The sequence below is a fragment of the Ictidomys tridecemlineatus genome, chromosome 4, assembly GCF_052094955.1.
Source record: "Ictidomys tridecemlineatus isolate mIctTri1 chromosome 4, mIctTri1.hap1, whole genome shotgun sequence".
NCBI lineage: Eukaryota > Metazoa > Chordata > Mammalia > Rodentia > Sciuridae > Ictidomys > Ictidomys tridecemlineatus.
The window spans coordinates 16,133,033-16,205,121 of NC_135480.1; the positions used below are offsets into that span (position 1 = coordinate 16,133,033).

At 33.2% G+C, this 72,089-nt stretch overlaps 5 protein-coding genes across 5 annotated transcripts; 2 read left to right on the top strand and 3 right to left on the bottom strand.

The window, feature by feature from the left end:
* Nucleotides 1-18,364: 18,364 nt before the first annotated feature.
* Nucleotides 18,365-19,375, bottom strand: LOC101975758 (olfactory receptor 8K3). The gene has a single exon (XM_078044885.1). It carries the CDS (start codon nucleotides 19,373-19,375, stop codon nucleotides 18,365-18,367), a length of 1,011 nt encoding a protein of 336 aa, XP_077901011.1.
* A 6,866-nt stretch (nucleotides 19,376-26,241) lies between these two features.
* Nucleotides 26,242-27,183, bottom strand: LOC101978277 (olfactory receptor 8K3-like). Its single transcript, XM_078045018.1, has one exon. It carries the CDS (start codon nucleotides 27,181-27,183, stop codon nucleotides 26,242-26,244), a length of 942 nt encoding a protein of 313 aa, XP_077901144.1.
* Nucleotides 27,184-31,971: 4,788 nt separating this feature from the next.
* On the bottom strand, nucleotides 31,972-32,937 carry LOC101977999 (olfactory receptor 8K3). The gene has a single exon (XM_005342393.3). It carries the CDS (start codon nucleotides 32,932-32,934, stop codon nucleotides 31,972-31,974), a length of 963 nt encoding a protein of 320 aa, XP_005342450.2. The 5' UTR covers nucleotides 32,935-32,937.
* A 9,198-nt stretch (nucleotides 32,938-42,135) lies between these two features.
* LOC101977722 (olfactory receptor 5T1-like) lies at nucleotides 42,136-49,959 on the top strand. The gene is made up of 2 exons (XM_013366237.2): nucleotides 42,136-42,176; nucleotides 48,978-49,959. Exons 1-2 carry the CDS (start codon nucleotides 42,136-42,138, stop codon nucleotides 49,957-49,959), a joined length of 1,023 nt encoding a protein of 340 aa, XP_013221691.1.
* A 9,849-nt stretch (nucleotides 49,960-59,808) lies between these two features.
* On the top strand, nucleotides 59,809-60,795 carry LOC106145509 (olfactory receptor 5T3). Its single transcript, XM_013366236.1, has one exon. The coding sequence runs from the start codon at nucleotides 59,827-59,829 to the stop codon at nucleotides 60,793-60,795; it is 969 nt and encodes a 322-aa protein (XP_013221690.1). The 5' UTR covers nucleotides 59,809-59,826.
* The last annotated feature ends 11,294 nt before the right edge of the window (nucleotides 60,796-72,089 follow it).

Genomic DNA, 72,089 nt, shown 5'->3' on the forward strand with positions numbered 1-72,089 from the left:
CTGTAGGTTGTTGAATAATTATCAGGGATAAATTTATACAAATTTGGCTTCACTTGTTTATGCATTTATTGTAGGATCCAACATTGTTTGCATATTAGGATCACAAAGAGATATGAGCACTCCTATGTTCATTGCAGTATAATTTGAAAGAGTCAAATGTGTCAATATATACTGAAAGACAAACACATAAGTCAAATGTTGTCTATGCAAACAATAAAATATTATTCATACGTAAAAATGTATATACTTCATAGTGTGATAAAAGGATAAACCAGGAGAACATTAAATAAAACAAACCGGTCACAAAAGAAAAGAATACTTTTTACATGACATATCCAAAATACTCAAACATAGCATCATTCCAGGCACATGCCTATGATCCCGGTGGCTAGGAAGGCTTTGAAATGAGGATTGCAAGTTCAAAGCAAGCCTCAGCAAAAGTGAGGTGCATAGCAAATCAGTGAAACTCTGTCTCTAAAAAAAAAAAAAAAAAAATGCGTAATAGGGCTGGGGATGTGGCTCAGTGGTTGAGTGCCCCTGAGTTTAATCCGTGGTACTTCCCCCCAAAAAATAGAATCATAAAGCAGAGTGGTAATTGCAAAGGAGAGGGAATTGAGGAAAATGAAGAATTGCAAATAAATAGACATGAAATCTAAACAATGCAGATAAATTTGAAGATGTGCTATAAAACACTGTGACCTATAGTTACCAGTACTGAATTGTACATTAGAAATATTGAGGTGGTAAATTTCTTGGTCAGCCCAATTAAATAATTTTTCAAAGAAGAAACAGAGTCCCAACATCAGTCAAATTACCTGTAAGTCTTAAAAACATTAAAGTAATTTAAAAAAAAACAGGCAAGAAATGATATATTTCCTCTGAATTCTTTATTTTTTAAAAAAAATATTCATTTTAAATTTATTATAGGTATACATGAAAGTAGAGTGTATTTTGACATACTATACATAGACCAAGTATAATTAATTTTAATTAGAACCCCACTCTTGCAGTTGTACATGATGATGTTTCACTAGTGGTATATTAATATATGAACATATCAAATTTATATCAAATTCATTCTATCTTTTCTATTCCCATCCCTTCTTCCTTCCCTTCATTCACATTTGTTTAAGACAATGAACTTTTATTATTCCCTCCCTCACCCCTTTTTGTGTGTTAGCATCAATATATCACAGACAACATTTAGTCTTTGTTTTAAGAGATTGGCTTGTTTTGCTTAGAATGATAGTCTCCAGTTCCATCTATTTACCAAAATTCCATAATTTTATTCTTCTTTATGGCTGAGTAATAATCCATTGTCTATAAATGCCACATTTTCTTTATCCATTAAGGGACACCTAGGTTGGTTCTACAGCTTAGCTATTGTGAATTGAGCTGCTATAAACATTGATGTGTCTGTGTCATTCTATTATGCTTTGGGTATATACTGAAATGTGGGGTAACTGGGTCAAATGATGTTTCAATTCCAAGTTTTATGAGTAATCTCCTTACTTCTTTCCACAGTGTTTGTACCAATTCACAGTCTCACCAGCAATGTATGAGTGTATCTTTTCCCCCCATATCTTTACCAACATTTATTGTTGTATTCTTAATAATTGCCATTCTGACAAGAGTCAGATGAAATCTCAGTGTACATTTAATTTGCATTTCTTCATTTGATATTTATGGTGAACATTTTCTCATATATTTGTTGACCTTTCCTAATTCTTTTTCTGTGAAATGCCTATTTCCTTTTTCCATTTGTTGATTGGTTATTTGATTTTGGGGGGAGAGGGATACTGGGGATGAAACTCAGGGGTACTCAACCACTGTACCACATTCCCAGTCCTATTTTGTATTTTATTTAGAGACATAGTCTTACTGAGTTGCTTAGCAACTCACTTTTGCTGAGGCTGGCTTTGAACACAAGATCCTCCTGCCTAAGCCTCCAACCTGTTAGGATTACAGGTGTGTGCCACCACACCCAGCTGGTTTTAAGATTTTTCAGTTCTTTGTATATCCTGGAAATTAATGTCCTATCTGAGGTGCAGTATGCACAGATGTTTTCCAATTCTGTAGGTTCTCTGTTTGTGTTCTTGATTGTTTCCTTTGCTGTGAAGAAGTATTTTAGTTTGATACCATCTCATTATTCAATTCTTGATTTTACTTATTATGCTTTAGTAGTCTTGTTGAGGATCTCTGTTTCTAAGATGACATGATGGAGATTTGGGTCTAAATTTTCATCTAGTAGGTGCAGGGTCTGTGGTCTAATGCCTAGGTCCTTAATTCTCTTTGAGGAGAGTTTTGTGCAGGGTGAGATATAGGAGTTAAATTTTATTCTGCTACATATGTATTTTCATTTTTCCCAGCACCATTTATTGAAGAGCTACCTTTTCACCAACATATGCTTAGGCTCTTTTGTATAGTGTCATATAATTGAATATATGTATGTTTGTCTTTGTGAATTCTATTCTGTTCCATTGATCTCCATGTCTATTTTGCACCAATAGTATGTAATTTTTGTTACAATATCTTTGTAGTATACTTTAAGGTCTGATATAGTGATGCATCCTGCTTCACTTTTCTCACTAAGAATTGCTTTGGCTAACCTGGGTCTTTTATTTTTCCAAGTGAATTTCATAACTACTTTTTCTAGTTCCATGAAGAACATCAGTGAAATTTTAATAGGAATTGAATTAAACCTATACAGCACTTTTTGTAGTATGTCCTTTTTGACAATATTAATTCTGTCAACCCAAGAACATTAGAGATCTTTCCATCTACTAGGATCTTCAATTTTTTTCTTTAGTGTTCTGCAGTTTTCATTATAAAGGTCTATCACCTCTTCTGTTAGATTGACTTCAAACTATTTTTTTCAACACTGTTGTGATTGAAATGGTTTTTCTAATTCCTCTTTCAGATAACTCATCACTGGTATATAGAAATACAATTGATTTATAGTTGTTGATTTTATGTTCTGTTACTTTACTGAATTCATTTATGAATTATGGAAGCTTTTTGGAGTAGTTTTGTGGTTCTTGTTAATATAGAACAATGTCATCACCAAATAAGGATAGTTTGAGTTTTTCTTTTTCTATTTGTATCATTCTAATTTATTTCTTTTGTCTCAATGCCTTGACTAGGGTTTTAAGGACTATGTTGAATAGAAGTGATGAAAGAAGGCATTCCTGTTTTATTCCAGGTTTTAGAGAAATTGCTTTAAATTTTGCTCCATTTGGAATGATGTTGCCCTTGTGTTTAGCATATATAGCTTTTACAATGTTGAGGTATGTTCCTACTATCTCTATTTTTCTAATGTTTTGAACATGAAAGGGTATTGTATTTTGTCAAATGCATCCATTTGCAATAATCATGTGATTCTTGTCTTTAAGTCTATTGATGTGATGAATTACACTTACTGATTTCTGTATGTTGAAACAACCTTACATACCTGGGATAAATCCCACTTGATCTTGGGAACTATCTTCTTATTATGTTTTTGTATGTAACTTTTGAGTATTTTATTAAGAATTGTTGCATCTATGTGTACCAGAATATTGATCTGAAGTTTTCTTTCTTTGATGTGTATTTGTTTTGTCTGGTTTTGGTATCAGGGTGATGCTAGCTTCATAGAATGAGTTTTATTAATTTTTTCTTTTTTATTAAATTATTTATTTATTTTAATTTGTTGTACATGATGGCAGAATGCAATTCATTCCATATTACACATATAGAACACATGTATTAAGTTGCTGATTGTACACAAAGCATTTTCACACCATTCATGTCTTCATACGTGTACTTGGGTAATGATGTATAACTCATTCCACTATCATTCTTACCCACTTGCCTCCTCCTTTACCCTTCCTCCCCTTTGCCCTATCTAAAGTTCCTCCATACCTGCATTGCTCCTCCCCATTACCATTATGAGTCAGCATCCTCATATCAAATAAAACATTCAGCCTTTTGTTTTTGGGGATTGGCTTACTTCATGTAGCATTATATTTTCTAACTCCATCCATTTACCTACAAATGACATGATTTTATTCTCTTTTAATGCTGAGTAATGTTCCATTGTGTATATATACCAAAATTTCCCTATCCATTCATCTACTGAAGGGCATCTAGGTTGGTTTCACAATTTAGCTATTATAAACTGTGCTGCTATAAACATTGATATGGTTGTGTCCCTGTAGTATGCTGTTTTTAAGTCCTTTGGGTATAAACTGAGGAGTGGGCTATCTAGGTCAAATAGTGGATCTATTACAAGTTTTCCAAGGATTTTCCATACTTCTTTCCAGATTGGCTGCAACAATTTACAGTCCCACCGGCAATGTATGAGTGTGCCTTTATCCGCACATCCTTGCCAACACTTATTATTGTTTGTATTCTTGTTAGCTGCCATTCTGACTGCAATGATATGAAATATTAGAGTAGTTTTGTTTTGCATTTCTCTAATTACTAGAGATGTTGACCATTTTTCCATATGTTTGTTGATTAATTGTATATTCTCTTCTGAGAAGTGTCTGTTCAGTTTCTTGACTCCAAAAATAAAATACTTAGGAATAAACTTAATGGAAGAAATGAAAGACCTTTACAATGAAAACTACAACATGCTAAAGAAAAAAATTAAAGAACACCTTAGAAGATGGAAAGATCTATCTTGTTCTTGGATACTTAGAATATTGCCAAAATGACTATACTTCCAAAAGGTCTATACAGATTCAATGCAATCCCAATCAAAATCCCAATGACATTTCTTATAGAAATAGAAAAAAACAATCATGAAATTCATCTGGAAAAATAAGAGGCCCAGAATAGCCAAATCTGGTGGCATTACTATTCCATACCTTAAACTATACTACAGAGCAATAGTTAAACAACAACAACAACAACAACAACAACAACAAACAGCATGGTATTGACACCAAAATAGACCTACAGACTAATGGTAGAGAATAGAGGACTCAGAGACTAACCTACGTAACTACAGTTATATTAGACAAAATGCATATTGGAGAAAAGATGGCTTCTTCAACAAATGGTGCTGGGAAAACTGGAAATCCACATGTAACAAAATGAAATTAAATGTCTATCTCTCATCATGCACAAAACTCAAAGTGTATCAAAGATTTAGGAATTGAACTGGAGACCTTGTGCCTAATGCAAGAAAAAGTAGGCCCAAGTCTCCATCATGTCGAGCTAGGACTTCCTTAGTTATACTCGTATAGTGCAAGAATTAAAATCAAGAATCAATAAATGAGATGGATTCAAACTAAAGAGCTTTATCTCAGCAAAAGAAACAATCAGTGAGGTGAGTAGAGAGTCTACAGAATGAGAGTAAATCTATATCACAGGCTCATCAGATAGAGCATTAATCTCTAAGACATATAAAACACTCAAAAATCTTAACATCAAAAAAACCCAAATAACCCAATCAGTAAATAGAGTTCTCTCCTTTTCTATTTCATGGAATAATTTGAGAAGTATTGGTGTTAATGCCTCTTTGAAAATCTTGTATAATTCAACTGAGAATCCGTCTGATCATGGGCTCTTTTCATTGCTAGGCTTTGGATGCCATTTTTTCTGTTTCATTGCTTGAAATTGATCTGTTTAAATTTTCTATGTCCTCCTGATTCAATTTAGGTAGGACGTATGTCTATATAAATTTGTCAATGTCTTCATAATTTTTTATTTTATTGGAGTATGTATTTTCTAAATAGTTTCTGGTTATCATTTGTATTTCAATAGTGTCCATGGTGATTTCCTTTTCCATCATGTATTTTAGTATTTTGTGGTCCCTCCTCACCAGCTTAAGTTTTTATCTATTTGATTTATATTTTCAAAAAAACCAACCTTTTTCTCCTTGACTTTTTGATTTTTTTATGTTTGTTTCAAATTCATTGATTTTGGCTCTGATTTTATTTATTTCCTGTCTTCTGCTTTAGGTGTTGACTAACTCTTTTTTATTTAATTAATTAATTTATTTTTTGACTTTGATATGTAATGTTAGGTTGCTGATTTGATGACTCTTTTTTTAAAAATAAATCAGCTCAATGCATTAAACTGTCTTCTTAGAATCAGCTTCATAGTGTCCCAGAAATTTTGATATGTTTTGTTGCTATTCTTATTTACCACTAAGTATTTTATTATTTCATCCCTAATTTATTTTGCTATCCATCAATCATTCAATATTGTATTATATAGTCTCCAAGTGTTACATTAGTTTCTATTTTTCTTATTTTATCATTGATTTTTAATTTCTCTCCATAATGACCTGACAGGATACAAAGTATTATAACAATTTTTTGTAGTTACTGAGTTGCTTTTTGGCCTAAGATATGGTTTATTTTAGAGAAGGTCCATGTTCTGCAGAGAAGAAAGTGTATTTCATCATTGATAAATAAAATATTAAATATATGTCTGTTAAGTCTAAATAATTAATCATATTTTAAGTTTTATAGCATCTTTATTTAGCTTTTGTTTGGAGAATCTATCTAGTGATGAGAGAAGCATGTTATAGTTATCTAGTATTATTTTGTTGTGTTCTATTTGATTCTTGAAATTGAGAAGGATTTGTTTGATATATATTTATGATTGTTATGTCTTATTGATATATAATTCCCTTAAACAGTATGAAATGTCCTGATAGGTCTCTTTTGATTATCTTTTGCTTGATGTCCACTTTATCTGACATGAGGTTAGAAACCCCTGCTTGTTTATCAAATCCATCTGGATCATATATTTTTTTCCATCTTTCTACCTTCAGTTTGTGAAGGTAGAAAGATGGAAAAAAAGGTAAAAAGATGGAATGACTTTGCCTAGGATGTGAGTCTTTTGGAGACAGACTATTATTTGGTCTTGTTTTCTAAATCCAATCTTCAAATCTATGTACTCTAATTGATGGGCATAGGACATTCACTCTCAGGTTTATTACTGAGAGACAATTTTTATTTACTGTCATTTTGATTTATTTCTGTTTTTTAATATTTATTTTTAGTTATAGTTGGACACAATACCTTTATGGTATTTATTTATCTTTATGTGGTACTGAGGACCGAGCCCAGGACCATGCACATGCTAGGCAAGTGCTCTTCCGATGAGCCACAACCCCAGCCCTTATTTCTGGTTTTTAATTAAAATTAGTTTCTCGTATTGCCTATTTTTTTTAGTATACTTTCTATTTTTGGTGGTTGTCAACTTTATTTTTCATTTCTTGTTCATGAAATATCTTATTGAGTATGTTTTATAGAGTGAGCTTAATATTTGTGGATGCTTTTAACTTTTTTATCATTGAAAGTTTTTATTTCTTCATAAAATATGAAGCTTAATTTTCCCAGGTGTAGCATTATTGGCATCCATTTTCTTCCAGAGCATGTTCTGTATTATTCCAAGAACTTCTGGCTTTGAGATTCTGAGATTAGAAATCAGCTGAGTCATGGATTGATTTCTCTCTAATTGTGACATATCATTTTTCCCTGGCAATCTTTAAAATTCTATCCTTATTCTGCATGTTAAGTATTTTCATAATAACGTGATTTGGTGTGGTTATGTCGTAATTTTGTATATTTGGGGCCTTGTAAGTCTCCTATATTTGAGTTTACATTTCAATATTTAGGTTTGGGAAATTTTCAGATATCATTTTATTGAAAAGTTTGTGCAATCCTTTGGTTTATACATTCAAGCATTTGTCTTATCCTGATACATTTTAAGTTTTGTCTTTTCATGTTATCCCATATATATTAGAATTTCTGTTTATGTATCTTAACATTTTCCCCCTATGGTCAACAAACATTATTTTCAAAATTATATATTTTGTCTTCCAAATGGTCTAGTATTCTGGTGATTATTTCCAGTGAATTTTTACTTTGGTTCATTGGTTCCTTCATTTAGAGGATTTTGACTTATTTTTCTTCAGGATCTCTATCTCCTTAATGAAGTGATCTTTCAATTTTTTCTCTAAATTCTTATATCATCTTTTACATCATAGATTAGTTTAAACTTGAACTTTCTGAATTCCATCTCTGACATTCCCACTACTGTGTCAGTAGAGTTTGTTATTGAGATATTCTGTGTTGTTTTGGATGGTTTCTTTCCTTCTTTTTACATATTGTTTATGGGTCTACCCATCTATCTGGATGTATCTGAAGCTGTAGCATTTCTACTTTATGACTTTATAGTGTCCCTCTATGTTATTGGTACCTCACAGATTGAGGGGGGAACTTAATAATATCAATAGTCTATGCAAACAATATGTAGCAGTAACTTTAGTACTTAGTTCCTATTTTTATATTTACAGTTTTAATTGGTACAATATGCAGAAATTATAGGATTAGGAATTTCCATAAGTAAAAACTGTAAATATTTTTAATTATGTCTGACATAAAATTAAACAATAAGCATTGTCTATGACTTCTACCATAGTAATTATTGTTGTGCATTGGTGGTATGCGTAGATGTAATAGATATTATTAGTATTAGGAGGTGTTAAGGATAGAGTTGATTATGAGGGATAAGAAGAAATAGGACAGAATAAAAATATTTGTAATTTCAGAAGGTGAATAAGGCACATTCAACAGTAACTTAGGCTATGGTGTTAATGAGAAACAAGAATATAAAGGAGAAGAATAGAGGATGTAATTTGGCTGTCAGAAATAGGAAAAAAAGAAAGAGAGAGAGGGAGACATGGGAAATAGAGAAGTGGCCAATACTATATAAACAAAATCAAAATATGCTAATTAAAACCCCAACTCTCAAAATATAGGACTTGAGAAAAATAACACTTTCCACCTCAAAAACAAAACAAAACAAAACAAACAAAACAAAAGGCTAGAAATAAAAAAAAGGTAACAAATGTATATATGCATATGTATAGGTGTACTTTGAATCAATCATCACACATTCAAATAAAATAAAAACAAATATAGACTTATGTAATGTACAAGCACAGATATGAATAATTGTGCTATATATGTGTAATATGAATTGAAATGCATTTTGCTGTCATATATAACAAATTAGTATAAATTTTTATAGAATTGTTTAAATTAATGAATATTATAAGCAGAAAAACAGAAAGAAAACCAAAATTCAGTGAGCATAAATGTTCATTGTAAGTTCCCAACTTTCTTTTCATTTCTTCTTGAGATGTGAAGTGAGTGTGGAAATATGGGCCACAAGCTGATGACTCTTTCTTTTTTTCTTATGTAACCCAGTTGATGTTTGGTGATTAGGGCTACCCAACTTCCCTATCTGGGAGACTGCTGTAGGCAGGCCATGTTGCAAGTTGCTTGGCATAGCCCCTGGCTGTTGAGGAGACTGAGCTACAGCCAGTATAGCCTCTTGTTGGGAGGGTGTAGCCAGCCTAGTCCAGGTGGGCCCAGCAGTAAAATCTTGAGCTAGGTGAGGGTTGAGGCAAAATAATTGGCTGGGTCAAGTGGGCTGGCTTCAAAATGGAGGGCCAGGTAGATGGGCCAGTGATTGGCTGGCAGTGTGGCTGGTATGTCCAATGAACCTAGTTAGCCTAGGCCAGGAGGATCAGACTCAGGTGTTGAGCCTTGTGGGCTAGCAGTGAAGCTGCGGGCTGGACTGGGCAGGCTTGGTGGTGAAGTGGTGGCCTGGCAGACTGAGCTATGAGCCTGCAGCTTTGGGGTGGACTATATAGAGTGCAAGAAGGTTGGTGGACTTGGACCTAGGGTTAGGGGGTCTGGGTGGGTGCCAAACTTGTTCCAGATCTGGTAGGCATCAAGGACTGGGAGACCCAGTAGGTGCTGGATTCCAGAGGGCATTAGGGACCGGGCTAGTAGCAGGGACCCCATGGGTGCCGGCCAGGTTGGGCTCCTATAATCCACTGGGAGTCTTTCTCTGAGACCCACCAGCTGGACATGTTGAGACCCCAAGGCCCTCAAATCCACCCTTGCCTCTTTTTAATCTGCTGTAGCTGACCTTGTTAGCCACTGCAAGCTTCAGGACTCACAGGGCTGAGAAGAGCCAAATTCTTTCTAGCCTCTCTAACTTGTGTTCCTGCTGGGTGAAATGCTCTCAGTTTCTGATTTTCCATGAGCTTATTAGGCCCAGTTAATCTTTGCTAGGCTCAGATGTGTTTTTGAAGACCTGGCTGCAAACCCATGGATCTGGGTTTCCAGTTCCTGTTGGTGCTATTGCATTTTTGTCCCAATATCGCTCCTGTATCTGCTCTCTGCAGAGGATTGATAAACTCAGGCAACTTATATTTTTAAGTCTGTTTAATGAGTTGAACAGTCTCTAATTGGCTAGGGAAGTCTGTCCCACTGCAGCAAAATAGGGGGGGGGGGATGACGAATAACTTGTGTACATTGATACAGCAGGAGTAGGAGCAGTTTATAGTAGGACAACAGAGCTATTTATACATTTTGCACAGCTTATCTTAATTAGCATAAACTAGATACATCAGTCAACCAATAAGGAATCTCCACACTTAATGGCTCGCTTTTGTTACTTCACAAACCACTCCCTCTGGCATTTTGCCAGGCACCATCCAGACTTGTTTACGAACTCTTAACATTTCTCTGGCAAAATACCAAGTGTTATTTTGACTTGTTTACAGACCTTAACATTCCACTCACCGCCATATTTTTCACTTTAAACCTTGGGGGAGAAGCAGTATTCCCACTGCTTGAGTTCTGGGTAGCCAAGTTGGAGAAATACTGCCTACACTAATCCACCATCTTGTCCCTCTCCTCTGAATCCTTTATATAAAATATTGAGAATATAAAAATTCTTAAAGATGAAAATCAGGTTGCCTGGAGATGAAGGACATAATAAAAATTAATAACATGTATTTACATAAGCTTAAGTGTTGGATTATTTGGGGGAATTTCACAAAAAGCCATAGAGAAACTGAGTATTGAAAGGATATCAATATGAGAGGCTGAATCCTAGCCGTTTCTGGTTCAGTCTTATGGGCTAGACTAGACAGAAATGCGGGTTGCACAATATTGCAAATGTAATAATTGCTCTTGAGTCATTCCCTTTAAAACAGTTGATTATGACACATAAATTTTACCTCAAGAATTTTCAAATGAACTCTAATATATTATCATGTTTGTTATTTGTTTTTTTAGTGAATAGCTTGTTTATGTATTTTATCATACACATGTATTCCTGATAATAATATGTGTCTAATCCCATCCAATAATTGTTTTTAATTAGTTGAAGCTAATTTGAGGTTTATTAAAACTTTGATTCTGATATATTCAAAATAGATTATATTCAGAAATTACTCAAATTATATACATTAAAGACATGTATTTAAACTATACATTATAATATTATATATTATATATTTAACATACATAATGCATATAATATATATAACTATATATATATATATAATATATAATATATATAATTAACCTGATGGCATTCTACTAATAATGAGAGTTCTGATAAATATTAACACTATTAATCTGTAATTTTGTAAAGTAAAATATACTTGTTTTTCATAGTAAAAATTACATAAGAGTTAAACTCATTTTGTATATTCACATTAGTCCATTTTTATTCACTTTTACTATAAAAATCATATTTTATTTAATTGATACTCTTTCTTGAAGCTTCTTCCTATGATTCTTGGTTGTAATCCAAGTTAATTTACTTCTTTACCAGAGGTTATCACTATCTACACATTTCATTAATAAGCACCATTGATTATCAATAAAATCATGTTCTTATACAAAATATGCTTACAGATGTTTGCTATTTGAATGGTAAGCAGAATGAATAGGAATGGCTAAAACAAACCAAATAGACATTACAGAGTATTATCTTGGGTACAGAATTTTAAAATTTAAGTAAACCTTAGGTTTTATTTTTCTTAATTTTTAAAGAAAAATGAACAAATCTTAATCATACTTGTAAGTTTTAATATCTTTCTCTAAGGAACTGGTAGAACAGTAATGTTCTACCAAACATTAATTGGTAGAAAAACTAAATGACTAGTCAGTAAGGATATTGAAGAAAATTGGAACACTGTGGCCACTTCATTTGGGGACAAGTGCATGGAGTACTGTTTACATGGCATAGGTTAAGGGCATCTGAGTGGCAAACCACTCCCTCATGCTAGGCATGTGAGAGGCAAACCGCTTACCTTGTAGGCACAGGCCTGGGCATGAGGCTGCATGTTGCAAGTTCCTGCCCTTGCTCCACGGCTCACTCCGAGATTGGTCCCTGCAGGGAAAGTTGGCCAGAAACTGCATTGGTGGCTGCCTGTACTCTGCTTAGCTACTGCCTGAGTATATATACATGGTAAGGGTGCAATAAAATCTGACCTGCTTCCCTCTTAGTCTCAGGAATCCTTGATTAGCAACTCCATAGCCATACTCTCCTCTACCCTGTTCTGTGGACCTCCTTGCTGGACAAGAGAGAGCTCATGCAACTTCAACCTAATCAATATGTATAAAAACATGTAAAAATCTATAAAGCAATTCTTTTAAAATTCATAAAGATAATGATATGCCTCATAAAGTCTTAATAAATCTTGACAATGAAAATAGGAAAAAAAAGATAATGTGAAATACTACCTAACATCTTAATCTATAAATTTATTTTATCTTTGGGTAAGTTTTGGTATATCCATGTTAATTAATTTAGATTTCATTATTCTGATTTTTGTGAATATTTGAGGTCATCTGTAACTTACATATTAAGTTCAAAATCTCCACTACCCTTCCACTAGATAAATGGAAATAGTTCAAATACTTCATCTTCTCACCATTATTTTAAAATCAGCAACTTTTAATTTTGTGTCAATTTTATGGGAAAGAGTGTTTCAAATGATTTTACATTTGTAATTTCTAGAAAAATGTAAATTTAATTAAATACACAAAATAAATGTAAGTACATACTTTTTGCATGAAAAATTTTTTTCTTTGAAAATTTTTGTATGTATACTTTGTCCAGAAAACTTGTCATCTGTAATAGCCTCACAGAGGGTCATAAGAAAACTTGTCATCTGTAATAACCTCACAGAGTAGGGTCATAAGAAAACAACAAAAGCTGAATATGGACAAGTTTAGAAAAAATCCCATAATGATGGATAGAGATTCAGCCTGTTATTTATTCTATGAGTTGCGAATTTTATTTATTTTTTAAAAATAAATATTTTTTGAAAATCTTAACTTTTTAAAATTTTAGTATAATCTTGAAAAATATTAATGTCTAGTCTTTGTATTCTGTGAGGAATTAAAAATGGATTTTATACCTGTGCTATGAATTATATGATAAAATAGTGAGAAATTCACTCTCACGAATCTGCCCAAGGATGACTCCCATAATTTGAGCCTGTTCCCTGTCTGTCTGAGCCTTAGGCTGTATAAGTAGATTCCTATGTAGACCGAAGAATGGAGCAGATTACTTCAAACCCGCAACTCTATAGTAACAACTCCATGGAAAATAATGTGAGCTTATTAGAAAAGTTGTTACTCTTTCTACTAGGTCAGGTTTGATTAAACTAGTTAGAAATAAATAAAACATTTTTTTTTTTTTGGTACTAGGGATTAAACTCAGGGTTACTTAACCACTTAGCCACATCCCTAATCCTTTTTTGTATTTTATTTAGAGACAGGGTCTCACTGAGTTGCTAAGTGCCTCACTAAATTGCTGAGATTGACTTTGAACTCTTAATCCTCCTGCCTTAACCTCCTAAACGGCTGAGATTACAGGCTCTCACTACCCCACCTGACTAAATGAAACATATTTTTTATAAAAGTGATGATGTGGCCTAATAATTTTAATTAGATGGAGATTAAAGAAAATAGGATATAGAAATTTAAATAAAGATTACATAAATATATGCCTGTGCCAGCGTTTTGTGTGTATCAGTAAATATCAGCATTCATGTAAAAATATGTATGAATATACACATGTATTTACAGAAACATTGTGAAAGGCAAAATAGAGCCACAGCTCATTTTCCTCATTATCACCAAGCTAGCAACAAAAATAAATTCTGATTTTGCAGAGAACAAATCCTGGTCTCTAAGAAAAGAAAAAATCAAGGAAAATATCATTTCTTTTGATGAGCCATTGAACTCTAGTCTCAGATAGACAAACATCAACACAAATATTTTTATGAAATGTCATATGCCCCTTAAAGCCATTTTTGAGTTTTTAAATCAGAACAGCAAAGATGTATTAAAGGGATAGGGATTTGTCATCCTCTGATGGCTCAGAGGTTTTCTTATGTTTGATAAATGGTACTGTGGGGAAATCCAGCAACAAGAATAAACAAACAAATGATTTTTAAAAATTGTAAAGAAAGATCTGCTTTAACAGACCCAAAAGCAAAAACAAACAACCCCCCTACACACTCCTAAAATATTAAGTCCTTCTTTTACAGGAAATAAATAATTGAATCACCACCTATTTGTTTACTCTCCTCTCAATACAAGCTCAGCAGAGATTAGTTGTTGCTGTTCAAGTCTCTATGCAAATTTGCACTTTGCTCTCCTTTTCTGAAACAACTGCCACATCCTCCTGTGCACCAACCAAGATGAAGAGAAATTTACAGTAGGCTGTTGCCATTTTATCCAAAAGTCATTCTCCTGTGTCCTTCATCTTGGCCAGACTCATGATGTCTTGTCCCATTGCACTGAGCAAGTCCAGAGTGTGGAAAAGCAAAAAGACTAGGTAGGCCTGGGTGTCAGAACACCTGGCTCAGGTGAGAGAGCTCTTCACTACAGGAGGTAGTTAGGTGATAGGCAGAGATGATATGGATGAAACCTAAGGTATCCTCAGCCATCAGAGCCAAAGGATCTATGGCAAAGGGATACCTCAGAGGGAAGGAGCCCTCAGAACTTCCTCCCTGGTAATGGCCCCTGACTGGTTTCTAATCCTCCTGACTTTGGCCACTGGTATTGAGGTGACCACCAAGGATCTGTTTTTGTCACTAGTTTTGCAATTATGAGCAAATCACTAGCCTCACGTTTGTCTTTTTTCCTTCCTTCTTTCCTTCTTTCCTTCCTTCCTTCCTTCCTTCCTTCCTTCCTTCCTTCCTTCCTTCCTTCCTTCCTTCCTCCTTCCTTCCTTCCTTCCTTCCTTCCTTCCTTCCTTCCTTCCTTCCTTCCTTCCTTCCTTCCTTCCTTTCCTTTGTTTTTATGATGGGATAATGATCCATTCAATTGATATTCAGTGACTATTAAAGTACACTAATGGGGATTCTGAAAATGGCTGACAAGTAAATACAGTAAATGCTTTCTGTGAAGGAATCAGACAAAACAACAGTTCTGCATGGGACAATGGGGTGGGAAAGGTGTGGGAAATTGCCAGAAGGCAACTCAGAGAGCTAGCAACCAGGTGAAAGCAACAGATATTGGGTTTGGGAACAGAAAGAAAATTAACAATCAGAATAAACTGCAGAAGCACCAGGTCTGTGGGATCCTTCAGTGGGGGAGGGAATGTCCCCTCATTGACCTGCAGGAACTTTATAAGGAGGCTCTGCTCTGCAGGAAATTCAGTTTGACCAGGAAAAATGCTTAGATATTGTGAAGTGTGCTGGTGCAGGAGAGTGTATTGGCACTTCCCAGCATATTTAATGAAAATGGGGATGCTGTACCAGCAGCATAAATAGATTGAATTTTCTGAGCAGGAGATTAAAAATCCCTGCATTTTCCTTTCTTTTTCTTTTTTCTCTATTTATGCATCTGTGTATTAATGTATGTAAGGATGTAATATTTGCCACACTGGGGACTGAACCCATGGCCTCTCATGTGCCAGTCAAGTGTTCTAACACTTAGGACATCCCCACCCCTGATTTTTCTAGTTTTGATTGTCTTTTTCTTGGTTTGCTTTCTTTTGGTGTCCTCAAAACCCAATGGCCACTTGTGCTTTGCTTTTCACTGGATCAGTGGGGGCCCAAACTGAGTCTCGGGGCACAGGAGTGAGACTGGCATGGATTTAGGGGCAACTTTGGTTGATGATGGGAGCCACAGCTGCTGGGCTGCATGTCTGTAGAGCTCAGAACACTCAAAGTTGTTTCCCTTTGAAATTGGTGGTCCCACTCTAAGATAAGGAGTAGGCCAACAGTGAGCAGAACTGGGTCAGGTCAGTGATGGGTGGAAGCTGCTACCACAGCATCCTACTACTGGCAAAGGCTCAGGCCCATACCCAGACATGTCTGGAGTATCTCCTGATGGAACCTGAACACTCCCATTTACCTCCCCCCCAGCAAATCTACACACCAAGTTCCTTGGAATAAGAGAGTAGTACAACCTTAACTGGTAAGGATTAGAGGCCTGACCAACAACTCCTGCCAGAGATTAGCCTCCATCTCCAAATATAAAAACACAGCCATAAGGAGGGCACATTCTGGTCTGAAATAGACAGGATCCCTCAGTAGGTGCTGGCATGCAAGGATGAGGTTTCTGCATGACATCTCCTCTAACATGTTTGATTGGTTTTTCTCCGAGCAGAGAGCTAACAAACAATACTATATTCCAAATTGTGTTCCAAAAGCATCCTCACAGCAGGGGGAATTCTGAAATTGAAACCGTGGAAAGAAGTATTTGCTTTTCAAAATTAGATATTGAAACTTTTATCTTTCTCTCTATAAAAGGTTATAGTTATTTCTTAAAGTTAATTTGTGAAAACATAAAATAAAGTATTTTAATTAGACATGTGTAAAACTTGTAGTGAATTAACATTTGATTGAGTTTCTATCTAGCATATTTTCTAGGAAATTAAAATATCTTTTAAACCAATGTAGGTCTGTTATATAATTTTATCATAATAAATAGAATTGTATAAACTCTTCAGTAATATTGATCCTTAAATGATTATATGTGTGTATGTATGCTGTTATCATTTCAATAAAGTTTTCATTCATATTTAATTGGCAAAAGATAATTTTATTATATTATGGTATACTAAGAAAACAGATCGGTCTCGATATGTCAGAAAAATAATATGAATGTTAAATTAATAAATAAAATGAAAACATATAGATCATTTGTTTTTAGAGAATGATGCAGCATAGTTCAGGGCTGGGGAAAGAGTTCAGTAGTAGAGGGTTTTCCTTATATACATGAAGACCTGGGTCCAATCCCCAGCACCACCAAAAAGAAAAAAGTAAAAATAAATGCAGCATAGTTCAAATTATAGGATTGTCTGTTTTGCTCCTTCAAATTTGATTACCATCAGTATAGTCAAAGAACATTCATATCCCCAAAATAGTACACTGTCACATGGAGCAAATATAAGGTAAATCAGCCACTAGAAAGAACATTAACCTTAATTTATCATAGAGTAGATACCTTGAGTAAGAATAAAATACGGATGGGTATGACTTTTAAACAAGAATTTTCCTTTGCATTTAGAGAGGTAAGGGAGAGTTACCATCCCTTAGGAAAAAAATAGGTAGTAAGGAATTAAGATTAATCCGGTAAGGAATAAATGAATAACTGAACAAAGAAAAAATAAAGAAAAGAAAGAAAGACTGGGGCTGGGGATGTGGCTCAAGCGGTGGCGCACTCGCCTGGCATGCGTGCAGCCCGGGTTTGATCCTCAGCACCACATACCAACAAAGATGTTGTGTCTGCCGAGAACTAAAAAATAAAATATTAAAAATTCTCTCTCTCTCTCTCTCTCTCTCTCTCTCTCTCTCTCTCTCTCTCTCTCCCCCCCCTCTCACTCTCTCTTTAAAAAAAAAAAAGAAAAGAAAGACTGACTTTGGAAGAATCTATGGAAGAATTTTAGAAATTCATCTTAAATGGTGCATCTACTCATATATATTTAAGGACTGGATTAGACAAAACTAGGTGCACTGCTGAATCTATGGGTTACTAAATGGTCAAATAAATTGGTTTAATAGGTCCTCTCAGGCTCATATATGAAAGTAAGGATACAGATGAGAAAAGGGAATGACTCTAAGACTCTAAGTGGAGGAGTGGCATTTGTGCATATTCTTAGGACACGTGAATCCTTGTGTTACATGAGCCTCTCTATACCACAATTAAGTTGAACATGTCTATATATGTGTATAAAGCCTAACAGAACAATTGTGCTTACCCCAAGGGACAACAGGTTCACAAACACAAACATGGGTACTAAACACTATAATAGTTAAGGCTGTAAATTTGGCTAGCTCCACTTCTAACTGTACATGTTATTCTTTTTTTTATTCTCACACAGCATACACTCTATAGTATAGAGATGATAAACCAATTATATTATACTGATGAATTGCTTCAATTATCATATGACAAATTAATCTCCTCCTTAAAGAAGGCAGTGTTTTTCATCATTTTGTTCTCTTGTGAGTTCATAGCATTTAGAAGTTTGAGAAGGACTAAGAAGGTCAATCTCTTAGGGCATATTTTTGCTTGCTATGCTATTTTGGAGAAACACAGCACAAGTTTCCATACAAACCTGGCGTGTATGACTCATATTGTATGTAGTTTTTAGGAAAAACATTGCATAACTTTTTCCAGGTCCTCTGTAGGGCATATTTTACATCTTTGTTCCTCAAGCTATAGATCAATGGATTTAACATGGGGATAATTATGGTGTAAAATATGGAAGCCACTTTATCAGTGTCAAAAGAGTGACTTGACTTAGGCTGCACATACATAAAGAGCAAAGTCCCATAGAACACTACGACCACCATCAAGTGGGATCCACAGGTAGAAAAAGCTTTACGCCTGCCCTCAGCAGTGTTCATCCTGAGAATGGCTATGAGAATGAGCAGGTAGGACACAAGGACAATCAGAAGAGAGGAAAGCAAATTAAAAGCTGCTAAGATTAGAATTATCACTTCAATTTCATGAGTACTTGAGCAAACCAATGGTAACAAAGGGAGACTGTCACAGTAGAAATGACTGATGACATTGTAGTCACAGAAGGGTAAGGTAAAAATCTTTATGGTGACCAGAAGGGACACAAATGTACTGTAGAGATAGGGAACTGCTACTAGTATATGACATACCTTCTGTGACATGATGACCGTGTAGAGGAGAGGGTTACAGATGGCCACATAGCGGTCATAAGCCATTGCGGATAGAATAAAAAGTTCAGAAGCAATGAACACAAGAAAGAAAGCTAGCTGTGTAGCACACAAATAATAGGAGATGGTATTCTGATCCACAACAAAACATACCAACATTTTTGGGCCCACAACTGTAGAATAACCAAGATCTGTAGTAGCCAGGTGTCTAAGAAAAAAGTACATGGGTGTTTGCAGGCTCTGGTCCACCTTGGTGAGGATGATCATGCCCAAGTTGCCCAGCACTGAGATCACGTAGATGATGAGGAACAGCCCAAATAATGGAGCCTGCAGTTCAGGGCGTGATGTGATGCCTTTCAGAATGAACTCGTGTACCACTGTCAGATTGTATTTTTCCATTTGTTTTTATTAGAAAGCCTATTCTGGATAAATGCAATATCAAGGTCAATTTATTACAAATATTTGCAAGAGATTAACATTTATTATGCAAACCTAGGGTAAATAAGCTATGTCCAAACTTTCATATTTAAAATATCAAAAAATGTGTCTTTACAAATAAAAAATATAAAGAAAGGAATCAGAGATCAACTACTCATTCTCATCTAGGATAATTTTCTTACTAATGATAATTTTGTGACATCTAAAGATATTTTGTCACAATTGTGAAGGAAACTGCTAGGTTAGAGATCAGGTAAACTACTGAGCATTCTGCCTAAATCAGTGTCTAGATCAACAATTTCATTCTGAGGTTCTAAAACCTTGACAGATAGAGGTAGTAGATAGATACATAAATAGATAGACTTTCTGTAGATACATGGATAGATACATAGAGCTTGAAATACAGATACAGTTATGTGGATACATAAAGCAAAATGATAACAGCTTAAACATTTAAAAACTTTGGGTATATAATTACGAATAATAATTGTATTGTTCTATATTTTTATTTGCAATTCTATAATTACAATCACATAATTCCAATTATATTTAATTTAATGACATGCCCTCTATGAGGATTACATAGTAAAAATTTCTAACAAATTTCATAAAATCATACAACTTTCTACTTTGACATAATCTTATAAAATCTACATACTGCTAGTTAAAACTGAAACCCTTAGCCTAGTCAGTGTATACAAATATAAAAACTATAAAAATATTACTAGAAGTTATTTTTATATATGTATAAAGAAATATATATGTGTATACATACTGTCCAAGTTATATGTGAGCATATTGATTACAAAGATTACTTTCAAAAAAATATTTTAACTATTATTCTCTTGTACAAAACAAACAGCCTTTAAAAAACAGGGTTGTTGAGAATGAGAATGAAGGGTGATTCAGTGATTCCATGTGTCTATGTTACCTTGAAATATTTCTCAAAGATAGTTACCTAATGTCTCTGTTGTATTGTTGTTTATATATATGATATATACTGTTTATAGGTACTACTGTTATAAACAGTACATTATATTTATACAATAAATACAATATAACTGTACATTTACATTATAAATATAATATACTGTTTATATACTGTCATATGTATGCATACACACACACATATATGTATATATATGTATATATATATTTAAAATTGTTACCTACCTGAAAGAGGTTTTTATTATATACGTAAATTAGCATTCTTGTGCACAGGCACTTCACTTCTTCTCCAGGACTAAAATAATGAATAGATGAGGAACAAGTGACATAGGATGAATATACAAAACATCCAAACTCTATTCCATGACCCCATACTTACTAAAATTGGACAGTGTGCTGTTGGTTTGGACTATCTATCTTCTATTTTTCCTAACAATTTTAGAAATATTTTAGTGTAAGTCACCTTGATGTAAATTGACTTAAAATGTTAATATTCTCCTGCAGCACTGTCCTTATAATTAAGATACCCTTACTTCTTTGTAACAGATTCTTAGTATTTTATATGCAAAAATCTGGGTGAAAATGAGGTAATCTAAACAAATTTGTAGAAAGTGATTGGCACTGGTTTTATACAAGGAAGACTCATAAAATTTGCTTTTGAGAAAGAAATACTGTATTTCAATGAGAAAAAAAGGTTGAAATAATTTTGTAATAAATTTTATAAAGCTCTACAATGTGTAAATGTTTAATATGATATATAATACCATCAAAACAATAAAAAATGACATGGATAGGTTGATGGATGTCATTTGAAATATTACTGTCCATTAAATTCATAGAAATTTTTTCAAATCTGATCAAAATTTTTTCAAACCTCTTTCAAATATGGTAATGCATACAAATGTGCATATAAGCAAATCAAAGCTATCTGAGCATCTCTAAAAGACTGGAGATGGACAGGTATAGCATAGGAGCAGATGTATGACATTCAAAGAAAAAAATTACTACTGGAATAAAATTCTGTGAGCATCAATGTTTTCTAAATAAAAAGGTTAGAAATGACAACTTAAATAGTGAAAATTGTCATGACATCAATCTACAAGTGAGGTTCAAGGACATGGAATCATACAATTTGACAACATTAATTATAAACAGATTTCATGCCATGGACAATTAACTTACATCAAATATTGCTTAGATTCACGTGACTTCCTGACATCTTACAAATACACAATATTACTAAATAAAACTTATGAAATATTTTAGACTAAAGAATAAAGAGCTATTTTCAATAAATTCAACAAGAAATAGAGTAATTCTTGTTTTCTGTTGTTAAGGTTTGTTTTCAATTGTAATCATGAAAAGTTTAAAAGTGACCTGGTAAATATGAAATTCTATAAGTAAGCAAAGATGAAAAATGTTTGCATTCATCAGTGTTGTAATTCAATTGAAAAAATAATCTGGTTTTTATGTTAAAATCTTCACTGAATACTGGAATTTAATTTTTTAACCCTATAATCGAATTTTTTAGACTCAGATCCTGCTGTAAAATTAATACTTTACCATCACAGTAGAACTGAGGACTTAAAAGTCTGACTCTTCACAAAATGCTTTTCATATCTTATTATGAAGTGGGAACTCCCTTTTGCTTATGAAGAGATAAGGAATGAATTATATTTATATATTTATTTACCTAATCATTAAATTTCAAACTATTTTTAAATTGTCACACAAACAGTCTGGATACACTAGTTAGATAATTATGTCAAAATAAGTCCTAATGTTACTTATAACTAAAATAAATCAATAAAAATCTAAAAAGCAAATCAGCCTTAAATCACTAGGTAACTAAGTGTTTGGAAGTATGTCAAGATGAAAGACAGAATGACTGCAATTTAAATGTTGCCATTTCATATGGGAATAGTTGCTCAGTGGCAGAGAGCTTGTCAGCATCCACAAGATCTTGGCTTACATCCCCAGAACTACACAATTCCAATTCCTTGATCATTTACTTCCAGTAACTATTGGCTTCAATTAGACATATAGTCCTATTTTTTTTTCTGGTATCATGGAGTTGAAAGCACAGAACTCAAATAAGAAATGATCACTAACATTAAATGGCAGGACCATAGCGAAATATGACCATTTCTATAGATACTGGTAGCATACACACCACATGAAACCTTCTGTCTTTGTTACCTGCAGTGAAACCTATTGTTTGGATCCCCCTGTATTGTTAGCATGGCATTTACAAGGACAATTTATGGATTCTTTTGCCTTTGGAGGCTCTCCCTGAGGAGAAGCCAAACAACTATTAGAGTATCCCTAAAGCCTTTGGAGATTAATAAACGACCTGGAAGTTACCCACTAATTGTCAGGGACAATTTGTTTTCAATTGTGACTTTGCTTATTAATTGATCATATGAGCCAGTAATCCAAATTCAGGGTTTTATCCAGAAGTATCTTGTATTAGGATCTCAAAAATATTCTAGTACTCTCATGCTCATTGCTGCATTATTTGATTACCCAAAATGTGGGGGAAAAAAAACTAAACATCTTATATAAGGTATTGAAAACACTCTGTAGTACTAGTTACCATTTTTCTTGGTTATCTATGAATGTATATATCTACAAACACTGTAAGTTTGCAGAGATTTTAAGTAAATTTTGTAATACGCTTGTGACTGTCTTCTTCTGAAGGTTTCTTTCTTCACTTCATTATTTGTCTTGGACTCCTCCATGATAATTAGCTAGAGGTTTTTCCCTTATTTTGCCAAATACATAAGTTTATTATATATTTGAAATGTTTCCCCAGATAGGTGGCTTCATCTGTGAACTCTGCCTTGGGTGTAAGGCCCCTTGTTTTCTGCTCCTGCTGGTTCTCACTGCAGTGGACCTGGCCATGAACCCTAAGACAAAGGCACATGCTCCGTTTTCTACCATGCTACCAAGCTGATAGTCTTGCTTCCTGTGCTGCTACCCAAGGCTAGCAGAAACATCATGGAAGCAGTTTCATTGTGGCCTGGATTATGAGTTCTAGTCACTAAGTCTCAGATGCACACCTTTGGGTATGGACCAAAGGACTCTTCCTGTCACTTGGGTTTATGTTGGTATGTTCCAAACTGGGTTTCAAGTCAAAAGCCTGACTCAATTCCCTATTTCCCTTTTACAGGGTAAGCATCTCTCTTCAAGCTTTATTGCAAAGAGTTTGTTAAATATAACCACATGATACCACTCTTAAATCATATTCGATTTTCAAAATTAAATTGTTAAAAATAAACTTCACCTATTCACATTAGTCCATCTTTGATTTAAATTTATTTTAATGTACTTATGTGTTCATTTATTTATTTATTGGTGCCAGAGCTTGTAACCAAGGGCAATAAACCACTGAGCCACATCCCCAGCCCATTTTTGTTTTGTTTTTTAATTAGAGACAGGGACTCACCAAGTCTCCAAGACTGTCTTTGTACTCACAATCCTGCTGCCTCAGCCTCCTGAGCTAATGGGATTACAGGTATATGCCACTGCACCCAGCTTGATTTATTTTTATAATAAAATTTATACTTTATAAAATTGAAGCTTTGTACATTCTGTTATGTCCCTCTTTTGTTCACTTTTCTATGGCTTTTTGACCTTTAATTATTATTTCTATTTTGCATAATTGTATCTGTTTTCTCCAATCTGTGACATATTTACTTTTTAATATGTATTTCCATTGTGTAAATATTAGAAGCTTTAATTAATTAATGAATCAATCTTTTAGAATTTTGATTTTGTTTAAGGATATTTTCTGTGCTGAATCATAAACAATTATACACACAAATATTCACACAAATAGGCAGTCCATTTATACGAACAACATATACACAGATAATCAATGTCAGTGACCAATTTTAACTTTTGATATCTAAAAAAGGAGCTATGCAAATAGCAGTAGCTTTGGGGGTTCTTTATATATCCTAGAGATTAGTGCTGTATCTGATGTGTGAAGGGTAAAAATTTGCTCCCAAGATGCAGGCTCTCTATTCACCTCACAGATTGTTTCTTTTGCTGAGAAGAAACTTTTTAGTTTGAATCAATGCCATTGATTGATTCTTGGTTTTAATTTTTTGAGCCACAGGAGTCTTATTAAGGAAGTTGGGGCCTAATCCCACTTGATGGAGATTAAGGCCTTGTTTTTCTTCTATTAGATAGAGAATCTCTGGTTTAATTCCTATGTCCTTGATCCACTTTGAGTTGAGTTTTGTGCATGATGAGAGATAAGAGTTTAATCTCATTTTGTTGTATATGGATTTTCAGTTTCCCCAGCACCATTTGTTAAAGAGGCTGTATTTTCTTCAATGCATGTTTTTGGCATTTTTGTCTAATATAAGATAATTGTAATGTTGTGGGTTTGTCTCTGTGTCCTCTATTCTGTACCATTGGTCTACCAGTCTGTTTTGGTGCCAATACAATGCATGCTGTTTTTGCTACTATTGCTCTGAAATATAGTTTAAGATCTGGTATAGTGATACTACCTGCTTTATTCTTCTTGCTAAGGATTGCTTTAGCTATTCTGGGTCTCTTATTTTTCCAGGTGAATTTCATGATTTCTTTTTCTATTCCTATGAGGAATGCCATTGGGATTTTGATAGGAATTGCATTAAATCTCTATAGTGCTTTTGGTAGTATGTTTAGCACTTTTTTTTCTTTAAATGACAATATACATATGCTTTTATTATTCTAGTAACTGTAACTTCATAATGTAAACAAAATGCAGTAAGTTCTAAACCATAAAACAATGAAGGAAACACGGAGAATTTTAGAGAAGCTCATGGATGATGTGCAAAACCATGGCATATTACACTCCAAATAGACATAGCACAGCAGGGATCATGGGCTCATCTCTGGTTACACCAACTCAGAGCACTGGAAATACAAGAACTACAAACATAGTTTATCATAGAATAAGCATATTCTGCCAAAATAATATTAACTAACAGACTAAGGCTTTTTTAAAGAATTATTCCTTGCATTTACTGATGTAAGGAAGAGTGACTATCCATGGAACCAAAACAGAAAGAAAGGAATTCAGATTGAACAGTAAGGATAATAAATAATGAATAAACCATGGGAGTCTTTAATTGAATTCGAGACCTTAATCTCAACTGGTGCATTCACTTGTATATACACATGTACTGAAAGAGACAAAATGAGAAACTGCACTGAAGCTACAAGTGGCTACAGAGCTGACTATGCTGTGATAATAGACTCCCTTGAACTCTTATGGGAAGGTCAGGGATCCCATGAGCATAAAGAAGATGCCTAAGATCCCCACATGGAAAAGTGGCAGGTTAGCACATTCATATGACTCTTTTCTTCATATCATCATGTTACATTAAGCCGTCTGTTACCATAGTCAAGATTGAGTCTAACACAAGCCACAAGAACATAAAGACCCAAATGGAATGAGTGTGTTCATATAAGAAAAGAAATACACACACAAACATGGACAGTGGAAAGCTTATTGCAATGCTTGAAAATATAACAAAAACATTGTAAATTCTCTTCCATACACAATACTCATTCTCCAATAGATCATGGGACTCTGCTACATACACTAATAGTCTAAGCACAATCCAAATCCATTATAATTTATTATAAAATGTAATCATTCATTATGTTCACAATTCATATGTCATGCTTAAGAATGGAAATTCTTTTGCCATTCATTTTGTTTATATGTGCATTCATACCATTTAAAAATTTGGCTAGTACAAAGAAGGCTGATTACTGATTATATATATTGAGTCAATTTTTTTGCTTCTAATACAACTTGGAATGAAACAGACTGGGTTGTTGTAAAATCTGATTTAAATGGCTTATTTTATATACCTTTAGGAAAAGATATTGCATATTTTTTTCCATGTGCTTAGTAGGGCATACTTTACATCTTTGTTTCTCAAGCTGTAGATCAAGGGATTCAACATGGGGATGACAAGGGTGTAAAATATGGAAGCCATTTTATCAGTGTCAAAAGAGTGACTGGACTTTGGCTGTACATACATATATAACAAAGTCCCATAGAATACTATGAGTGCCATCAGGTGGGATCCACAGGTGGAGAAAGCCTTGTGCCTGCCCTCAGCAGACTTCATTCTGAGAATGGTTATGAGGATAAGCAGGTAGGACACAAGGACAATCAGAAGAGAGGAAAGCAAATTAAAAGCTGCTAAAATTAGAATTATCACTTCAATTTCATGTGTGTTAGAGCAAAGCAAAGATATCAAGGGGAGACTATCACAGTAGAAATGACTGATGATATTGTAGTCACAGAAGGGTGAAGTAAAAATCTTTGTGGTAATTAGAAGAGACACAAAGATCCCATACAAATAGGGGACTGCCACCAAGAACTGACATATGCTCTGTGACATGATGACCCTGTAGAGGAGAGGGTTACAGATGGCCACATAGCGGTCATAGGCCATCACAGACAGAATATAAAGTTCAGAAGTAATGAACACACAAAAGAAAGCTAGCTGGGTAGCACATAAATAATAAGAAATTGTATTTTGATCCACCACAAAATTCACCAACATTTTGGGGGCCACAGCTGTAGAATAACCAAGGTCACTGAGAGCCAGGTGTCTCAGGAAAAAGTACATGGGTGTTTGTAGCCTCTGGTCCACCTTGGTGAGGATGATTATGCCCAAGTTACCCACCAGTGTGCTCATGTAGATGATGAGGAACAGCCCAAACAGTGGAGCCTGCAGCTCAGGGCGTGAGGTGATGCCCTTCAGAATGAACTCATGCGTAGCTGTGAGGTTGGGTTTTCCCATCCAGTTTTTTTCTTTTTCTTTTTTTTGGAAAGTCTATTCTGGAAAGACAAAGTAGCTGAATCAATAGATTTCCAATGTTGTCATCATAGGAACATTTGTTATTCAACGCTATTGAAAATAATATATATATAATATATATATATATAATATATGTATTATATATATAAACTTTAAAATGTATACCATTCAAAAATAAACTCTATATATGTCATTACGATGAAAATATATAGAAACAGAGAGAGTTACAGGATGGTGTTTATCAACCAGGGTGGTTTCACTTACCAAAAAACATTTTTCAACATCTGTAGGTACTTTGATTGCCATAGTTGGGAAGTGTACTGCTACTAGCATCTAATGGCTCCAGGGCTGCTGAGCTGCTAAAAATACTACTACATCTAGTATCCATTCAGATGTAATAGCCATAACAATAAAATTGTTCCAAGGCTGATAAACTCAGAGAAAAGTAATAAGAATATATAAGGATATTGATAAAGATATAGAGACATAAATAAAAAATAAAAAGAGTTAAACACTCCGTAAACTTTGGGTGTTTGGTAAGTAATTATTGTACTATTAATTTTGTCACTTATATAATTGCAATATCATTTTGATATTTATTAATTACATTTACTAAATGATATCATGATATATCAATGACATAGTAAATATTTGTAATTATTAATTCAAAAAATGAATACATTTCAACACATCAATCCATAATCCTATAAAATCTATATACTTATAGATGATAGAGCTGAAATTCTGAGCACTCTAGGTAGGTGTACGGATGGAAAACTACAAAAGACCATTTTAGAAATTGTCTTTGTATAATCAGAATAAATGTGTACACATTTCCATATAGTCTATGTTACGTGTTTATTTAGTGGGTATAGAGATTATGTTAGGCAAATAATTTTAAAAACTATTCTCATAAACAGAACCAAACAAACTGAAATAAGCGTGCTATAGTGATACAGGCACAACAATGTTTATATCAGTGCAATTTACAGTTGCCATATTATGGAACCATCCCAGGTGTCAATCAACAGATGAATGCATACAGAAATGTGGTATATGTGCACAATGAAGTTCTGTTTAGTTACAAAAATAATGAAATTTTGTCACTTGCTGATAAATCAGGAGAACTGGAGAAAAATAAGCCAGACTCAGAACATCAAAGATCAAAATTCTTTTTTTATCTACAGAACCTAGAGAAAAATAAGGAAATGGAAAAGGTTGGGTGGGGGGATTCCATGAAAATAGAAGGAAGATCAGTGCAGTAGAAGAAGGGGATTGAGGGGGAGGTAGAAGGGATGGAACTAGAGAGGAATTCTGGAATGATTATATATATATATATATATATATATATAGAGAGAGAGAGAGAGAGAGAGAGAGAGATAATATTGACAGAAACCTACCTGAAAGAAGTTTCTTTTACACATTCAGATGAGCACTTTCGTGGACTTCATCACTTTGTGAGGTGTCAAATGATGACTAGTGAGGAACAGGTCAAGTGTGATGGATTCATGCAATTTATACCAATTCCCATTCATGCCCCCTCCTCAAATATACTCAAGGACTAACACTGGAAACACTACTTGCTGTGGTTTATATTTCCTGCCTTTTATTTTTCATAAGTAGTTCAACAATATTTTAGTATAAGTTACCTTGATATTAATATACTTAATATATTAAATTTCCTCATGAGGCATTGCCATTAGAATTGAGATATTCTTATTCCTGTGTAACAAAGCTGATGTAAGTTACATGCAAGACCTACGAGAGCATAAGGAAATATGAGAAAATTAGAAGATAAAAAGGTCAGTGGCATTGATTTTATAGAATGAAGATTTATCAAATTTGGGGGGCTAAGTGGATGAAACATTTAAAAAATAAATTTTATAAATTTCTGTTTTATAAAATTTTTACCTGACATAATATCACAGACACAAGACAAAATACAAAACACAGTGAAGTTGATATATATACACAGATTCCTGATTGTGATTTGAAATCTTTTTGGTACTAAGGGCATAAGTATGCCTTCCAAATATGATATAACCATTAATGCACAAAATATGTGCTTAAGTAAACAAAATTTCTCAGAATATTTCTAATAGCCTGAGGTTTGAAAAATATAGCATAGAAGTAGGTGCATGGAATTTAAGGTAATTATCACTGGTGCAAAATGATCATAAATAGCTTATACATTAAAAATTAAAAATGACACATTTTATAGTGAAAAATATATTGAGTACAGTGTGTAAGTGAGCTATGAGGAAAGAGGATCATGAAATTTTATCACATTATCCATAAAGCTGATTACATGTAATCGACATTTAACTAATGGAAAATTTTGCTTGTATGGTTGTGGCTAACTGATAATCAACCCTGTCGGAAGCACACACCTTTCTTTAATCATAAGTATGTTAAAGAATATCAGAGTACAACATTCAAGAAATACCTAAGTACAATAAGAAACCATGTAAAGCCTGTCTTTTGCTGTTACTGTTTGATTTAATTTCTAATCATGAAAAACTACAAATAAAGTGCACAGGATCAGTATCAAAAAAGGTAAGGAGATTAATTTCTTTTCTGTTTACTGGATTGGGACTTCAATGGAGATAAAAAAAATTGCTCTTTCATAGTTGATAATCTACTGAATGCTGGCATTTTAATTTTTAGTGCTGTTGTCTGAGAAAAGTTTTTTCAGATTCCACTGCAAAAAGAACATTTACCACCACCATAAAACTGGAAACATAAAGGTCTCCTATTATTCATAGAATACCTTTCACATATAATATTGAATTGTAACCACCTCTTCTTCATCAACACATGAGGAACAGATGAGATGAGATACATATTTTCATAATTCTTATAATTTAAACTGATTTTTAAAAGGATCACTGAAAGGGCCTGGGGTCACTAAATAACCACTTGTTTGGAAGAATATCAGAACAAAACACTAAGTCACTGAAGTTTCACATTCTATCATCCTTGAAGGCTTCCCTTCCTCCCATTTTTGGGTGATCTCAGATATAAAATTATATGTGTATGTGAAATTCAATATTTTTTAAAACACACACACAAAGTATGTGCTTCAAAGATCCTTACCCTCTCAACTCATTTGAAAATATTTAAAAATTAGCATTCAGAGAACAGAATGGAGGACTTATTACTGCTCAGACTTTACAGAGCTGCACAAAGCACAGAATTGAATAAGGTTTGGTCTCTTACATCAGATGGCAAAGCCCGAGCACACTGACCACTTCTGTAGGTACAGGTAGCATACAACACCATATGACACTTTCTGTGTTTGTTACCTGTAATGAACCTTCTCTCTTGATTCTTCCAGGGGATTCTTAACATTACATTTATGAGGAAAATTTATGGAATTTTTTTTTTTCATGTTTGAGACTCTCCCTGAGGAGGTGCTAAACAATTAGTGGATTATCCCCAAAGCATTTGAAAGCTAAATGAAATTTGGACAAATTATTTGCTGTCAGGAACAATTTATGTTCAACTGTGGCTTTATTTATTTATTAATAGAGTGTAAGAGCAAGTAATCCAGCTTCAAGGTCTTGTCAGAAAGCCCTTGTATAAGTGTCTCAGAGATGTACTAGTACTGTCATTTTCATTACAGTGTAATTAAAACTAGCAAAGGTGTGGAATCAACCTAAATATCCATCCAATGATAACATTTACATTTATGAGGAAAATTTATAGAAGGTTTTTTTTCATATTTGAGATTAAATATCCATCTAAATATGTAAAATGTAACACCTAGATGTCGTAGAATATGAATTAGATTTTAAAGACAATCTACTTTAATATGAGATAACATGGATAGACCGGAAGTACATGATACTAAATCAAATAAACCAGGTACAAAAGGACAAATACGGCATTAAGCTGATTAATGAGGTATCCGAAATTCTCAAATTGAATCAGAAAGTAGAGTAATATTTACATGTAGTAGAAATTTGGTAAATGAAAAATTTTCAGTCAATAGAAAATCTGAATTACTGAAACTAAATACGCTCTAGAGATCTCTTGTAAACATTGCACATGTATTTAAAAGTACTGTATTATACATTTAAATACAAAAGTACTGTATTATACATTGGAAATATTTCAAGAAGATAGATCTTCTGCTGAACACTTTGCAGTAAGTTACAATAAAGTTCAATTTTGATACCATCCATCCATTGAAGTGTTTAAAGCTTAAAACAAAAGGTTTTTCTTATCCAAAAAAGGAAGCAAACATAACAAACATACACACATATGGATTCTGAAAAGTTTATTGTAATACATGAAACTATAAAAACCACAACAAAAAAATCTCAATACTTTTTCAAACAAAATATGTGTGTGTGTGTGTTGTGTGTGTGTGTTGTGTATAGATAGATAAATGATAGATTTTTTTAATGCCCCTACAGCATACCATTCTACCTGCAGTTTGAATCTGAGGACTTTAAACACACATTACTTTACTATAACATTTACTGATTTATTATGTTTATAATTAATTTCTTCCCATCAAGTAAAGCAACAATTTTTACCATTTTGTTCACTTACATATTTATAATATTTAGAAGTCTGACTAATACAAAAAGACCAATCTTTAAATATATAATGAATGCACTTTTGCTTTCTATACATTCCAAAAGTATCAAATGCAGGTATTTGTTTTTTATATATTTTTTAATTTAATTTATTTATTTATATGTGGTGCTGAGGATCGAACCCAGTGCCTCCAGTGTGCGAGGCAAGTGCTCTACCAATGAGCTACAGCCCCAGCCCCATAATGCAGGCATTTGTATTCCATATCTTTTTCCATGACCTCAGTAGGGCATATTTTACATCTTTGTTTCTCAAGCTATAGATGAAGGGATTCAACATGGGGATAACTAGGGTATAAAATACGGAAGCCACTTTATCAGTGTCAAAGTAGTGACCTGAATTCGGCTGCAAATAAATGAATATCAAAGTCCCATAGAACACTATGACCACCGTCAGGTGGGATCCACAGGTGGAGAAAGCCTTGTGCCTGCCTTCAGCTGACTTCATCCTGAGAATGGCTATGAGGATGAGCAGGTAGGACACAAGAATGATCAGAAGAGAGGAAATCAAATCAAAAGCTGCAAAGACCAGAATTATCACTTCAATTTCATGTGTGTTTGAACAAAGCAAAGATAGCAAGGGGAGACTGTCACAGTAAAAATGACTTATGACATTGTAGCCACAGAAGGGTGAAGTAAAAATCTTTATGGTGATTAGAAGAGACAAAAAAGTACTGTAGAGATAGGGGATTGCCACCAACAAGAGACATATCCTTTGTGACATGATGACCGTGTAGAGGAAAGGATTACAGATGGCCATGTAGCGGTCATAGGCCATTGCTGACAGAATGAAAAGTTCACAAGAAATGAAAAAAAGAAAGAAAGCTAGTTGTGTAGCACAGAAATAATAGTTGATCGTATTTTGATCCACCACAAAATTTACCAACATTTTGGGGCCCACAGCTGTAGAATAACCAAGATCTGTAATAGCAAGGTGTCTGAGGAAAAAGTACATGGGTGTTTGGAGCCTGCGGTCCACCTTGGTGAGGATGATCATGCCCAAGTTGCCCACCAGTGTGCTCATGTAGATGATGAGGAACAGCCCAAAGAGTATATTCTGCAGCTCAGGACTCGAGGAGATACCCTTCAGAATGAATTCATGTACCACTGTGAGGTTGTGTTTTTCCATTCAGTTGATTAGAAAGTCTCTTCTGGAAAGACATAGTAGCAAAATGAATAGATTTCAATTATTATTGCATGGGGAATATACATTATGCAAAGCTAATATACATGAGATATAATTAAACTTTCAAATTTAGAATGCTTAAAAGTAAACACATTTTCTCAAATAAAATGTGAAAAATCAGAGATAAATGTAAAACAGCTGCTCTTAGGTGATTTGATTACTAAAGAACATTTTACTAGCTTAAAGATATTTTTATTTTCACAATTGAGAGTTGGATGGCTATTGTTATCTAATTTGTAGATGTCAGCTAAGCTGCTCAACAATCTACAATATATTACCTTTAGTCCATTTCAATAACCATATCATAACATTGTTCCAAGGTTGAGAATTCAATGAAAAAATAGGCAGACAATGATACAGATATACTTATATGGATATAGAAAGCATAAATGATGAAATTATAAACATTTCTAGAACTTTGGATGATAGATGAATGGTTATCCTACTTTTACATTGTTCCTAAATTTTTGTGTTTGTTATTTATATGATGACATGTAGACCTGTATTTATTAATTTAATAAAATCATTTATATTCCAATCATATACTAAATATTTCTAATAATACATTTCAAAAATGCATATATTATCCTACTTTAGTACACAGTCCTACAAATTCTTTGTTTGTACAGGTGTTAGTGATAAAACTATAAAACTTGGTAGATGTATGAGTAGAAAGCTGCTACAGATTACATTGGAAATTGTATCTGTATAAAAAAACCAGAAAAAATATGTACATATACAGATATGGTCTATGTTATACATTAACTTAGTGTATATAGTTTACTTTGAGCAAATAATTTAACAAAAGCTCTTTACACTCATATATAAAGCCAAAATGTCTTTGAGGTGCATTGAGAAGGATGAAGGATGACTTACTGATTCAATTTGCCTATGCTATCTGTATATAGCTCTCAAAGATTGTGTATATATGTATTTATGATTTTACTCTTATTTGTTTAGGTGGTGACAAGTACCTGAAAGAAGAATTTTTACATGAGTATATGAATATTCTTCAGCCCATGAACCACACTTTATTAGGGCTAACATGATGGCGAATAACAGGTGGAGAAAGATGAATACATGCAAGCTATTCTAGTCTCTGTCCCATCCTACCCCATGGCCACACCTGTCTAAAATTGGACAAATGGAGCAATGCAGTTTTGGATTACTCATCTTCTAAGTGTCACAAATATTTCAGCAATATTTTAGTGTGTGTTGTTTGGATTTAAATTCATTTAAAATCTTAGCCTTTCCCTGGGGGAATTGTCATTATAACTGAAATATCTTTACTTATAGGTAACAAATATGAATTATGTTATGTGTAATAGCCTAGAGAAATATGAAGAAATCAGAGCAAATTAGCAAAAAGAGAGTTCAATGACACTAGTTTTATACAACAAAGACTCATAAAATCCCTATATTATAAGGAGGAATAAGAGGTTGAAATACTTTTATAGTAAATATTATAAATTTCTGCAGTGTATAAAACTTTTAGGGTTGTAGACAATACCATAGAGAAAAATAAAATTCCACAATGATGACATATTCCTGGATTTGATTTGAAATTCTCTTGTGCATCGTGTTCACAAAAAATTTCTCCTAAAATTAATTAGCCCATCATGCAGAAAAGTATGTGTAAAGAGCCAAGAAACATAACCAAATATCTTTAATAACCAAAAGATTGAATGGTGTAGCATAAAAACAGGTATAGAACATGGAAGGTTAGATAATATTTATGGGGTATAAAATTTTTGGCCAGCAAAGATTTCTAAATAAAAGAACAATAAATGAAAATGACACACTTTACAGTTTAAGTTGTAATGAAAAGACATTATAAGTAAATTATGAGGAAATAATATTCTATAATTTTATAACATTAAATATAAAGCTGATCACATATAATTTACATATAAAAATATAAAATATTGCTGAATCTGCAGTGGTTAACTTAATTCCATCCTGCTTCACAGATACATCTTCTTACATTAGATAAATCTTAAAATATATTAGACCACAACACTAGAGAAATACCTTTAATAAATCCAACAATAAACAATATAAGGCTTTTTTTAAAACAGTGCTTTGGCTCAGTTTGTAATTAAGATAAATTTAAAAAATAAAGTGGTAAGTATCAAATTTGCCACAAGGTTAAGATTTTCTAAAAATAGTTTCTTCTTACCATCTTTGAATTTGAATAGAGATAATCAAGCAACTTTTCACCATTATCTGACTTCTCTGAATAATGATATTTTGTTATTTAACACTTCTCTGAGAAAAATTTACTCAGATTCCACTGCAAAAATGAAGAACATTTCCCATCACTGTAAAATGGGAACTCAAAAGACTCTGGATTTGCATATAATGCATTTCATTTCTCCATGTCTCAATATGAAGCAGAAAACCCCCTTTCTTCATCAAACTATTTTGGAAGGTTTACAAATAAAATCTAATGTCACTAAATAAGTATTTGGAAGTACATCAAAGTGAAAGACTGGATCACTGCAAATAATTAAAAAAAAATCTGTATCATTTTTACTTTGTTGCCACTATTGGCTTCCATTAGACATAAAATCTTATATGTATACTGAATCAAATATTTTCTAAGCACACAGAAATTGCATGTTTCCAACCTATTTGAATATACACAAAAATTAGCATGAAGGAAAAAAAGGAATTCCCATTTTTGCTAAGGCCTTATGGAATAGTAGGAAGCACAGAAAATGATTTTGGAAATGGTCACTTACATTAAATGGCAAAATCAGGGCAAAATGTGAGCATTTCTGTAAGTATTGTACCATACAGAATGACATAACACCTCTGTCTTTATTAGGTTTATGATAGTCTCTCTTACTTCTCCGATTTGCCATCTCCTATGGCATTGTGGGGACAATTTATGCATTTTTATCACCTTTGGGACTCTCCCAAAGGAGATGCCAAGCAACTAGTTTAACCCTAGAGCATTAAGAACTTAATGAAAGGCCTAGAAGTTATCCACTAATTGTAAGGGACGATTTGTGTTCAACCATGACTTACATATTTATTGCAATTGGTAATATGAGCCAACAATCCAAATTCCATTTTTTTTCTTCCCTCCCAAAAATGATGCTAGTGTTTTGACGAAATGTTAGTACTCTCATGTGTATTACAAGGAAATTTGAAATAGCCAAGTTGTAGAAACACTGTAAACATCCACTTAGGAGTGAGTGAATATATAAAGTGTGACATACAGACATGATGGAATATTAATTATATTTGAAAGATGATACACCTTAACATGTGAACTTATAGATAAACCTAAAAAACATGATGCTAAATGAAATTAAACAATTGCAAAAGGACAAATATTACATAACCCCACATGCATATAATAGTGAAAATACTCAAACTTTTATAATTTAAAAGTTGAATGGTCATTGCAAAGGGGCAGAGATTGTGGAGAATGAGGATTTTCAGTAGACAGGCAGTTTCAATTAAGCACACAAAACAAATTATAGATATATGCTCTGAAACATTGAGCTTATAGTAAAAAGCAATGTATTGTACATTTGAAAAATTTAAGAATGTAGATTTCATGTTAGACATAATGAAATAAATGTTTTTTTTAAAGGAACAAACTTCCTGTACATGCTATTTTAAGTATAAATATTGAAAATAAATTCAAAGCAGATAGATAACAAGGATTACATTTACTATGATATTTTTGAAACATGCAAACTAGAAAAATAAATAAAAATGGAAAACAAATTACAAGGGGCTAAAGGAAGAGGAGACATGGGAAGAAATTTCTTTACAAGTGCTTTGTATCAATGAAAATGTTTTAAAACTATATTGCATTACATTGTGAACATAGTAATTACCACTAAACCATACCCTTGCAATATACTTTATTTTACAGCATATGAATCTTACCTTTATAATTATTTTAAATAAACTTAGGTATAATATATTCAGTTGTTTTATGTGTGTACTTTTTATAGAAATGCCTAATTTTATAATTTGCCTACATATTGTATGCATTCTTGAAAATTGTCTATTTCATTTGTTTATTATAGTTTTGGTGTATGGAGATTTTACTTTTGGTGTGCTCACAGAAGGTTCTAACATGAATTTACCCAATTTTTGAAAAATTATAATAAGCAAAGAGGGTTCTACTAATCTTAAGGGTTCTGTATATAATAACAATAAAACTATATATTTTTCTAAACTAATGATTGTTTTCATAATTCTTATATATTAATAAGATTGAACCTGCAATTTTATATTTTTTTCTAAAATATTTTCAGTTTTCAATGGACCTTTATTTTATTTTACTTATATCCAATGCTGAGAATTGAACTGGGTGCTTCAAACATGCTATGCAAGCACTCTACCACTGAGCAACAACCCCATTCGCTACAACTTTATTTTTCCCATAAAAATCATATTTTCTAATATTGGAAATATTTTTATGCTCCTTACTCTTTTTGTGAATTCTGATCCTTTTCCTATCTAGTTCTCTCCTACACCAGATATAAGCAATATCTACCATTTGTCATTGATCAACTGTAAATTCACATACTTACCACTTAAATACATAATTAATTTGAAGGACTTCAAGTCAATTTTTGTTTGGATCTGCACAGATAATGGATATCAATGTCCATGACTTGGTTTTGACATTTGAAGGAAGGGATCTCATGATACCTAAGGACAGAAAACCAATGTAATGTTTCCCTTCAGGAATATATTATGGAATGAGATGCTTTGTGTATGTAGTTTTCTTTAGTTTTATTGATACAACTGGGGAGAAAAAAACTTATACACTCTATGTTCTAGAGGTATTGTTGTATTATAGTTAATGACTAAAGGGAAACACCCAGGGAGAAAATGAAATCACAGTATATAATTTAAATGTAATAAGTGAATGAAGGAAGAGGGGAAAACATTACCACTGAAACTGAACACTGAAGGAGACATTTCTACACTAAAAATGGTGTCCATGGGGAGCAGGAACAAACATGAGCAGAGCAGATATACTTTTCTGATTATCTTAACTTTCATTCTTATACTTGGGCCATCAGGAAGGGTGGCATGTGCAACAGCCTCACAGGAATTGCATAAGTCAAAAGAAAATATCCAGAAACTGAGCAGGAATGAGTGCATGCCTGTGCCAGGTAGTGTAATAAAAGAGGAAGAAATTACCTTCATCAGTCAGTTCTTAGATGACACCCAGGTTTTTGTGCCCATGTGACTGAACCATAAGCTGTGGATAGACTGCTGCATAGATCTAAGGATGGGATAGATTGCTGGGAACAGGAATCAGGTCCTTATGTCTCTGTGAAGAATAGTCTAGGCCCACAGTGCTAACTTTTATTAGAACTTGATAGTATTTTATCAAGAAAATCAGAAATAAATATATACTTCCTTATAATTGCAATTATGGGAGCTTTTCAATTTGATGTGGATTAAAGTCAAAGAAAATCAAATATAGCTTTTTGAAATAAAGATTATATAGTTTTGTGTTTGTTTCTTTAGATATCTTGCAATATCAGCATCTATTTAAATGTAGTGTATATACATGTATTAGTAGAATACTTTTTAAAATTCAAATTTTTTATATGTAGGGTTGTAGCTCAGTGATAGAGTGCTTGCCTCACATGCATGAGGCCCTTGGTTTGATTCTCAGTACCACATAAAGATAAATAAATAAAAATAAAGATATTCTGTCCATCTACAACTAAAAAAAAATTAAAAAATAAAGAAAAAGAAAAAAATGAGCCAGGTAAACTGGTGCATAATTGTAATCTTAGTTACTTTGATGGCTTAGGCAGAAGGATTGCAAGTCTAAAGCCAGCCTCCACAATTTAATGAGATACTGTCTCAAAATACAAAGAGGTGGGGATGTGGTTCAACGGTTAAGTACCCCTGGGTTCAATCCCTGATACCAAAATGGGGGGAAAGGGAGCAAAAGAAAGGGATGGTTATGACTTTGACAGTAATTAAAAGTTTCCAAGTGAATAATTACAGTAAACAAAACCAACATTAAAACATATCCTCCTGACACTGACATATGGAACACCACTTTCATTTTTTAATGTTATCTTTAGTGTGAATAATATACTTTACTTATACACTGATATTTTGCAAGTACTTTGGTTTTATTTTTCTTATATCTTAGCCCCTTAAACTGTAGATGATTAATTTCAACATGGGAATCACAAACATTTAAAATATGAACACTATCTTGTCAAGCTCCAAAGCATAACTGGAACATGATCTCAAATAAATGAAGAAAAGAGTACTATGTGGAGCAAACATTCTAGTTAGTTAAGAGCCATATGTAGAAAGACTTATGCTTTCCCATATAACAGTGTATCCTTAGAATATCAGACAGAATTAAATCAAAGGAGATCAGGATGATTATGATAGTAGCCATCTCAATGGACCCAGCAAAGTACCATGTTGAAGCTGGTTTGTTTGAGTAGCAAAACAAGAATTTTGGAGAAGAAGAGAATTATCAGAAAAATATCTAATTTCATTGGATGGACAAAAGAATATTCTAAAATTGCCCACGGTGTGTATAGTAGAATGCAGAGTTCCACCAACATAGGATACTAAGATGAGTTGGCTCATAGACTCTGGGTGACATTCTCAACTGTAGATGGGCACAGAGCAATCAGAAGTCCATGAAGCCAACGTTAATCATTTGGTGGTTCCAAACTAAGAGGAAGAAATGACTGAGTTGCACATCCATAGAATGAAAGTACTTTTCCTTGGGATACAGTCGACTAACGTACTGAAATGATAACTGTGGAACAGCAGCCATCTACTCAAGACTACAGACTCAGAATACATTACATCAGATTGTGGTGGCAGGAATCACCAGAGATGGATAAAATGAGTCCTCTATTCATGAGTATAGTACAAAGATAAATTGCTAGAAACAGAAAGCAAAAGATGATATATAGTTTAATTATCTGTGAATCTATTCAATAATAATAGAGTAACTTCATTGACATTCTCCATAATGAAATTTTGTGGAAGAAAAGTGAAGATAACCATAAATTAGAATTCCTACAACTATGAAAGTTTGAATAATACTGTGACTCTAAAGAACATGCAGTACACATACATCTACATATATGCATATACTTGGAAATGTGGGTGTCTGTGAATGTTTGTATTTATTCCAGTGTGCAATTTCAATGCAGTATATCAAAAGACATTAACATGACAGGGTTTCCAGTGTTAGTGCCACACATAACAGAAACAAGTATACGTGAGGGGTGTTTACACAGTGCTTGAACTCCTGCCAGGAAACCATGGGATCAACTACATTATGTGCAATGAATTCTATTGCTTCTTTTCATACCAAATCACACTATAATCCAAAGTGGGTGACTAAAAACAAATCCTTCTGACATTCAAACACATGAGATATTTTATCAGGGAACACAACAGAAGAACAGAACCAGAATTCTGGGTCTGTCATCAATAGAATGATTTGCTATAATCCACTCACCTGTATAATGAGAATTTTAGTATTTATTTTACATTATTGAAGTAAATATTGAAGAACAAATTATGCTAAAAGTTGAATCTTTTAAATAATTTTAATTGCAGGATATGCTGAATTTGCTTGGTTCTATATAGTATACTATAAGGAATAAACTCAGTGAAATGTCTTTTTGGGTTTTGATTGCTTCCTTTGCCAATGTTTTGTATAGCCAATTTGTTTTTTGGAGACTAAAATCTCTATGAATTGTGTGATAGTTTGAAAATATATATGGGTGAATATATGCAAATTACCAGAATCCCATTTTCCACATTGTAATGAGCTTACTTTTGCTTTCTGCAAATGAGATGTTTCAGCAAAATATCTCTTGAGAAGGTATTTTATATTAAATGCTGAAAGAAAAGTTTAATGGATATGAGTAAGTATGTGAATGCACATTAAAGGGATTCAGAGTTATCAAAAGAAAATAAGATTTTTAGAAACTGCATGGTGTGGAATCAATGTATAAAAATTAGTAAAAATCTATATGAATAGAAGATAGAAATATCCAAATGTCTTGGACTTTGTGATAAAAACACATTTGCAAAAGAGAGAGAGGGAGGGAGGGAAAGAATCATATCCATTTATTCAGCACTTGCTGTAGAAATGGATAGTTAGGAGAATTATGTTATTTAATTTATATAACAAATTAAATAACTAATAATTGCTTGTCACAATTCAATCTCACATTTCAGAGTACATGTTTTACTGCCTCCTATTACTCTGTGGCTTTATTACACAACTAGACACTACCCATACCCCAAAGTTCATTGTTATTTTATTTGGTGCATTAGAGTTATAAGTAAAAATGGAATTCATTATGATATATTCACAAAAGCATATAGCATAAGTTGGTCAATTTCATTCTGCACTTGTTCTCCTTATCCATCCCTCTTCCATACTAATTTTACATCAGCATATTTCACAATAGCCAAGTTAGGGAACCTGGTAGGTATTCCTCAATGATATGGTATATATACACAAGGAGTTTTATTCAGCCATAGCAAATAATAAAATTATGCCATTTGCTGGTAAATGGATGGAACTACAGATTGTCATGCTAAATGAAATAAGCCTAACTCAGAAACGCATTTGTGGAAGCTAGAGAGTAAAACAGTGGGTGGTAGGGAAGTGGGACAGGTATTATGAAAATGAAAAGGCAAAGAGCTTTGTTTGTTTTGAAAATTGCTTTTGATGATATTATTCTTTCATATTGCTAGTGATTTTCAGGGTTGATTTTTTAAAATTTATTTAAATAAGGCCAGTGGAATTTTAAAATAATTTTATTGAGTCAGAAGATCACTAGGGTTTCTATGGAGACTTTAAAATACCAGTCTAAATCACAATGGAATATAATCATGGCAGCCAGGTGGAGCATTAACTGGATTCTTTCTATCTTTGCTTTCCTAGCTCAGCTTTATACTTATTCTTCTTAGTCATTTTCCTTTTGATTAACCTCCTTCTGCCTCAACATTCCCCATGTTTTCCTCTTTTTTATTTTAGATTGCAATCATTTTTATTTGCCCACTCTTTCCTCTTCTCCCTTTTTCAACCCTTATGTATTATACTACCAAGTTTAATAACCAATTTTTTAACCTGTTCAAGAACAAATGTTCATTGAACTAAAAGAAGATGTAATGAATGAGCTACAGTAAGTGAAAGACCACTTCAATAAAGAGATAGAGATTCTGAAAAAGGATCAAATCCTGGAAATGAAAGCATCAGTAAATCAAATTAAAAATTTTAGTCAAAAGGATCATCAATAGATTAGATCAGAAAGAAGAAAGATTCTCAGGCCTCAAAAACAAAATAAATCTCAGAAATAGGTCTAAAATAAGGAAAAAGTGTTAAGAGACCATTACCAGCATATTCAAGAAATCTGGGACAACATTAAGAGGACAAATATAAGAATCTTTGGCATAGAAGAAGGCACCAAATTAGAAAATTTAAAAAAAGCACAAATTTTTCAATGAAAAGATATCAGAAAAATTTCCAAACCTTGGAAATTCAAGCACAATAGTAGTTTAGAAACTCAAATATGCAAGAACAAAAAAGATCCTTTCAAAGTCACATTATAATCCAAATGCCTAATACACAGAATGTATATTTGTTCTCACACATACAATTTATAAGGCTAGAAAAGAAAATTAGTAGGTCACATTTAGAGATTAGGCAATTAGATTTTCTAATAATTTCTTATTCCAAACCCTAAAAGCCAGGACAGCTCAGAATAATAGATACCATGATTTTTATATGAAGCAAAACCATTCTTCAGAACTGAAGATGAAACAAAAACTTTTCAGGATAATCAGAAACAAAAATAATTTTAAAAAAGAAATAATGAATTATTTTACACAGAAGAAATGAAAACAAAATATCAGAGTCAGCATAAGTTAAATATCACTAGAAATATACTCAATTAAGGGAGAATTAAATCCAAATTAAGCACTAGAAATAAATAAAAATGACAAGAAAGAGAAATCATCTATTGTAACATTAAATTTAATGTTGTAAACTCTCCAATAAAAAGACAAGTATTGACAGAATGTTCTGTTAATAAGAGATTGAACTTACTGGGAAAGACATCCACATGGTGAAGGTGATAGGAAAAAGATATCCTATGTAAATGGAGTTTGAAAGACAAAATTAATCAGAGGAGAAAGAAATCACATCATACTGGTTAAAGGAACCATCCAATGACAAGATTTAATGATTATAAATATTTATGCCCTAAATTTCAATGCACCTGTATACATTAAACAAATCCTTGTCAATATAAAAAATCAAATTAATCCCAATATGATTAAACTGGTGATTTCAACACTTCTCTCTGACCAGTAGGGAGGTCCTCTCGACATCAACTAAATATTCTTCACAATCACATACACTTAACAGACATCTGTAGAATATTCCATTCATAAACAATTAAATTTATGTTCTTCTCAGTAGCATATGAAAACTTCTTTAATATAGACCATATATTAGAACACAAAGCATCTTAGAAAATACAAAAAAGAACAGATAATCCCTTGCATCCTATTAGATCATAATAAAATTAGAAATCAACAGCTAGATGAAAAATAGAAACAATTTTAATACCTAGAAATTAAAGGAAATACTTTTGAATGATGAATTATTAATGTAAGAAATTAGGGAAGAAGTCAAAATAATTCATAAGGAATAGATGAAGGTAGAAATATAGCATATCAAAATCTCTGGAATGGTATGAACACAGCTGAAAGAGGAATGTTTATAACATTGAGTGTCTAGTAATTTAAAAAAGAAAACATAAAAATACCAAATAAATATGTTAGTGGTATATACCGTAAGGCCCTAGAAGAGAAAGAGCAAACTAAATCCCAAAACTTGGTTGTTCTATATTTTCATCTTGCAATAAGATTATATAAATATTGCAACTTTAATTTTCTATTAAAAATTTATTTGAAAATTTTCTATTCTGTTGATTTGACTCTCAAGGATTCTGTGCTTTTTCAAATAAACAGTAGAAGACACTTCTTAATTTTCAAATAAATACTTTTCAATAAGGGGCTGGGGATGTGGCTCAAGCGGTAGCGCGCTCGCCTGGCACGTGTGTGGCCCGGGTTCCATCCTCAGCACCACATACCAACAAAGATGTTGTGTCCGCCCAGAACTAAAAAATAAATATTAAAAATTCTCTCTATCTCTCTCTCTCCTCTCTCACTCTCTCTAAAAAAAAATACTTGTGAATAAGGAAGCATTAAATTTATCAGTAAGTTTAAGATTGAACTTAATAGTTCAACATTCAGTTGATGGTTAGTGTTGATACTTATTAAATAATTCTGTATTCTGTCATAAGTTATTTTTATATCATTTTTGTTATATGCATATTGTAGGACTTTGATAAAATCCATATGTTAAATTCCCAGAAAGAGGAGACTGGATTTTAGGGAATATCTGCATCAACTCAATTGCACATAGATAATTAGAACCAGAGCTGGACGTAGGTCCTATCATTAGTTGGCTTTTCCACTGAGGGATCATTTGTTTAACCAAGGGCCCAAGTTACTTCATGTCATCATTTCCATTATGATATTCATTTTTATATTCCATTCACCTGCTTATTTGGAAGAAAAAAATTAGCTTGTTGATTTTCTATCCCAGAAAAGAACCAGTGTTTTTCTCCTTGGGGCATCCCTGTGGACTTTAAAAGGCTCAATCAGTTAGTACTAGAGTCCAAATGTACAGTGTTCATACTAACCTATACCTGAGGGAGCGATTCATTTCACTGGTAAGTTAAAGACATTTCATCACTTAGAAAATATTTTAGAAGCTATCATCTTGAATCTGAAACTAATGTATAAACTTGAAGAGTTAAATCAGAGAGAAGACGGATTCTAGTTAATTCAAAGTTGTATTAGAAATTGAATAGTAGATCTTCCAGTGAATTTAACAGAGAAAAATACAAAGGACTCTCTCCATATTTCAATCAATAGGACTGTAAATTAGAAATTTACTTTTACTTTCATGATTAAAGATAACAGAAGAGATGCAGTAGAATAATAGGCCATATTTAAAATATAGGAAAAATAATTAGATGGATAAAAAACTCTCAACCAACCAATGAGGACATTTTATTTTGGAATTGTTATTTTCTCCAAATGGAGAGAAACTAATTTAAATTTATTTTACGAGTTAGCCAATTGATTTAGAAGCCATTGAGTGTTTTAAAAAGAATTGTGGTTTATTTAAATTTAATTACTTTAAAAGAAAAATTTAAATATACAAGGGCCCTACCTTCTATTATTTCTAGTGGATGATATCTGCAGAGTTAGGACATGCCACACTGTCTATAATAGGGTTATATAGAAATAGTTCAGAATGTGGAGTCAGAGGGATGTGTACTGGAGTCCTGGATCTACTAAAAACTGTGTGACTAACAACTCTTCCAGACTAGGTGGGCCTCAGTTTTCTTGTCCATATAAGGACACTGGGTTGTTTAGATTTTAAGTTGCTGGGTGAATGGAATAAGATAATGTACACTAAATGTGTAACCCCATGTTAACATGAAATCCAAATATGTGGCTGTTGCTATAGTAACTTTTGATTTCATATCATAACTTGACATTGTTAGTGATGCTGTTCTTTTTCGATTCTGATTTATGATTTTTGACAAGAAAACTTGAACTGATTTTATTTTCATTTTTCAGTTAGGACACGCTTTGTGAAAATGAAAGATCTATACTTGGGTCTTTCTAGCCTCTATTAAAAAAATTAACTTGTCATAAATGCAACCATTTCTAATTTTCTAAAATCTTTATTAAGAAGAATGCTGTTTGAAGAGTAGCTTGGAAAAAGCGACTAGACCTCATGTTATTTCTCTGCCATTCCTCCATTTAAACTGTGAAGTATATAAATCCTCTAATGGGACATGGTTTGAAATAAAATAAATAATCCACAAACTACATTCTTATTCCACAGATAAGATCAAACCTATCAGATGATCCCAGAACATTATACAGACAAGAGTATAAGGTAAATTAAGTAGACATACTATTATTTTACTGACATGGCTATAAGTAGAAGAGTGACAGTATCAAATCACAAATGTGTGTCTAATTTAGAAGACAAACCTTGCTTCTGGTTTTCAAAGCTTCATTAAAATTTTGATTATATATCTCTCAATTTATTTTGTCATCTAATAAAATTTGGAATTCATATCTCACATCTGTGCTTTCTTCACACATAATTAAAACTTCAGGTATTCAAACGAGCTACTTATGAGAATTTTGTCCAAACTTAGTTACACTTTAGAAAGTCACTAGGCTCTAAATCTTTAATTATAGGTCTTTACAGTCCAAATACAATTTGCATCAGAAAGCAAAATTTAAAATTATAATTTGTCTGAAATTTCTGTAATGTATATAAGTCAAAATATAGTTTATGGATTCTTTTAGAATACGAATAGTATATTCTTCCCAATTTGCTCCCATACTTTATTTGTGCTTCTTCCCTATCTAACACAGTTTTAACCCTCATCTCTACAGTAAATAATTTTGTAAGATCTATTGATTTTTATGCATGCTTGTGAAAGACAGAGGGTGATGGAGAGAGAAGTTTACAGGAGAAAAAAATAATATGAAATTTTAAACAGGAAAAATTTTGTGGTATCTAAATCACACATTAATTCATACTTGTACTATTTATTGACTTTTAAAAACTATATTATCATTATGAAATTTATGAAAAATTATGCATCAAGACATTTATGTGTTCTTCTGAATAATAGGAAAGCTGTCTGTATATAGAAAGAAACAGAATCTAACATAGCCTTATTTCACTATCAAATTTTTAAAGAATGTGAAGAGCATATGTTTTCCTGTTCTGCTCTATCCCCACATGTATAAAAGTATTTGTTGTATATATTAGCAAAATCTTTCCATTAGAACAGTGATGTTACTTGTAGGATAATATAAACATGGGGCTTCTCTTTCTAAACAGTAGTTTTATATATTTATTTCTTTAGCATGTGAATGTCTCAATATAATCAAACTGTAGCACTTGTCAACTCATAAATCATTTGCTCATCATTTGAATTTAGCTTGGACCTAAGTGCATTGTGGTCTTTCATCTTTGTAAAATCTTTTCATCTATATATGCTAAAGGAAAAACAGATTCCTCATGATAGAATCTTCCTTCCAACTTCTGTAGGTCCAGTATGTAACATATAATATGTTCTTCAGTAACTGAACTGAGGCTCTCAGTATAGAAACAGATTCATCTTTGACTATTTTTGCTGTTGATGTTGGAGTTGCTCATGTATTTTCTGATTTATCATTTACTGAATGAGAAAGACTTAGTAATTGAGGGAAATGCTGAGAAATTAAACACTAGCAAATATAGTGATTTTATTATTTCAGGAATTGCTTCTATTCTAGCTAATAAATATTTTTATTGGCTATTGTCAAGTGACATTTGTTTCAGCGTTATTTTTTAAATTCCATTAAAAACTATAATATATTATGAATGGGCATAATTTATTTATTTATTTTTTTAAAGAGAGAGGCAGAGAGAGAGAGAGAGAGTTTTTTAATATTGATTTTTCAGTTTTTGGGTGACAAAACATCTTTGTTTGGGGGACACAACATCTTTGTTTGTATGTGGTGCTGAGGATCGAAACCAGGCCACATGCATGCCAGGCGAGCGCACTACCACTTGAGCCACATCCCCAGCCCGGGCATAATTTATTTTTGACACAAATATATCTAGAGCTAAATTCAGGGACATTGCAAGTAAAAGGAAAGACAAATTAGGAAACATCTTACAATGTCATTAAATAAAATTTTAAAAAACAGTAATGTTAAAATTAACTATCAAGGTAAAACATGAACAACTTAGTGAACCATATTTTGAGGTGACAGAAAACAAAATAACTTATCACTGTTTTTATTTTAAAAATAAAATGTATCTCCAGAATTTTATTGACTGTTCCATTTATTGAAATATGGAAATGGTAGGAGACCTTCAGTGATACACAAAATTATAAGAGGTTATGAGGGGCAAAGGGGAGGGGAAAAAAAGGGAGAGAATTGAACAACAGCAGAGGAGGTAGAGAGGGAAGATGGAAGGGGAGGGGAGAGGAGGGGGGATAGTAGGGGATAGGAAAGGTAGCAGAATACAACAGTCATTAATATGCCATTATGTAAAAATGTGAGTATGTAACAGAAGTGAGTCTGCAATATGTATTTGGAGAGTTCAAAACCCAATTGAGTCAAATGTATGAAAGATGATATATCATGAGCTCTGTAATGTTTTGAACAATCAATAAAAAAAATTAAAAAAAAGAAATAAGGAAATTATCAGGAAGAGTAAATAACATAATTTTGGTAGAAATCCAGTATGACAACTTCAAATACAAGTGCATCCCATTTACTAGTCATCTGCAAACTTTAAAAACTTAAATAATGTGGACATCTCTTTTTTTCTCAATTCTATTTGACTCGATCTTCTGTTGTGTGCTTCATTGCTGCCCTATAAAAACTATAAAAATTAAGAAAGAAATTCTCATGTACTTTGTAGTATAACAAGGACCTATATGCAATTGTGTGTTTACCACTACAACAGTTTGGATTTTAAAAAATGTTTATATTAATTTGTCTTTATGAAATTTAAGATGACATAATATCAGAATGAGTGCAAAAAATTAACAGAAAATGAATGGAAACAAAAGCAAGGTATTTTGGCATAAGAAAATTTTAGCATGGTAAATTCAGCCAACACATGGATTAAAACATTTGTCCTTTTCTTTATACAGCAAAATGTGTCCATTTGGGTCAAACTTTGCTAAAACTGTTTATCATATTGCACTGAGGAAATCATGACACCAGTCTAAGGAACAAACATGAGTATATAATTGGATGAACTCTATCAATGCAATAAATTGCATTTAGAAGAAGTAAATAACATAATTCAGAAGGCTGTCATCAGACATGGATATACACAAAATTCAGTTGAAGAATATAACAGAAGTCACCATGTTTGTATTGATGGGCTTTACGGATGATTTTAACCTGAAATTCTTCTTATTTTTTCTATTTCTTGGCATCTACCTTTTTACTTTGGTAGGAAATTTGGGACTGGTTGTGTTGGTCATTGAGGATTCCCGACTCCACAACCCCATGTACTATTTTCTGAGTGTCTTATCATTTTTGGATGCCTGCTATTCTACAGTTGTCACTCCAAAAATGTTGGTTAATTTTCTGGCAGAAAATAAATCCATTTCCTTTCTGGGGTGTGCCACACAGATGCTTCTCTTTGTTACATTCGGAAGCACAGAATCCTTTCTCTTGGCTGCCATGGCTTATGATCGCTATGTGGCCATCTACAACCCACTTCTGTATTCAGTGAACATGTCACCCAGGGTCTATGTGCCACTCATAGTGGCTTCCTATGTTGGTGGCATTTCACATGCTACTATACACACAGTGGCCACTTTCCGCTTGTCCTTCTGTGGGTCCAATGAAATCAGACATGTTTTCTGTGACATCCCTCCTCTCCTTGCTATTTCTTGTTCTGATACTCACATCAACCAACTTCTCCTCTTCTACTTTGTGGGCTCCATTGAGATTGTCACTATCCTGATTGTCCTGGTCTCCTATGGCTTCATCCTGTTGGCCATTCTGAAGATGCATTCTGCTGAAGGGAGGAGGAAAGTGTTCTCTACCTGTGGCTCCCACCTGACTGGAGTTTCTATTTATCATGGGACAATCCTCTTCATGTATGTGAGACCGAGTTCCAGCTATGCCTTGGATCATGACATGATAGTGTCAATATTTTACACTATTGTGATTCCCATGCTGAATCCCATTATATACAGCTTGAGAAACAAAGATGTAAAAGAGGCAATGAAAAGATTGTTTGGGAAATATTGTGTTGTAAAAAAACTCTGTATGTAGTATTCAGTAAACCTAAAATTAATGCTGGGATCATTTTTCTATGGTTAGAAACTAGTAAGAAAAATATGCTGTTTCAGTTAATAATGCAATAGATCCCAGAATATTTCTAATTAAAAAGTTTATCTGTTCTCCAATGCAGCATTTGCCAATATAAATTCATTATATTTATTTATACTTAAGGGGATCCAAATTAAATATTTTTTTTCATAACTACATTTTTGTAATCATTGTTTATTTGATTTTAACTTGCTACAACCTTATATTTTTTCCTCAGAATTTGATATATCCTCACTTTGTTTATATTGAATCTTTAGCATTCATTGTGATGATACTTCCCATTCTGCAATTCCTGTGAAGGTCACCCCAAATGTTATTTATTTTTTCTTTCTTGTACCTTGGTATACTAAGATTACTAAGATACATCCAAGCTTTTGACATGCATTTCGCCTTATTTGCCTTACATCAATTATTGTTATTCCCATATTAAAATCTTTCATTGCCATTGCTCCCTCACAGACATTGATGGAGATGTCATGATGACGGAGATCACAGACAACTATTTTGCAACTACTTTTAATATAGTGAAAATAGATTTTAATATTTATTTAGTGTGCACTTATGAATGTGGAAAAAAAGAAAAGTATGACTTAGAAATTAATCTCCCACTACATTGGTAGAGATCTTACGGAAAGCAGTATGGAAATTCCTCAAAAAACTAAAAACATAACTGCCATATGATCCAACAATCCCATTGTTGTAAAAACATCTGAAAGAGTTTGAGTCAGCATGCTGAAGGCATATCTGTGCTCCCATGGTCATTGTAGCATTATTTATAGTAATTAAGTATGGAACCTAAGTGACCATCAGGGGATGAGCAGATGACAGATATGTGATAAAAACACATCAGAGAACACTATTTAATCTTTAAGAAAACAAAATTCTGTCATTTAGGACAAATTAGATTAATTTAGAGGACATTATGCTTAATGAAATCAGTGAGGCACAGAAAAGCAGATACTACATAAACTCACAGTAGTAGATTCCTAGATTGTACAGTTTTGCAAGTTACTCACTGAAAAGTTTCCAATTCCATTAGATGTTTCAGAATAGAATGAATCAAGAGTGAAAATAGAATGAATTTTAGGGTGAAGATGTATTATTATATAAAATCATATACCAATTTATGTTCTATTTAATTTTATCTCAAATATTAGCATTATATTGTCCTTTTTATATATTTATATAGACTATAAATGCATGCATGTATGTGTTTTATTCTGTCTCAAAAGTCTGTAGTAAAAATGAAAATAATTGTTCTGAAGAAAAAAATAATAAATATAATTTTCCTTTCAAGGTATTATGCTTGTTTTTATGTTGTTAATTATGTACTTATTGAAAGTACCACTAGGTGAATAGTATCTAAAACTAATAAGTATTTCATGAAGAACAGTAATTTAAACTATTAATAAAAATAAGCACTATTTTCAGTTAGGCTTAAGTACTAACAATATGAAAGAAAAATGATTAGAAATAATTTAAAGTTAAAGGAAATAGAAAACAAATCCCTGTAGAGTCCTGTGTTTAAGTAAGTTAGTATTCAATGAGTTTTCAGTATATGAATTCAAATTTTTAATTATTAGCTCACAATATAGCACTAGTTAGTAGACAGATTTTATTGATTGTTTATTAAACTACTTTTTTTTTCATATTGACCTACAGGAAGCATGTGTCAGTTTTGAGTAAACATTATCCACTGCAAATAATATGCTATCTAAATTGAAGTACTCATAATGTACTTCAAGCTGCAGTTTTGATATGTAGACAAATTCCATCAATAGGAGAGATGGCCATTTGGGTTAGAAATAGTGGTGAAAAGAGAAGAAAATCACAATTTTCTGAGAAATGCAAATTCAGGGTTATCTAGAAGAAATAAGTATCAGAAGAATATATTTCCATAGAAATTTGGAAAAATAAAGGGAAATTACATAATGAATACTCAAAATGAAGTGTCAAGGAAAAATTTTGGGAAGCCATATATATTTATTTTAAATAAAAAAATAGAATATACGAAGTATTCTTTACTTAAATACTTTTTAATGTCTTTAATACTTTAAAATGCATTAAATAACTATGTCCTTTAATGAATTTTCAATAACAAAATGTATTTAACTTTAAAAAAGTTCAGTGTATAGATAGAAACCACCTCCAAGTGCCCTTGTTTTATTTCTTTCAAAGTGCTATGGGAAAAGTGATACAAACTTTATCCAAAGAGAGGTAGAAAAAAATTATTTTATGCACATGAGATAAAAACAGATTGGAAAGAAATAATAAAAAGAACTTCTATGAGTTTGATGAGATCAATCTATTTTAAGTGTAATTAGAATTAATTTGAATGTCAACACCAATACAATTCTTGCTATCAGTTCAACAACATACTTGGTCCAAAGATTTGTGGTCTGAAAACCTGTTATCACTAGCCTTGATAATTAAGAGCCATATGTGGCGTTAGACTTTCCTTCCAAATTGTACCTCTCTTTAAAATATCAATAATTTAAAATTTCCAAGTAGACATAGTAGGGTACAGATAACAGATTAATTAAACATGTGAATTAATATGTGTTTAAAGCAACTTCCTTTAAGTATGCCTCTTTTTATTTTTGGTTATAAGTCTGAGATACCTATATAAGTGAATTTCTTTCATCAGTTGTGTTTTTTCCAAAATTTATTGTTTCACAAATCTAGTACTAAAATTAAGTCATTGAAAAATGCATGTACCCACAGCTGTGAGCCTAACATTTTATTCATTGGCAATATTTAATATATTTACTTTGTGATTATTAATTTATGTTTGAACATTATTGCATCACACTAAATCTAATGAGTATTATCATTACAGTTTTTACTTTGCTAACTCTTTATTTGTTTCAATTAGTGTATAAAGAAGCTTTATGAATTGTGAACTATGTTGATACACACCCCCATAAACACACCAGATCACCACAGTCCCATTTTGCTATATTACAGTGGTTTTGTTTTGTTCTGGGTAAATACGGTAGTGACAAAAAATGCAATGCTAAGCATTTAAAAAAAATGTGTTTCAAAAGCATTGCTTCTTTATATGCTAAAGAGAAAATTAGTTTGGATATGGCTAAGTCAACATGCACACATATTGAAAGAATAAAAATTAAAAAGAGATAATGACTGATTCTTGAAGATTTGCTTATGTAAGATCAAATGGAAAGCCACTTCTATGAATGAAACTGGAAGAGAAAGCAAAGAATTGAAATATTGTGGGCTTAATGTTGAAATAAATTTGCAAAGGAGAAGAAAATTTATAACCTATGCCTAATAAATACTTATTGCAGAACTGAAATTCCGTGGCTATTCATTCATTGCGTCTTTATATCTTCTCTCAGAAATAACAAAGGCCAGAGGCAAGATTCAATTCAAGGTCTCCCTCATCATAGTAAACACCCTTTTCACTCTTTTCCTATTATACCATCAATTCATTCTACATATGCCTCCTGTAAACTTAAACAAAATATTTCATAACATTTTTGGATGATATTTAAGCCAATAAAAATAGAAAAACAAGAAATACAGAGTAATCTAAAGTGATTCTTAGCTTACATAGGTATGTGAAACAAAATACAAACAGATGGTTTGTTTGACAAATTATATTTAAAAATGTTCATTAAAACTTGGAAAAGAAAACATAACTTGAAATTTTAAAACTGAAGTAGTCATCCAACCGCAGCAGAATATTGTTGGGGTCAGCAATTTTTTCAGGCACAGAATTAGCAAGGAAAACAAGTTAATAACAGGACCTGTAAGACATGGAACCATGAACTTTCAAAACCCATAGCTAAAAAGAAAGGACAATTTACCAACTGAGAATCTCAGCAAAATCAAGTTGAAAAGAGAGAGGAGCCAGCGCAGGTGGCAATTTACAGGTGAATGACCACACCCACTTGCTCCCAGGCTCAATGCAGCCAGCCTCAGCAAATTAGGGAGGCCCTAAGAAACTCAGTGAGACCCTCTTTCTAAATAAAATACAAAAGAGGGCTGGGAATGTGGCTCAGTAGTTAAGTGTCCCTGAGTTCAATATTCACTCCAAAAAAAAAAAAAAAAAGATTAACAGTCAATTGATTTTGACAAAGTTCTAAGGAAAATGCATAAACAAAGGATTTTTTTTAAGATATCAAAAAATTTGACCATCCTTATGCCACCAAAAGAGAAACTGACTCATTGTTTACACTGTATATAAAATGTGTCTCAAACAAATCTTAAACCTTAAAATGACATTTCTACAGTTAACATCCATATGTTTTGCAAATTTTTTTCAAAGAACGTTTTACATATACAACAATCAGCTAGTCTGTGCATTAGTATACTTCATCCCTAAAAGAAGAAAAGATGCTGTAGAATTCAAAAATTTGACTTTTATCTCTGTCAGACCTCTAATATTCTAAACTTTCATTGCACAGAATGTTATTATCTGTAAACTGCCATACTTTCATATCACTATATCCTATTTCTGTATTCATAGTTAATCTCCTCTATTAAAGTCTCAATAAACATAAATCTATTTCACCTACCATTTAGAAGTATAGTTAAATAGGCAAATGTTACTACAGAGTGTACATTCTGTCAAAGAAAATAATACTTCTGCATTATTTTCCTTGTGTGCATGGTGACAAAATTTTCAGAAATTTTATATATTATATTCCCAATAAAAGGAAAATGATTTTCACAGCATTTAATTTATCAATTCAAAGGCACTTAGATAATAAGTACCAGATCTAGACTGTATCTTGTATTATTAGATTTACTTTTACCTGAGGGATTTTTTTAAGCAAAGACCAAAATTCATTTATGCTATCATTTTCAGCTTATAATTTCTTATTCTAGAAACATTCATTTGTTTACTAATAAAAAAGTCACTGGGATCCATTCTGTCCCAGAAAAGAACTGGTGTGTCCTCACTGGGAACTCCCTGTGGACATGAAGTGCTGAGGAGCTGGTATAAGAGTCCAGATGCATAGCCTTCATGGTATTTCTTAATGAAAAAACAGTCCATCCGTGTTCATAGGTAAGAGAAGGAATTTTTCTTAGGAAATATTTTATGTTATAGTGAACACCAAAGTATATGCCTTAATTCTTAAATGTAAGAGAGAATATTTCAGACTCATTGGTATGCTGCCAGTTGAATCACAGACTTTTCAGGTAATGCAGGGAGAAGGAAAATAGATTACATTGTAGTTAGCAATGTAGTGTGCATACTGTTTTATCAATAGAGCTATAATAGAAATATGCTTTAATTTGCTTTATGAAAGATAATGGAATAGGTGCTGTAGTATAAATTATTATTACTATTTTTTCTACTACACTTAAAGTCCCGAGGACTACTTAACTAGGGTTTTGTACATATTGGCAAGTGCCCTACCACTAATCCCCAGCCCTAAGAACTACCTTTATTGTTAATTATTAGATGAAAAGAAAATTAAGTTTAATCCAGTCAATGTAAATGTTTCACTTTGGGTACAAGTTTTCTTATGTCTTTCAATGTGGGAATTCAAGTTTTTAATTTATTTTGCTAAGTTAGTAATTGATTTAGAAGCAATTCTAGTTTTCTTCTAATTGCAGAGTCTAAATTTAACATCTTTAAACAATTCAACTACAAAGCAATGCCATTTAGTATCAGTTCTAGTTGATATTCCAGAATTGACATGTCAAAAGGGGTTATAAAATGGTGGAGTAGAAATTGTCAGAGAAATCTGACATTCTGTTTATTTCTATTAATAAACAGTCTGAGAATGGTAAAAATTGTATCTAGCTGGACCTCAGTTTTTCCATGCATAAAATGAGGCTGCTTTATTTATTTTTCAGGTTTTTATTCAGATTGAATAAGATAATGGACACATAATCCCCATCCCCTTGTAGTAGCTTCAGAACTTGGAGGGGCTTCTATTTTAACTCCCCATGCATTTTATCTACGTGTTTATAGTATTGTTGTCATGAATCTGACTGTGAGAGTTGAGAAGTTATTTTTATATGTTTCATTTTTTTTTGATTGAGCACATTGTAGTTAGCAATTCAGTGTGTATACATTTTGAAATTCAGTGTATATCTTAAATGACACAAACTCATCATGAGCACAAACAATTCTAATATCCTTACATATAAGTTAATAATAAATAGCTGTTCAAAGTGCATCTTGGAAAAAATAGTCAGATTTCATGTTTTCCTCTATTATGTCTATAGTTTCCACAAGGAAGTAGACAAATGTTACAAGAAGACATGATTTGGAATAAGTCATACTCACTTCATAAACCACCTTCTTGTTGTACATTCAGAATAAACACATTAAGATTTGTGAGGAAGTTATTGACAAAGTATTAGAAGAACTTAAGTGAATATATTATTATTTTATCAGCATGTCCACAGGCAGATGGAGTGACAGGTACATTGCTAAATTTCTTATATAACTTAGAGTTTTTGTATTTAATCTTATGGAAAGTCAAATTCAGAATGTGTATACTCCAACATACTAGAATTGTAATGTAATTGACATTTCTCTTGTATATGAGTGTCAACAGGTATTTTGTAATGAATTCTTTTACCAGACTCTTAGTAATACGTTTCAACATTTAGTTGAATGCTCATTTACTTATACTGTCAATCTATTTCAACAATTGTACTTTGTCCCTGATTCTCTGCACTAAACATTCCTGCATATATTTTACTAATTCTGTTGCAGAAAAAGAAGAAAGTAGGGGAGAATAGAATCAGAATGGAAACATTTTAAGCAGAAATGTGTCTTTCTGAGCCCACAAAAGTAACATTAGCAAGTATTTACACAATTTCTTGATGACTTTGCAAGCTATTTTATGAACATAAGACTTCAAACAAAATTATATATTAATATATTTGTGCATGTTCTTATGTCTAATATACAAATTATCTGAATTTATATACCAGTTGTACTTTAATTTCATCAGGCATTTCACTATATCATTTTCTAAGAAAAAAATTGTTTTGTTTTGTAATCCTACATTTAGGAGGTTACTTATTCTATTATTTGAAAAACAAAACCTTCTACATTTTTAAGAACATTTCTGATATAATAGAGAGATATGACTTCCTTCTCTTTCTAAAATTTAATCTTACTGTTTATTTTTATGTGGGTCATCTTAATATGTCAAAAATTCAACAAGTTCTACAGAATGAATTATATGAATTATGAATTACATAAATTATGAATTATAAGTTTTAAATTCACCTGTACTTATTTATGGCAGAGTTTACAGAACTTTTAAAAAAAATTTCATGTTATATTATTGGTGCATTATAGTTGCCCATAATGATGGGATTTGTTGTAACATATTTGTACATGCACATAATATAATAATATAATTTGGCCAATATCACTACCCACCATTTTCCCCCTCCTTATGTACCTCCCATTCTTTAGTCCCTTTCTTCTACTGATCTCCCTCTGATTTCTAGGAGATCCATTGCCACTTTTGTTTTCCTTTTCTACATATGACAGAAAACACAGTACCTTTAACTTTCTGAGTTTGAATTTTTTCATTTAACATGATAGTCTTTAGTTCCATCTTTTCTCCTACAAATGCCATAATTTCATCTTTTCTTTATGGTTGAATAAAACTCCATTGTGTATATATACCACATTTTCTTTATCCATTCTTCTGTTGATGAACACATCTGCTGTTTCCATAGATTGGCTATTGTGAATTGTGCTGCTATAAACATGGGTGTGCATGTGTACCTATAGTAAGGTGACTTTGGGTCTATGTCATGCTAAAGTTCAAAAAGTCACTGTGTAGAAATCACTCCCATAACTTTCAATGGCTCCAATATTTAAATCTGCGTCAACAACTGAGGCTTTTAGCCTAGATACAGGTAGCTCTTTAAATTTATCTGTTTACTTTTTTTTTTTTCTTGGTCATGCACTTTCTTTCTTTACTTTTCTTTCTTTTTTTCTTTTTTTGTATTCACTGAATAGGAATGACAATTTCAGGGGCGGGGGGAGGAGTTCAGAAATCAAATTCTGCTTTGTGGCAAATACACTGACTTAATTTTTATGGCAATAGTTTGTAACAAGAATTTTATTAACCAATACAGGGGACCTTTATTTCATAGTTATTTCAGAAATACCATAATTAGTCCTGTTACTGAAAGCCTAACCTAATTTCCAGATTGCTGGATTCAGCTCCCAACCCCAAACAGACAAAAGATGGAAAAAGGAACTTCACACAGTTCTGAAGGTTGATCAAACTGGAGAGAAGAAGCTATATTGCCTACCCCCAGAAGCAGTTACAATTCATTAAAAACAATATATGCTACATGTATGAAGATAAATCTGGCCTGAACAGGGGCAAAGTGGGGCCAAAAAAAAAACCGCAGAAAATATACATATTTAGATGAAGTTAGCCTGTTCTAAACCGGCCCAGGAAGGGACAGTCAGTGCTCTCAGCTTCTAGGAATCCCTCAGATGTCATCGAGAAGAGGGGAAGCAGTCCTTCACTCTCAGCAGAGAAAATTCCTCTATATTGGCATGGGGAGGGCAAGTTCATTTACTTTTTTTTTTTTTTTTAAGAGAGAGTGAGAGAGGAGAGAGAGAGAGAGAGAGAATTTTTTTTTTTAATATTTATTTTTTAGTTCTCGGCGGACACAACATCTTTGTTGGTATGTGGTGCTGAGGATCTAACCCGGGCCGCACACATGCCAGGCGGGCGCGCTACCGCTTGAGCCACATCCCCAGCCCCTCATTTACTTTTAATAATATATTAAAGGTATGTATTGCCAGGAGAGGTGGTGCACACCTCTAATCCCAGCGACTCAGGAGGCCAAGGCAGGAGAATCGAAAATCCAAAGCCAGACTCAGCAATTTAGCAGGGCGCTAAACAACTCAGTTAGATCTGTCTCTAAGTAAAATACAAAAACGCTGGGGATGAGGCATAGTGCTAGAGTACCTGAGTACCAAAATAAAGACGGAAAAAGGAAAAGAATGTATATTAAAATAATTGTCTCCAAGGAATTTGTAGGAATATGTAAATCAAAAATCCTCTCATTACTATTGATGAAATTTGAAAGACCCAAATTGACAACTAGATACTGTATATTTACAGAGGAAAAATCCTAAAACAAAGCACTTGGCATTGTCTTGGTTTGCAAAGAAAGTGCAATTATCCCAGAATAAAGATTCCTCTGGTATTTAATGGAACAAGACAATTTCAGAAAACAGGACATGACATGGTTTCCTTTGAAAAGAATGCCCGTAAAGCAAGTTGGAAAGTCAGTGTAACTATTTTATAAGAAGTTATCTGAAAACATTTTAGAGTAAACAACTTTGACATTCTTTGTGTCATCTAAATTTACCTATAAGTTTAGCTTAGTTTCTTCTATATTACAAAGTATGAAACATTAAATGATTTCATGTACTTTTTAGTAGATAAGAATTCAAATCAGCTATGTGTTTTCCAATGAAACATTTTTGGATTTTAGCTGATCTATACTAATTCAGTTTTTTTTTTTTAATTTTAAGAGGATGTAATATCTACACAAATGGAAGAAAATTCATTCAAAAATTAATTGGAAAATAAAAATCACTTTAATTACAGGAATTTCTAGCAATGCATTTAGCCAACAATGAGTTAAATTATTTCTTTTCTTTTCTTTTTTTGCCTTATATAGTAAAAATTCATGTGCTGATGCAGTTCTTTGTCACTGCCTATGTCATTACTACCAAAAAAATCATTATGCCCTAAGAACCAAATTGGAATATAATTACACAAATTCTATTAATAAAGGATATTTTTCAATCTTTTTGTAAAAACTAAAATGGAAAAGTTGTCATCAGATATGGATGTTTACAGGATTCAGTGGAAGAACGTCACAGAAGTCACCATGTTTGTATTGATGGGCTTCACAGATGATTTTAACCTGCAAGTCTTCCTATTTTTACTATTTCTTGGCATCTATCTTTTTACTTTGATAGGAAATTTGGGACTGGTTGTATTGGTCATTGAGGATTCCCGACTCCACAACCCCATGTACTACTTTCTGAGTGTCTTATCATTCTTGGATGCCTGCTATTCTACAGTTGTCACTCCAAAAATGTTGGTCAATTTTCTGGCAGAAAATAAATCCATTTCCTTTCTGGGGTGTGCTACACAGATGCTTCTCTTTGTTACTTTAGGGACCACAGAATGCTTTCTCTTGGCTGCAATGGCTTATGATCGCTATGTGGCCATCTACAACCCACTTCTGTATTCAGTGAGCATGTCACCCAGAGTCTATGTGCCACTCATAGTGGCTTCCTATGTTGCTGGTATTTCACATGCTACTATACACACAGTGGCCACTTTCCGCTTGTCCTTCTGTGGGTCCAATGAAATCAGACATGTTTTCTGTGACATCCCTCCTCTCCTTGCTATTTCTTGTTCTGATACTCACACCAACCAGCTTCTCCTCTTCTACTTTGTGGGCTCTATTGAGATAGTCACCATCCTGATTGTCCTGGTCTCCTATGGCTTCATCCTGTTGGCCATTTTGAAGATGCATTCTGCCGAAGGGAGGAGGAAAGTGTTCTCTACCTGTGGCTCCCACCTGACTGGAGTGTCCATTTATCATGGGACCATCCTCTTCAGTTACATGAGACCAAATTCCAACTATGATTCAAACCATGACATGATAGTGTCAATATTTTACACCATTGTGATTCCCATGCTGAATCCCATCATCTACAGTTTGAGAAACAAAGATGTAAAAGAGGCAATGAAAAAATTGTTGAGAGAAGTTTCTTTATAACTCATGTAAATTTTTTATTTGAGTAAAATTTTAAAAATAAATAAAAGTGGATGTCTATTCATATCTGTATGGCAGAAATTGGTGACAAAATGTCCTTGTTTTAGTTATGCTATATATGCTAGACTCCTTATAAGTAAAATAATCATCAGCTCTCCAGTCAAAAATTTCTCAAATTAAGATAAATTGTGTCAGCTGTATGTATATGCCTATTATTTTATCAAATAAATTCATATTATACATTCTGGGATGTAAGGCTATTGATATTTTTGGTTGTAGAATTGAGTTTTGCTTGCTTTAACTAGAAGCTATGTCCTCAGAATTCTATAAATTAAAAAAAAAAACTCCAACTACTTATATCATATCTCCAGCATTTATTATGTAGTTAATTTCCTATTCTAAAATCCCTATGCAAGAATCCCCAAATCTTATTTTCTAAACATTTCATCACATATCGAGATCCATTCAAGTTGTGAGCATCTCTTTTGCTGTTTTTCTGTTTCTATACATGATGAATATTCTTTTCCTATTAAATTTTCCCTGGCCTCTTTTATTCACAGAAATGGATAATCCATTTTGGAACTACCAGAAATATACAGATACCAAATGTGGATATTCATTGAGAAGTCTTTTAAGGTCCAAGAAAAGCAAAACTTTAGACTAGGAAAGAACTATTTGTAAATGACTATCCAAACATCTGCAAAAATTAGTCTACCTTAGGGGTTTAATTCAATTCTAAATTCTTCCTCAGTTCCTAGCTCTACTTTCATTACTTAGTAACAAAGAAATCACCTCCCAACATTATTATTAGTCAAAATTTACATCCATGGAAGAAGGGCACAGAATGGAAGTAGTCTGACTTCACCTCTGTTGACATGTTTCTACTTCAAAATTATGCTTTCTTTAATTTTGTTCAAAAATTTATTTGAAGAGGTATTAAGGGCAAAAATTTACTTTTCGTTCAATGAAACACTGCTTTCTGTCTAAGCCCATTTTTACTGTAAATTCATCAATCAGAATAGAGTAACCAAAATTATGTTATTTTTAAGTGTTTGAGATGCATACAAATAATTTTCAGACATGATTTTTCTTACTTTTTCTGTGTGTGCCAGGGAATGAACTTAGGAGCACTCAACCACTGAGCTACATCTCCAGTCCTATTTTTTTTTAAATTTTCTTTAGAGACAGGGTCTCACTGAGTTGCTTAGTGTCTTGCTGTTACTAATGCTGTCTTTGAACTAGCGATCCTCAAGCCTGAGCCTCCCAAGCTGCTGGATTACACACTTGGCACCACTGGGCCCAATCAGACATAAATTTTTAATGCAAAAACAATTACTTCAAAAATATTTTCTGCCGGCCAGTTGGCACATAATTCCAGTGGCTCTGGAGACTGAGGAAGGAGGATCTCAAGTTCAATGCCAGCCTTAGCAACAGCAAGGCACTAAGAAACTCAGTGAGACTCTGTCTCTAAAGAAAATACAAAATAGGTCTGGGGGATGTAGCTCAGTGGTTGAGTGCCCCTAAGTTCAATCTCTGGTAAAAAAAAAAAAAAAATCTAAATAACTGCCTGCAAAATTCAAAATGTCTGCAGTGTTCCGGAATCATTTTGTTACTGGAGTCTACCATTCTATTAAGAAATTTAAATTGGTTAGGCATATGTTTAGTAAATATTCTCTGATAGATTTTGGTCCTGTTTTTTTTTTTTAATTGGCCTTGAACTTAAAATCTTCTGCCTCAATATCCCAAATTGCTGGGAACACAGGAATGTTCCACTGTGTCAGGCAAAAAATAAATAAGTAAAATAAAATTCTTTCACCTACTATCTACATGAAACCTCTTTTTTTTCATTACTTATCACTGTTCTCATTTAAAACATTTTGATGTACTTAGTTGTCACTGTCTACCAATAACTTCACACTGTACCTTGTATAAAGACAGTCATGATACCTATGTGTTCTCAGAGTTATATCCCCCAAACTGTAAAACATACCTAGAACTTAGAGTCTACTGAGAGATTATTTATTAAATAGTGAGTCAATGAATGAATGGTTAATACCAAAAACTGAGAATCATATGCAGCTTATTAGGTTAGGTACTAAACAAGAGCATAAATGTCATGTACGTTCACACACACACACACATAAACACATACATGTATGTATAAAATTGCATAATTTTTACATATATGTGTGTATGTTCTTCGCATTCATAACAATTCCAAGAAGCAGCTGTAATATTACTATTTATGATAGATGAGAAAACAACAACATACAAACTTTAAGAAATTTACTTGATGCCACACACAGCTCTTGAGAGTACCAGAATTTAAACTAAGCTGCCTAGTCACAGAATTCCAACTTTGCAGCAAGTTATCCATTCAATGAAAGAGTAGACATATCTTTTCACCTTACCATCTTCATTGTTTAGCTTTTAGATGATATTTTAGGAATGATTAAAGATCTTCATTAGAACAATAGAACTAAGAGTAAAATTATTGCATTTGGTGTATTGGCAATGTGGCTTCTGATAAGGTAACAGACAGATGTGAGCAATAGGAACATGAAGTTAAGGGAATGAATCTAAAACCTGGCCTACTGTTTGGGGAATAAAGAGGTGAGGGAAAAAGGATATTCTGGAAAATTGTATTGGCCAACTTATATTGTTATATTTTGTGCATGTATGAATGTTGAACAAATCCCACCATTATGTACAAGTATAATACACCAATAAAATACGGGACATAAAAGCAATTTACTTGCAGGCCTACCTGGTTTAAATCAATAGAATATGTTATATTCCTCAGCAAACTTGTTAACTGCAAGAGAAATACAGGAAAGTCTCCATCCTGACAAGTTACCCTGGAGCAAGGAGACTTGTAAAACCCTCACATGGGCCAGATTCCAGAACTAAGGGAAATATGAATAACTTTCCTTAGAATAAAATCTGTATTAATAAGTTTCAATTAGAACTGGTCATCATGGGTCAATGTGACCTACAGCTTTTTTGGGATCTTCACCATGAACAGTAGGGATTTAAAGGTCTGATGCAATCCTGCTGTCAGTCGAAAGTCTAGAGGCAGAAGTGGGCAGGACTCTTTGGAAACTTCCTTTGGACTCCCTATGAAACAGGAAAGCAGATGGAATGTGACATCCTTCTCCTCTTTGAGAATACCCACTGCCTCCCTTGAGAGTGTCCCCATTACCTTTTTCACATCTTTTTAAAATAAACTTTGTTATTCTTTTACTATATCTTATGTCTTCCTAGAATCCTTTCAAGCAGGAACACAAGAGTCAGGGATGGAGACCTCTATGGCTGCCTCCATTAGGCTTTGCTGGTGGGTCTATGCAATGGTTGCCACTATAACTCATAGTCCATTGCATACTTGACCTATGTGGAATATATAGGGATTTAGCCTACATAATAAAAAAGATGGGAACAAAAATTAAATATCTCTAATACACAATAGGCAAACAATATTAAATCTTAAAGCTGGGGAATACTCTTTTACTCCATGTTCCACCTCCTGAAACATACTAAGGCAAGGGATTGGAGATCCACAGCTTTCATGGCTTGGCCAGGTGAAATAAACGTGTCAGCTCTCATGCACTGAAGTAGCAGGCATGTAACTTTCCTGGGAAGGTATTATACTTTGATGGCTCTACAGTCCTCAGGTCTTAGGGTGGCCTTGTCTCCATAGCTCTAGTGTGCATTGCCCCAGTGAAGGCTCTGTGTCATGGCCCTAGCCCTGTTTACTTCCTGCACCCTGAGGCTGTATAGGTAGAAGAAACCATAACTCTTCAACACTTACTTATACTCTACATAAGGGGCTGTAGTGCTACAGTTGTTCACTTTGGAGTGATGCCTGTACATCATGCAGAACCATCTGTCAATCAAGATGGAGGATTCTTTTACTCTGCCAACACATGATAGGAAACTCCTATATAACCATTTGCTCAGATGGGGAGAAAGAAGGCAATATGGCAGAAACATGGACCATGGACCACGGGCCTCTTAGAGCACGTGGAGAGCATTTAGTGCAACTTACTTGGGCTTTTCAGAGCCTGCTCTGGACTGATCTCATGATGGAAGGCTGCAGGAAATACTAAATTTTATGGATCAGTGGACTAGATAATACCTATTTCCTTGAGCTAGGGATGTAGTTCAGTGGTACAGCACTTGCCCAGATGCCTCAGGTTTAATCCCCAGTACTGGGAAGAAAAAAAGAAAGAATGAAAAAAAAAAAAGGAAAAGAGAAAGGCAGAAAGAAAGGAAGGAAGAAAGACAGAAAGAAAGCAAAAACAAGACAAGACCCTTTTCCTCATGGGCAGCTTGAGTCACATGGAAAATTTGAGATCTATTGTTGAGCATTCATTCAGTATCTGCTGAAGTCCTGGAGCCATCATTTATCTACTTCTTAAAGATTAGTTGTCCATAGAGGATGGCAGGGTTCTTCAAAATCTGAATGGCCTGCATCTTTGGGATACTATCAAAGGCTCCATACATCTTCATCTGCAGTGACATTTCATGCACTGGGATCTATTGTGCCATATGGCTCAAGTCTCAGAGGAGCTTGCAGGGCAGCCTAAACTGGTTGAGGCTTTGTTTGTGCTGAGTCTCAAACAAAATTTCAGCTTTTCAGTTCATGCCACATGTTTTCTGGAGTAACTGACGTGAAAAGGGAATATGCTGTTCTACCAAAGTTCAAAGAGGCTCATTAGGCATTATGTCTCTTTATAGCTTGAAGTAAAGGAAATGAAAGAAGCTGTCCTTCATCATTTAAAGGAATAGCCCAACAAGCTATGGCACTTGATACACAGAAATTCTTAGGCAGAAATCCATGAATTATTGTCAAAATTTTCCCCTACCCTCTGACAAACAATTCTCTAAGCAATCAATAAGTCTAGAGTAATTATTGGTTTTTGTTCAGTAGTTGTCTTTAATATAGGAAACCAACATGATGTCTTGTGTGTTGGAAAGATGTGTGAGATCTCTATAAATTCAGGGGTGACATAAAGCTGAATAGTTGATATATCACTGATGATGACAGTGAAGGTGCATTGCTCTCTGAAACCTAACTGTCTCTGGTGGTGTTGATTGGCAGGGATGAATAGAAAATATTTTCCAAAACAACTGGTGTGAATGGTAGTTACAAGAGATATGTTTAAATGTTCAAACAATGAACCTAAATATGGTATGGAAGACATACTTAGAGTCACTACCTGACTAAGTTTATAATAATTCACTGTCCCACAAAATCCATTTTTCTTTAGAATAAGTCAAACAGATAAAAATAATTGGGATGTTTTGGGAATCGCCACCCCTTTATCTTTCTCCTCCTCAAGGTGACAGTAATAGCTAAGATGCCTCTAAGGATGCAATGTTGCTTTTGGTTCACTATTTTTCTAGTTATAGATAGTTCTAATGACTTCCATTTGTCATTTCCCACAACAATAACGCTCATCCACAGGTCAGGAATTCTTCTGGCTGAAGCTGAGAATTATATTATTTTATTATTAATATTTCAATATTGGTGAAATAACCAAAGGATGGTTTTATGAAGACACTTGATACTAACCTGTGTTAAAATGCCTTTAAGTAGATTGATAAGCATCTCTTTTGAAAGTGCACCAAGTGACATACTTGGTTTCCTGTAATTTCTGGCAATTCAGAGTTAGAGTCCAATAATCTTTGAAAGATATGGTCAGATGTTTTCCATTAATGCACAGTTAATCTGTTAAAAGTTCATAAATATCTCTGGGAAAATATTAACAATATACATCTTTGGCAGTGCCCTGGATCCTTCCCCAGGTACATGGACTCTCCTTTATTCAAATTATTCTGGACCTAAAGATTGGTTCAAAGTATGGACACTTTAAAGGGACTGTCTCATTCTCTTTTTAAGATTAATGTTTGACTTTCATTCACTTGACCTGAAACTTTTCTGCTTATACAGAGGAAATAATAATTTAGTAGGCTATTTATCTATTTCACATCTAGGAAATTCACAATCAACTAGCAAAGACAATAGATCTGCTTGGAGTATGTTATAGATTATTGCTTTAACTCTATAGCCATTTAAAGTACCTATGTTTACTTTGTCTTTGAAAATTGTGAACAGACCATTGACCTTTACTACCCCAGTTTCCATTTACTTTCACTGAATTTAGACTTACTTAATAGTAGCAGTATTTCCCCCTATAAGTTCTGGTCCCACAAAAAGTTCTGGTTCCACTGTATGATCTTCAAGAATTCTGGGATGTGCGTCCTCTCAAAACTTTATTTTCCACACTCATGATAAATAATTTATCTTCTAGATTCTCCCAGTTTGAATTAGTAGTCTTAAATGACAAACTCACTCTAATTTTCAAATATCTCTAAGTCTTTGAATCACTTTCTGTATGGAAAAAAAAATGTGGGTGCAACATTTCTAATAACTGTAGGCTACATTTGGTCTGTTTCAGCTGATCAAATAAATTGTTAAGACTTTCTAAGTATATGAGCTAAGTACAGAATTTTTGCTTATTGAAGTCATGTCAATAAATTCACTCTGATAATTGTATATTCCCTCCATCATTACCCCATATTCTTAATATTCATTCTCACACATATTTCCTGAATTTTTGTATGAATCTGTATAAATTAGGAAGATCTTATAATTCTCTTGGCGTATAGCATCTTTACAAGATTATAATTTGCACCTCATTTGGGGGAGTTTCCTAAAACATGAGTGTAGTAATATGTCAAAAAGCAAAGAGGTTGTGTGGAACAGTCCTGAAGAGATTCAGAATGGTCTTCAGGGAAACCATCTTACATGATGACACTGCAATGTCTTCAGGTAATGCAAGGTCCATCCTCCCAGATGGATCTAGCTTCTTGTACTGACAAAGAGGAGTCATCAACATTTAGGATCAAAGTCCTGAAGTTCATCAGTGGCCTGTCACATGTTTTCATTTCAACTTCCACGTCATAATCCTTCTCAATCTCCTCTCACATTTAAATTAGTCACCTGTAAGTATTCAATTTGTATTTTATGTCCGCCACCCCAAGATGAGATCTGGGTATGGTTTGCAACAATATCAGCTCTGCCACTTCAGGAGATAAGGGACTTGTTCAGGCCTGACATGCAAGCTTTCAGTTCATTTTTATGTTTCTTGATCTGGAAATTCAAACCCCTGAGATTTTCTGTTTCTTGTCCCAATTTGTTTAGAGACATTAGGAACAAGAAGCCAGTCATATTGCGCAGTTTGGCTACAATGTTTACTGTCATACTGCTGGAAGTGCTTGATTTTCAGTATAAAACAGTGATGTATGGAAGGTCTGTATTACCGCATTTTACCTCAGACTATTGGTGTTCTACTTACTGTAGGAAAAACAAGTCACACTGCCTTTTAAGATTATTATAGGAGACATTTGATTAAAAAAAAAAAAAAAGCTGGGCACAGTGGGGGGCACCTGTTATCCCAGCAGCTCAGGAGGCTGAGACAGGAGGATCACAAGTTCAAAGCAGCCCCAGCAACAGCAAGGCGCTAATAGTGACACCCTGTCTCTAAATAAAATACAAAATAGTATGGGATGTGGCTCAGTGTTTGAGTGCCCCTGAGTTCAACCCTCAGTACCCACTCCCAAAAAAGAAAGAAACCCCCAATTTATCAATCTCTTACTTAATAATCTTCCTCTAAGAAACAATCTCAGTAATAGTATCAGTCAGAGTTTTCTGTAAAATTAGCAGCACTAGGATGTGTATGTTTATGCAGATATATAAAATATCATATATATATTAATTTATATTGAATATTATAAATAGTATATATATTATAATGTTATACATATTAATATTATATATATAGAATACATACACTGAGAGAGAGAGAGAGCGCAAATTGATTAGGAAGGAATTGAGTCGTGTTATTATAGAAACTATAAAGTCCAAAATTTTCCATTTAGAAGGTGCAAAATTTTCAGGATGAATTATCAGTCTCCCAAGAGTGTCACAGAAGAGTGGAGAGATGAAGCCCCAAACCTAGGATCTGTGTTCAGATGAAAAAAATAAATAAATCAAACTCCAAAAAACCAAGGAAAAGAATTTTAGTATGAATTAAAGCAAAGTACATCTCAAGCAAAAAGCACTCTCAAGATAGACTGGGTCACCTCCCAGCAAAAAGCAACAAAGAAAGCAGAACTGCTTCCAAATCCATTGCTGTTTGATGTTTGTCAGGAGAACTGAGTTCCACCTTCTGTAGTCTTTACCATCTCTATTTATCTCCTCCTTCAAACCACTCAAGGAACTTTTGACTGTAGATCATCTTCTCCATAACTGTTACAGCTACTATACTCTTCAGGGAGCTTTGTTTACAACTTAATAATATATTAATGCAGGTTCTGGGACCAATGGCCAGGCAGAGTTCATCTTAGTGCACCTGTTCCATTAATGAATTTTCCCTTCTGAAATCCAATGAAAAACCCATGGCCCTAAATCCTCATTGTTACAATAAACTCAGTAGACCTGTCAGGATTTAGCCCAATGATATTCCCTTTTTTGATGCATTTTAAATTTTCCTCCTTTGTTTTCACCTGTTTATTCCCAGGGTTAGTATTCATGTTGTTGTTCTACAAGTTGATGGTTCACTAAAGGCAATTCAAAGGAATCCAGTAACCCTGCTATATTGTGTTTGCATACCATTGCTCATTACTACCTACTGTTGGTTTTCCATTGGAGTCCACAGGCAGTCTGCTGTGGAACCAGGAAGAGCTTCTCTTGGTGATTGCATAAGTCAGAACTCTGGGAAATTCTCTCTTCCTTGTGGGAGGGTTTCTTTGAGTTCTACATAGGCTTTCAACTGATTGCATGAGGTTCACATGCATAATGAAGGGAAATCTGTTTACTCAGATTCCACAAATTTGAAGGTTGATCTCATTCAAGACAGTCTCACAGAAACACTAAGAATAATGTTTGTCAAATATCTTGGCATCTCACAGTCAAATCAGTTCACATCAAGTTCACCATCATGGATAAATACAAAAAGTACAACAACCAACCAACAAAAAACACATACAATATTAAGTGTCACTGATAGAGTTGAGCTAAGTTAAAAAAAAATCAGTGGAAGATACATATTACATATGGAAGAAACACTGAAAGAATTTTAGCAGATATTATAAGAAATGTTATACACCAGCAAATAATGAAGATATATTTAAAGTGGTAAAAGACAAAAATTGTTGTGGCATATTCCTTTAATTTCAGAAACTCAGGATACTGAGGCAGGAGAATTACAAGTTCAAAGCTAGACTAAGCAACTTAGCAAGACGCTGTCTCAAAATGAAAGATAAAAAAAGGTTTGGGATGTGATTCAGTGGTTAAGTGTCCCTGGATTCAATCCTTGGTCTAAAAGAAATCATTTTCCACTAAATTATTTGAAATATATTTCTCACATATAGGCAGAATAAATACATTTTTAGGGAAACATGCTTTCACACAAAAATAGCACACATATATGAAAATGAACATTAAATTCACAGATACTGAAATGATTTTACAGACTTGTGCTTCAAATAATTTTCCAGGTATGGAGGAATATGGTAACAATAGAGCATGTATAAAAATAATATCATAAATAAATGCCAAAGATGTAAAAATGAAGGTAAGTGTACTAAACAGTATTTTTTTAAAATATTAATTGCTTCAATAAATAAAACTGCCCTGATGCAATGTAGGATTAGGTAATAAATAATTATTAAATTAATGAAAAAATAGTTCACAAATGGGAAAGGAAGATCTATACTATTTTAAGAATCATATGACAAAGCCTTTATAAAATATTTTTTAGTCAAACTATCAGATGGTAAATATGAATTTGATAACTTTGATGATCACTACTGAAAAGAACAAAAATACATAATACATATGAGAAATGAAATAAAGGATATCACTAGAGTTCTCATAAATATTTAGTAGAAAATATGAGGTCATACAAACCACCAATTGCTAATAAATTTTACACTTAAATGAGCTATGTAAATCCTTAAAAGTGACCATATCAGAGAAAGCAGGTAGCCTGAATAGTCCTGTAATTACTAAATAAATTATATTCTTACTTAACCAATATCTACATGAAAACAATTAAGATTATTTTTCCAGTTTGAAAATCTTCCTTTTCATACTGGGTTGTTGATAAGAGTGATGTGTGATCCTCTTCAATTATTCAGAATATTGTAAAGACTAAGAAAGAACAGAGCAGGAACATAAAATGCGTAGGCCCTGTGGGTGGCTCTTGTGCATAAGGTAATTATGCACAATTACCATATGCACAAGAGCCAACCACAGAGGCTAGTTGCTAAGTTCTGAAGAGGTATTTGCAAGTATAGTCCTTGCTTTTCTGAATTGCTGTATTTCTGAATCTCTTTCTTCCCCCAGAATATGCTGTATCCTGACTACCCTCTCTCTAGTATCCTCTCTCCTCTCTCTCTCTCTCTCTCTCTCTCTCTCTCTCTCTCTCTCTTATTTATTTATTTATTTTTGTATCTGCAGATTTGAGCAGACTAAATTACTCTCATTTCTATCAGCATCACTAACAAATGTTTATCAGCAACAATTTAATAAACTTTAGTAACTCACTTGCTTGGTAATAAGAAGAAATATCATTGATAATGTCATAAAAAGGATGGCCCTCAAGACATTATTTTAATTAAGTATATTAGTTATAAAAGACCTCATATTTAATAATACTTTTTATGGAAGGTACACAATAAGCAAATACATGGAGACAGTAGATTAATGTTTAAAGGATAGGAAAGTGGAAAATTAGGAATGACTGTTTAGACAGTACAGGTTTTATTTTCAGAGTGGTAAAAATTTTTCAAAAACCCTAACATACTAAAACATACTAAATGCACTAAAATATACATTTTACTATTTAAAATTTAGAGCATATAAGTTATATTTTTAAAACTTTTCTAATGTTTTATATTTCCTGTGTATTATTTTAATTTGATAAGGAAAATTGTGTTCATAATCAAATCTTCATATATATTGTTCAATATATGATTTTTTTTTATTTTCGATGTGTTTTTCAGTGTATCTATCATTAAGTGCATTTTTGACTTGTGATATTCTTATGGCTTCATTAGAACTTGTATTACTCCATTGTGAGCTGAGGAACATATATAATCATTAACATACCTAGCATATCTTTAAAAAGAAGACTTTTGGGATAGACTGTTTTTTAAATTTCCAAATATTTTTGATATTACCAAATTTATTCCTTAACTCATGCTTAGATTTACACCAAGTTATGAGA

Bases quoted from the DNA above. Each gene is read 5' to 3' on its own strand.
- LOC101975758 (XM_078044885.1), bottom strand. From the start codon at position 19,375: ATGGAAAAATACAATCTGACAGTGGTACACGAGTTCATTCTGAAAGGC.
- LOC101978277 (XM_078045018.1), bottom strand. From the start codon at position 27,183: ATGGGAAAACCCAACCTCACAGCTACGCATGAGTTCATTCTGAAGGGC.
- LOC101977999 (XM_005342393.3), bottom strand. From the start codon at position 32,934: ATGGAAAAACACAACCTCACAGTGGTACATGAATTCATTCTGAAGGGT.
- LOC101977722 (XM_013366237.2), top strand. From the start codon at position 42,136: ATGTTCATTGAACTAAAAGAAGATGTAATGAATGAGCTACA. The intron at 42,177-48,977 runs GTAAGTGAAAGA...AACATAATTCAG, and splicing joins GATGTAATGAATGAGCTACA to AAGGCTGTCATCAGACATGG.
- LOC106145509 (XM_013366236.1), top strand. From the start codon at position 59,827: ATGGAAAAGTTGTCATCAGATATGGATGTTTACAGGATTCAGTGGAAG.